This window comes from Tursiops truncatus, chromosome 2 (genome assembly GCF_011762595.2).
Source record: "Tursiops truncatus isolate mTurTru1 chromosome 2, mTurTru1.mat.Y, whole genome shotgun sequence".
NCBI classification, from domain to species: domain Eukaryota; kingdom Metazoa; phylum Chordata; class Mammalia; order Artiodactyla; family Delphinidae; genus Tursiops; species Tursiops truncatus.
In genome coordinates, this window is record NC_047035.1 from 132,724,683 (window position 1) to 132,795,358 (window position 70,676).

General features: G+C 49.3%; 1 protein-coding gene across 2 annotated transcripts; it reads left to right on the top strand.

Annotated features, from left to right (window-relative positions):
- Positions 1-2,966: 2,966 nt before the first annotated feature.
- On the top strand, positions 2,967-36,184 carry FAM174B (family with sequence similarity 174 member B). Of its 2 annotated transcripts, XM_073801367.1 has the most exons (4): positions 2,967-4,033; positions 7,376-7,453; positions 21,606-21,737; positions 33,011-36,184. In XM_073801367.1, the coding sequence occupies exons 1-4, from the start codon at positions 3,687-3,689 to the stop codon at positions 33,012-33,014; spliced, it is 561 nt and encodes a 186-aa protein (XP_073657468.1). In that variant the 5' UTR covers positions 2,967-3,686; the 3' UTR covers positions 33,015-36,184. The 2 variants fall into 2 exon arrangements, with proteins under 2 accessions (XP_073657468.1, XP_019801183.1); XM_019945624.3 differs by lacking the exon at positions 7,376-7,453 and having other exon boundaries at positions 3,036-4,033; positions 33,011-36,183.
- Positions 36,185-70,676: the final 34,492 nt, after the last annotated feature.

Sequence of the window (70,676 nt, forward strand, 5' to 3'; positions counted from 1 at the left end):
GATAGTGTGGATATACTTCTTTAATTTCACACCAAAACTTGCGAGCAGTAGTTTCTTCAAGATTACACTGTGAAATCTGGAACCATATCAATTAACTTTTTTTTTTTTTTTTTGCGGTACGCGGGCCTCTCACTGTTGTGGCCCCTCCCGCTGCGGAGCACAGGCTCCGGAAGCACAGGCTCAGCGGCCATGGCTCACGGGCCCAGCCGCTCCGCAGCATGTGGGATCTTCCCGGACCGGGGCACGAACCCGCGTCCCCTGCATCAGCAGGAGGACTCCCAACCACTGTGCCACCAGGGAAGCCCCAATGAACTTTTATACTCCACTTCATCAAAATCCATTGGTCTACCTTGCACTTTGAATGGACCTTTTACCCAAGCATGATTTTGTAACATTGGCCATGCAGAAAAATTGGCTTGCTGATTTAAGCAGATCTTTCAAAATTTGACATATTTCATTATATAATATCAAAAACGCCACACTTTTTAGTATCACCACTAAGCTCATCAAAAAGTCTTGAAGTATTGGGAAGCAGTCCAGCTCACAGCAGAAAGCCTCCTAATGGATAAGTTTTCTAAAAATTCAGATTTTAGCCTGAAGGTTTGAATTTTATCATTGGCTACCATACTGTCAGTTGCCATCCTTAAAGTGACAGGCTCATTCTTGTTCATTTTTGAGAAAATGCCTGCCAAAGACCAGGTCTGAAGTTCGTCAGGCACTCTTTTGATTAACTATGGTGTTCCATGAAAAAAGTGGCTAGTCCAGTTTGCAACTTTAAGAATCGCACGTGTTTTTTTCTTGAGACACTCATCATGGCTCAGAGTGCAGCAGATGAGATTTATGCATACTTCTTATTTTACCACATCTGACAGTAAAATGTTCTGTTCTCAAGGGTCAAGATTTAATCATTTCATGGCTCTGTCGAAGACACTATAAAGTGAAACTGGCTCTTTTTATTTTTTTTTCTGTTGTGCATGGTCATGAAGAATACAATTACTATGAGTATAGTTTGTCTTGATTCATGCTAAGACACCATCAGTTTTCATCACGATTTCTTTTGCACCATCAGTGAAAAAGACAAATAACATCTTAATGCTATTATGGAATTAGTTTTGGCTTTGCAGGTTCCCTGGAAGGGTCTCAGGGACCCCAGGAGTCCCCAGACCACACTTTTAGAACTTCTGCTTTAGCTTATGGTTGATTCTAGAAGCAACCCAACATGCTTCGATAAACTCCCTTTTCCTGAAATCAGCCCCAGTTGGTTTCTGTTGCCTGTCAGCAGTGTTCCATGTTAAAATGTCATTGTTTATGGTTGGTTGATTCAAAACGTTTAAGGAACTCTAATTTAGGGCAATTTATAAGTAAGTTCTTTGTTGTGATGGTTTGCACAGCAAATAATCAGGAAGAAGGAAAGATTCTACAGTTTCACTTTACTAAAATAATCTAACATTTATGTACATTCTTGGTGTTAAGTCAATTTTAAACAACCAAGCAAGTCTACTCCAGTCCATGAATTGTGGCAAAAGAAGGATAAGGGCACTAATGTTTTCTCCCTTCTTAGGCATGCTTCCAGCGACCTTCCTGAGCTAAGTATTATTATCCTCACTTTAGACATTAAAGACTTGAATTCTGTGGTTAAGTCTTTGGCCAAGGCCACTCAGCGGTCAGACGTCTCATCCTGGCTAGAGGCTCCAAGGCCCAGGCCTTCTTTACTCTACCACGCAGGAATTTTTGATAAGGACAAAAATATAAGCCTGTGATGTCTGAGGTTTATGCCTTAGAGCGCAGTGCTGCAAAATCATGGACGTCGCCAGTGGTTCTTTAAGAAATTTCTTTTCTAAATTCTATCATGATGATATGATAAAATGCTGGCTCTCTACCAACACATTTTTGACATACCATAAAGTGGTATTTTAGAGTTGGAAGAGACCTAAAGCATGTGATCTGTCCAAATTTCTCACCACTGGGGCATGCTGGACGATTCAACGTGCATTTCAAATAGTACCTCCTGGGCGATGACTGCTGATAACCTGATTATTGTTCATCCCACTAAATCAACATGTGTCACATTATAAGTGGCAGGCAGCTCTTTAGATGCCCCAATAATCCCTGCTTCCTGATATTCACACCCTTGTACACTTCCCTTCCCTTGTGATAAGATCTGTAACTTGCTTCTAACCAACAGAATATAGCAAAGGTGTTGGGATGTCACTTCTGTGGTCAGGTTTCCTAAGACAGTGACTTCTGTCTTGCTAACAGGGTCTTTCTATTGTCTTCTAGACTTGCACATTTCAGTGAGGCAAGCTGCCATGTTGGAAAGGCCCACATGGTAAGGAACGGTGGGCAGCCTCTGGCCAACAGCCAGTGGGGAACTGAGGCTTTCAGTTCTATAGCCCATGAACAGCTGAATCTGGCCAACAACCAGTGATTGAAGTTGGAAGCAGATCCTTCCCCAGTTGAGCCATCAGATGAGACCCCAGCCCCAGCTGACACCTTTGTGAGAGACCCTGAAGCAGAGGACCCTGCTAAGCTATGCTCAGATTCCTAAACACAGAAACTCTGCTATAATATATGTGTGTGTTTTAAGCTGTGAAGTTTGGGGATAATTTGTTAGGAAGCAGTAGCTAACTACTACACTGTACTATATTTTATTTATCTGTTGCTCTTTTTAGTAGGACCAGGAGTGAGCTGTTTAAGGTCACTGAGTACTTGTCATGTGTGTTTACCTGTTACTGGAGAGCTTCCTGCCAGGATCCATCCTCATGCTGAAAGGTGGAACCTGAGGCCTGCAGTATAGTTCCTAGTGATCCAGGAAAGCCCTCTGTGCCCTGCATCAGTTCCCGACTTTGGGTCTCACACTAGAACATCCATAACTGTCTTTCTCCACTTAAGTATCATTTAGCTTACAAACCAGAGGCAGCAAGCCAATTACTCCCTGGGGTCTGAAACTTCAACCTGGGAGGAAGACTATTCCACAGCAAAGGTGTGAATGCAGAAATGCACATCCTAATCCAGTTCGTAAGCAGAGGTGCACAATGTCTGAAAGATCGAAGCCATGAGATAAGAAACTCTTTCAGAGAAAAAGAAGTTAACTGGGGAGATGTTGAACTATATGCACTGCATAGGGCATCGGACAGCCCATTTCACTCTGGAGGCTTCAGTTTCCGCATCTGTAGAATGGAGGCTTGCCCCGGGTGCCATGGTCTTTCGATTCTCAGTCTGACACAACCTGGGTTACTATGAGCAGGCTCTCTGGGTCTTGAATCAACTATTAAAGGAGGGTAACAGAAATACCTGTCTCCTAAGGGGGTTGCAGGATTAAATGAAATAGAGAAAATGTAAAATGTGCAGCACAGCGCCTGGCTATTGTTACTTCTCCAAGGGGGTGCCAGGTCCCGAGGGAACTGGGGCCGCCCGGAGAGCAGCGCAGCCCGCACCGGGCCTGGTGGCCTGCCCCGCCCACGTGGGGCTGCGGCCCGTCGAATGACTCCGTGCAACGTGTTGGTGGCGGCTGCCGCGGCGGCGGCGGGCGGCTCGGACTCTTCCGGGCGCCGCAGCTTCCTGCCAAGCACCGCGCAGTCGCCTGGCTCCGCCGCGGGAGTAGCCGGTGAAGGCCTCGTCGCCGGTGCGGGACCCAGGGCTCCGTCGCGCTCGCCCAGCCCGACCCCGGGCCGCCGGACCGCACCATGCGCGCCGCGCCGCCGGCCGCGCGGCTTCTGCCGCTGCTGGTGCTGCTCGCGCTCCTGGCCGCGCCCGCCGCCCGCGCCAGCAGAGCCGAGTCCGCCGCCCCGCCGCAGTCCGGATCCGAGCGCCAGCCGCGGCCACCGCCCGGCCCTGGGCCCGGGAACGCCACCGGGATGGGCTCCGGGGAGGCGGCGGGCGGCGGCGGCGGCAGCTCCAACAGCAGCGGTGACGCCCTGGTGACCCGCATCTCCAGCCTGCTCCGCGACCTGCCCACCCTGAAGGCGGCCGTGATCGTGGCGTGCGCCTTCTCCGCCTTCCTCATAGCCTGCCTGCTGCTGCGCGTCTTCAGGTGGGTCCGCCGCCCCTTTGCAGCCCCCGCGGGCCAACTTGCACCGCCAACCTGCTGTCACTGCGCGCCCGCCGCACCTGCGCGCACCAATGCTCCGGCCCCGGCGCCTGGGTGCGCTCCCGCTAGCCTGGGACTCCCGGCCCTGCTCCACAGGGTTGCACTCGGCTGGTTTTCCCTGCTACACGCTTTAGGAATTTTCTCCCCTTCGAACGATATCTCTATCTATAGCTATAGCTGTAGCTATAGCTATGATATGTATCTATATATATCAATAAATATATAAAAAATATTGAATTCCTTTTCACTCTCCACTAATGCTTAACACTCTCCATCGCGCTCCGAATTATGACACCCTTACACGGAATTTATTTTTATACCTATTTCATAGATGAGGAAAAATTTTCCGGAGAGGCAAGGTGGCTTATTCAAGTAGGCTCAGTGGTGGAAGTAGGATTTGAACCTTACCCACCTTGCCGAGCCTCCCTCTGTTCCCTCTGAGGGCTTCTCAGGCACCACCTGCTGTTTTTTCTTTTCATCCGTTCTGCTACCAAAAGAAGCAGTGTCTAGCCTGTGGGGATACCTGTGGGAGGCGCGCATTGCGCCAGGGATTGGAGCTGGGCTTTAGGGTGTTTGGCCATCCTTGGTGGCCTCAGTGACTTTCTGCCTACCACCCTGCCTGAATGAACTGCCGCAATGAAGATGTGCAGGGGCATGAGGGATCTTGGAGAGGCTTTTTGTAGGTTGCTCAAGTTCAGGGAGAAAGTGGGAAATTAGAAAGGATGGCCGGGGTCTCTGGAGCAGGGGGATGGAGAGGGCTACAGGGGATGCAGGGAGGGTTGCATTTCCCCCTAATGCCTGGGAAATTCTGGTTTTGCGGGAAATGAACCAAATGTGTCCTGTTACTCAGGCGGGCCTCTGGGAAATCTGGGCATGTGTGTGTCAGTTATTCACAGCCTGTGCCTTCCCCTTCCAAGTGTATACAGTGTGCTTGGGTGTTTGATCAGCTGTTGGAGGTTTGGGGCCAGGGGCTTGTGAGCTTTTTCAGAGCAGGAGCAGAAACCAGATCTGGAAAGGCCGGGTTGGGAGCTCTCCCTTGAGGTTTGCTATTGGTTGCTGTGTGACTTTGAGTCAAGGTGTTTCTTTGTGGGGCCATAGGATTAAATGGTAGTGGTCCTGAGAAAATGGAGAAGGGGGAACTGTGGGCCCACATCCCCTCGCCCCATCCCCTGCCCTGGCTCCGGCTACATTGTTTTCCACTGTGCTGATCCCCTGATGTGCAGCAGACGTTGAATTGCCCCTCTCTGTACCCCATCCTTCCCGCTGCCCTTTATCCTCTGCTTGCAAACTTCAGTGGCTCCCTGTAGCCACTACCTGGATGTGGCATTCAGACCCTTACAGACTAGCTCCAGTGCACCTTGTGGCCATCAGCCAGCCCTTCTGAACCTCCTGTCACTTCTCTCCTGACACTCCCTGCGGCTGGCTTGTGCTCGTCCACTCCTGGGCCAGTTCCCACTGCACACTTGCCATGACTGCACGCAGCCACCGGGGCCCAGCTCCCACGCTCCGTCCTCTGGGTAGTGTTCCTGGACATCCGAGCCAGGCTGTTGCTTCCTTTTCTGGCCTCCCCCAGCCCTAGCCTTGTGCATCCTCCGTACGGCCCTTCTCACGCCAGGCTGGTGGCTCCCCCACACAGCAGACAGTCCTGGACGGTGGGCATGTCCAGTCCCCGTGCCCAGGGACGGCCTGGCCTTCAGCAGATGCGCCGTAGTCCTTTACTGCCTTCCTGATTGTTCAGTTGCTTTGAACGTTGGTGCCTAGAGCAGCTCTGAGCCTGGAGGTTTGAAACATTTTGCTCAAAATAGGCCGCTCAGCCCACAAGGCGGTGCACTTCTTAAGACGGTATTTGAAGCATTTTGCCAGTCTGCTCCGTATTACCCAGGAGCGGGGCCGAAAAGCAAGCAGCATGTGGCCAGATGTGAGGGCACGTGTTTGAGCAGGAGAGCCGGTACTCAGGGCTGGAAGGGATGGGTCCTTGCTGGCCTGTGAGCTGGGCGTTGGAGGAAGGTTCCGACTTCACAGGAGAGGCTCCTTATGGATGTGCCTTCTCTTTCCAGGAAGGCCTTCTTGTTGGGGAGAGTTTCCAGGGGTTCAGCTGACACCCCAGTTCTGATGTGGATAGGAACTTACAGCATTTTACAGCTGGGAAGGGCCTTGATGGTACACAGGTCCCATGTGCTCCTTTGCAGAGGAGAAAGTTGCATCCCAGGGCGGGGAGTAAGTCATCCGGTAGACTCTAGAACACTACAAGTCTGTGGTCTGTACTGTGACCTTTCCACAGGCCGCTGCACGCTCGCTTCATCGGGCTTCCTGAAGGCCTGCTGCCCTGACTGGGCGTCTTCCTTACCTGCTTCCCCTCCTAGCCCCTTAGCATGCAGTCACCACATCCTGGCTATTCTGCCTCTCAGGTCTCCCTGAGACTGTCTCATCTGGGCCATACCCCTTCCTCCACGGGAGCTTCCCCACCTGCCAGCCCTTCTGCCTGACTCACCTCCCTCCCTCGTGTCCGGAGTCACAGCAGTGCCCTTCAGGCTGGCGTTCCTGCAGCCAGCCTTGTCCCCACTCCCACCCATCCTCCCTCGTCTGGTTTCACCCTTCTTCTGCCCACTCATCCCCCCGTGCGCAGGCTTCCAGTGTGCTGGCAAGCTGGCTGTGTCTAACCAGGGCCCCGCCTCCCTCTCAAGCCCCCATCTCAGCTGTGCCCACTGTTCCCGCCCTGCTGGACCTTCAGGTGTTCTCCAGCGGCATCTGGTGGCCTTAGCCCGGCATGTGCCTCTGACCCTCTGCTTGGGGTCCCCTCCACCACCAAGACTACGTGGCCAGCTCATTGCTGTTTGCCTGCCTGTGTGTCACCTCCTCTGAGAAGCCTCCCAGCAAGGCCCCCTTCCAGAGCACATGTGAGTTTGGGATTTTCTACTTGGAGTCAAGAGTGTCGCTGAACTTACTGGGCGGAGGGCTCCTAAGAGCAGGACTGGCCCTTAATCGTTTGTGCCTCTCTAATGCCTGCTGTGGCTACAAGCACAAGCTGGCATCTGATAAAGGTATTTTTAGCAAATGAATGAACCCCTAAGTATTTTGCTTTGCTGATGCTTTGCTGATGCGTCTCAAAATGTCCTCTGTGATGAGCTGCATGGCTGATGCTGGGAACCTGTGAGATCGGGACTTATTTGGACAGTGGCCGCCATTTCCTTAACGATGGATACAGAGAAGGGAGGGAGGTAAAGGAGGAAGAGTGTAGTAAGTATTATTGCTTATACATAACCCGTGTGTCTGTTTTCCCTGAAGGAGTCGCTTTGCCAGACAACAGAAAGAATGTGGATCCAAGGAAACTGTTACAATTAGAAGCAAAGAATGTGTATCGTGGTAAGAAAGATATATACCTTTAACCAAGCAGTCCCATTTCTAAGGTACGCACAGTTTTTACTGCAATACCTATTCTTTGCTTCTAATTTTATTACTTAGGAGAGGAAGCAAAGATGCATGGCCAATGAAGTCCAGAGCAGTTCTGTTTAACAGTGAAGAGATTTAAGTAACCTAGGTATCTAACAATTGAGCATTGGTTAACTAAATTATGGTAGTGCTTACAGTGAAATACTGTGCAGCTGTGAAAAATGATGATGCTAATATAATACTCACTATATGCTGGTTGAGTGAAACAGGTTACAAAACAGCATGTGTAGTATGAGCTCATTAAATAAATAAATAAATAATATATATATATATGGATGTGCAAAGAATTTTTTGTATGCGTGTGTACATGTGTGACTGTGGGAGATTCTTCATTATGTATTTATTTATTGTTTACGATATATTTCTACATTGTCTGAATTTCCTCTCAATGGACATTTATTCATTTTCTTTCTCCCTGTCTGTGCACTCAGCTCCTTGCTACATCCTTAGGTGTGTCTTCCTGAGGACCTGTATGAGAGAGTCTGGGGTGGACCCCTAGGAGTGGGATTCCTGGGTCCCAGGGGTACTCTTACACGGTTTCCTTGAGTATGTACCAGTTTACCCTCCCACCTGCAGTATCTGGGGGTTCTCAGATCCTCCCGTCATATCTGACACTTAGTATTATCTGACTTTCTAATGTTTTTCAATCAGATGGGTATGATTGGGTATCTCATTGCTTGCTTTTGCAGATCTCCAGTTCTTATTGAGGTTGAGTAGCTGTCTCTTCCCATACTTATTAATCAATCTGATGTCCCATCTGCAGAATCATTTACAGTTTTTTCATGTATTGGAATCATTAAGGAAAACTGTTTAAAGACTGGAGACAAACTTGGAGGGAGGGAAAGGCAGTTTGGAGGCAGAGGGCCCTCGAGCCAGAGTACCTTCAGGTATATGTGTGTGTGTGCGTGCACGTGTGCGTGTGTGTGTGTGGGCAGTTCTGCCTGGCTTGCAGTAGGGCCAGCCTCCCTAGGTCTGTTGCTTGACATGTTTATGAGAGCTGGAAGGAAATCAATAAAGAAGCTGTGTTTAGGAAGTAGAAAACTCCTCCAATTTTTGGATGTTGGAAAGCGTCTCATGGGGTCTCATGGATTCAGGGTTAACAAGCGTAAGCCAGTGGCCGCTGTTCAGTACCTTTTGCCCCCCATGCTCTCTGAGGTCTGACTTTACCCTTTGAGATCTGAGGGGGAATCTGACTTTACTCTGTGGTGTCTTATGAACGAGGTGGAGACAAGTTAGAAACTGCCACCTGAAACCACGACTTTCATCTCCTCCTGGGGATCCTTTCCCCATCCTGTCGAGTCTCCCAGCTCTCCTGCCCAGGCCACACTTCTCCCAGATCTCTGTTGGCTGCATGCCCAGCCACTTATTTCAAAAGCTGTGTAAAATCGTCTTATCTGAAAGGAGGGTTGTTTTGGTGCTTCCTGGGGGACGAAGAGGAAGACAAATTCTAAGTGATCTGACATTGCCCAGCTGTTGCACTTGGATCAGTGGCAGAATTGCACGCTGTCGTGTCCTGAAGACGCCGGAACCACGGGAGCTTAGTGAATTACTAAGCCAGGTCTTTGAAAAGGAATAAAAACGTTCCTGCTTCTCCCGGATTCCCCGGATCTCCCATTGTCTGTGTATTTATATTTGTCCTAAGAATAAAAGTTATTTAAGAGAACATCTAGAAGTTTAATGCTTTCAGGATTTGGGGAAAGTGTTCTGAAAAGTTTTTAGTTATTGCTCATTAGTATATCAATATTATTTTAATAAATTGGAGCTTGGGGCAGAGCCCTGGTTAGAAAGTTAAGCCCCTTTTTATGACTTTGAGATTGTGGTGCTTGTGTAGCACCAGGAGGTCATTTTTAAAAAATTTTATTTAAGTAGGGTTGATTTACAATGTTGTGTTTAATTTCTACTGTACAGCAAAGTGACTCAGTTATACATATATATATTTTTTATCATATTCTTTTCCATTATGGCTTATCATAGGATATTGAATATAGTTCCCTGTGCTGTACATAGGATATTGAATATAGTTCCCTGTGCTGTACATAGGATATTGAATATAGTTCCCTGTGTATATTCCCTGAATACAGGACCTTGTTGTTTATCAGGAGGTCATTTTTGATTGCTTGACCAAGGTTTTGAATTGGGGGAGAAGCTATAGTTGTGAAACATATTTATCTTAATTTAATTTTTACTTTTCAAGTGGGTTTTCTTTTTTCTTTGTTTTCCAGTTTTATTGGGATAAAATTGATACACAGAACTGTATAAGTTTAACGTGGACAACATAATGACTTGACTTACATATATTGTGAAATGATGACCACGATAAGTATAGTGAACATCCATCATCTCATAGATGCCAAAAAAGGGAAAAAATCATTTTTTTCCTGGTAATGAGAACTTTTGGGGTCTACTCTCTTAGCAACTTTCCCATCTATCACACAGCAGTGTTAGCTATAGTCATAATGCCCACTCCATCCCCAGGACTTATTGGTCTTATTGGAAGGTCGTACTTTCATCCAATTCCCATGGATGTTTAATCTTACACACCACAGTAAAGAAAGTGTTAAATAAATCTAACCCAGCAAAAATCCAGATTAAAAAAACAACAACAGGGTAGAGAGTATGCCCTTGATTCAGCTTTCCACCAAGATGAAAAAGAAGTCATAGCGTGTGGGAGGAATAGGGTCCCTCAAGTGGTTCTTTCCTGGGCGGATTCTGCCTGCTTTGGGGTCATTTAGCAATTTCTGGGGACGTTTTTGATTGTCATGACTTGGGGAGGGGGATGCTACTGGCATCTTGTGGGTAAAGGCCAGAGATGCTGCTGGACATCCTACAGTACCCAGGACAGACCCCCTTAACGAAGAATGATCCAGCCCAAGATGACAGTAGCACAGGTGCGGGTCTCCTGGTTGTCCACGTGAGCAGTTTACTGAACCTTTCTGGGCATCTGCTTCCCAGCACTAATTAAAGTACCTGCTTCCCAGGGCTGTTGGGATGTTTGGAATGAGATTGGCTCAATCAAACCCCTGGCTCCCCTTTAAGCAGCCAAGTGTCCTATTGTATTTAAAAAAACGATTCTGAAAACAGATGTAATTTATACCCAACCTTTTGGTCTTGCTTTTGCCTGTAAATGAGGATTCAGCCATATGGCCAAGATCATCAGGCAAGTGCATCTGTTTCTGAGCCTTGCAGATATGACACTGGTGACTCCTTAGCCTGCGTGAGCCTCCCCGGACACCTAGGACCCCATGTAGGGTCCCGCACACAGCTGAATTCCCCTGGGGAAGGAGGTGCCTCATGACTGCCCTTACTGACAGGCCTGTGAGGACTCAGGACCTGCCACTGATCCCTTCCATCAAGTTGGAAAGGGAGGAAAATCTCTCTTTAATTTAACCCTGAGCCCCCCGGCTTATTTGGCTTTGCCTGTAAACTCTTATGCCCATGTACTCATCGAGTGTGGGGGCTTTGCCAACACAGGCCCTTCTGGAGACACGGGGCACGTCTAGGGGTGGGGTGGGGGTCTCCAGTGTCAGTGTCTGCATGCATCCTGTACGGAGAGTGTCACAGAAGGGAAACCCTCCCAGATTTAAGCAGAGAAGGCTTCATAGGTTGTGCCTGGGATTTTAGTTTTATGGCTGATGTTTTGGTTCTAACTATTTACAAAGGGAAATTCTGGGACCACGAATTTAGAATCATGTTGTCATGGTTTCACTTTAAAAATCTGCATTTAATCTTCCTGGCAATCTGCCAGGAATCCAGACTTGCTATTTATTTTCCTGAGGGTGCAGGGAGGAGGCAACCCCCTCTCATTGGCAGGTGTGGAGCAGAAGAGGGGCCATGGCAAAGAGCCTGGGCAGGGCTCTTCAGGCCTGGGAGGGCTTCAGGCCCTTGTAACCTCTTGGGTGTGGGCTTTCTTTGCACTCAGAGTGCCACTGAGCTCCCTCCTTCTACCCATTGTACAGATGAGGAAACTGAGGCCAGGAAATGGGAAGGGTTTGTTAAGGTCACCCAGTGAGTTTGTAGGAAAAGTAGGACTCAAGGCCAGGTGTTCTGATGCTCAGCCTGGCCTCTCCTGGGCCTCCAAGATGTGGCGGGCTGGGTTTTAGCCTGGTCAGTTGAGTCTCCCCAACGCTCAACCAGGGACCCAGGAGAGAGCATGGCTGAATGGATGGAGCAATCTTACCAGTGTATTTAATGACCCATTGGAAGCCTAGAAGGTGCTGAGAGAATATAGCTGAGGTGAAGGAGTTTCCGATTCAATCTGGAAGATAGGATAATGCCTTTGTATGATTCTGCTTGGCAGGTGAAAGGCAATCTAATTCTGTAGGGGAGTCATGTGTCAGAAGCAACACTTGATAAGTTGCCAGAGGACTTATCAAAGCCCCAGGGACTTTGGCGGGGGACATAGTGGTCAGGGAGGGCATATGGGGATGAGTAGAAGGATTAGGACCTGATGGGGTGGGAGAAGAGGTTCTTCCAGGACCGGCTGGCCGAGCGGGTTTTGTGGTGGGCAGGGTTTGTGAAAATGATCATCTGGAAATTATGGTGACAATAATAATAATAGCAACTAATATTTATTAAGCCCTTACTGTATACCAGCCTCTGTGCTAAACATTTTATATGTTTCCTCATCCCTGTGAGGAGTGTCCTGTCGGAATCCCATTTTACAGATGAGTAAATCAAGTTGCAGAGTGATGAAGTGTCTTGCTTAAGGCCATATGGCTGGGGAAGGGCAGGAGTCTGATTTCCAATCCAGCATTCCTCCCCCACTCCTTTTCCTGTTGCAGCCGGATTTTGGAAGACAGGAATCCCAGCCAGAGGATTTGGAGATTAGTAGTGGGTCAGAGGAGCAGATGGAGGATTTGAATACAGGAGTGTAATGATGAAAGGGCTGCTTTAGTAATGCTGACCCCTTTTAGGTGCTTAACATGTATTTGCTGAGTGACTGGATGAATAGTGATGTGGCTGCCTCGGGGATGCAGGATGGCGGGGGAGACCAGTGGAAGGTGCTGGAAGGACCAGGAGGGAGGGCTGCAGATTCGAGTGGGTGAAGAGGAGGATGAAGAGGAAAGTGTCAGGAGGACCGGAAGGGCCTGGAGAGGTGGGCGTGGTGAAGGGGATGGTCAGGCAGGGGAGAAGCCTTGGTGAGAAAGAGGGTGACAGAAACACCATGGAAACGCCAGCCACGCAGCTGGACATCTCGGCTTGCGGTGGCGGGGTTGGGAGTTCTGTCAAGAAGTGACTGTGCCTGAAGTGTGGACTGTCCCTGAAGTGGGGGGCAGTGGCGGCAAGGACTGACACCCCCGCGCCTCCTCTACCACGTGGCAGGGACAAGTGGATACTGAAAGGGTCATTTATGGCATGTGTCCCGAAGCACAGTGACCCCAGAATTTCAAGGCTGTGGTTGTGTCCCTGGGTCCACCAAAGAGTCCCTCTCGGTCATCTTGCCACTGCCCTTGAACCAACAGAGCCGCCCCTAGAGGCTTCCTTCCTCACTTTTGGCCTCGCTTGCCTCTCCTGGCACCTCACAGACGGGTGAAGTGGACCCAACCCTTTGCAAACACACTTGGGAGCTGGAGGAACAGGTCTTGGGGCATTTGCTGCGGCCACGTTTCACGTGGCTCCTTAGACAGGTCAAAGCCGGGGCGTACTTATTTTTTCTTGGAAGAATGAGAGTTGGATCTGTCCCTCAGGGATTGAGGGAAGGAAAGGGAAACAAGGGTGGGGGGCAGGTAGAGGCGTAACCCTGAGGAGTTATGAAGAGGAACCCTAAGACTTGTCAACGGTATGTGGTCCTGTGTGAAATGGAAGCCCGGGACACACTGTGCATTGGGTGCTGGAGGCCGGCGTTGTGATCAGTCAACGGTGGTGTCACTTTGTTAATCCTGAGGGGACAGTGCCCAGGAGAGGAGGGGAACAGCTAGGCTGTATAGGTAATGACTAGTACCTCTTCATCGTGACTGAACTGCTGGTGAACAGATCTAGGACCTCAGTTGACAGTGAGAATCAGGCCATCTCTCTGGGCCCATGATTTTGGCTCAATTATTCAGTGTCACTCATGCGTGGCACCCAGGACCAAATAAACCATGGCCAGGAAGCTAAGTCAGAGGTTGCAGACTGACGGCCCACAGATACGTTTTTTTGTTTTGTTTTGATCTGCACAGTGGTTCTGTTTTCATTTTTTATTAAAGTGCCGTTGATTTACAGTGTTTCACGTGTATAGCAAAGGGATTCAGTTATGCATACATACATATATATATATTCTTTTTCAGATTCTTTTCCATTGTAGGTTATTACAAGGTATTGAATATAGTTTCCTGTGCTATACAGTAGGTCCTCGTTGTTTATCTATTTTATATACAGTAGTGTGTATCTGTTAATCCCCAATTCCCAATTTATCCCTCCCCCCCTTTTCCCCTTTGGCAAAAGCATAAGTTTGTTTTCTATGTCTGTGAGTCTATTTCTGTTTTGTAAATAAGTTCATTTGTATCATTTTTTTAGATTTCACATATACGCAGTGTTTCTAACAACTGAGATAACTGAGAACACTTAAAATTGGGAGTCTTCACATCAAAATCCAGATCTGCTTTTCTCAACAGATGGGAATACTGGAAACGCAGTGCCTCTGTAACGACGGGCGGGTAGGGGGGGCGGAGAGCTGGGTAGCCACCGTCCCATCTCGTCTGTGTTTGTGAGTGCCAATCCTCGTGTCTCCTTGACTCCAAGACCGAGCGTTGGCTGTCATTTGTCACCGCGTTTGTTCTAATGTTTACATCGCACCAGGCTCGCTTCACTGCTTTCCTGCGCCTGTGGGCTCTGGGGCGTTTGAGTCATCCCGCTTGACTGGGTGCTGGTACTGGAGCAGAGTGTCTGGCGTGGTGGGGAGGACAGGCGTCAGGTGTGGCAGCGCTGCTCGTGTACCTGGAAGTCTCTGGAACACCTGTGTCTGGGAGGGCTTGGCCGGAGCCCTGTTAGAGCTGGGCTGCCTGAGGTCCTGAAGCTCTCACTGCACTAGAGGAAAATGCTTTTGTCTCCTGTAACCGAGAGTCTCAAGTGGCCCATCTGGAGCGGAGCCAGATGAGATTCAGATCACGCTGGTGTTGGGCTCGTTTAAACTGCTTTAAAAGGATGGTGATGGGTAGAGCGCAGGGGCTGTGCCCAAGGCTGGAAAGGGAGGAGGCTGGGGCTTGGGAATTGTACCCTGGTCGCCAGCCTTGGGTTTGCCCCCGAGCCTGGGGCCCATCCCAGGTCATCGCCCCTTCTTGGGAGACATGGCGCTGTTGTCACTGGCTCTCCGGCATCTGCTTCCCTACATGGTGGGGCTGCACAGTGGGTTTTGGGGTCGTGTCCTTTCTCCAAGTTTGCTTGGTTTTCTAGGGAAGGCTCAGTTTTGTCATGTTCTGAGGGGGGAAGATGCAGGGTAGAGGTCAGAGGTTAAAAACAGGAAAGGCCTCTGTCCTCAGAGCACTGGAAGCTTCGGCCGGGTGCGAAGGCGGGCAGCTGACTCACGGCAGCCGCTTGATCCGATCTCTCCCCTACACATGCCGTTTTCATCTTCTGTATTAATTTTCCAAATGTCAAAGGTAACGTGCTCTTTGGAACGAGTAGTGTGGTTTCAGCAGAAGGCTGGCCCTCGAGCCACAGAGCTACTTCAGTGGGCTTCACACTGAAAACAGCTCAGGGGGAGGAAAGGCCAGAGATGCTGGGTTTGGCTCCTAAAGTCACCAGGTGAGCAGGAGACGGCAGGCAGCCTCTGGGTGGGACAGGGGGGCCCCCGGGCCTCTCCAGGAGAAGGGTCTCCTGTCCGAGAGGCAGGCCTGACACACACGTGGTCTGTTTAAATTTTTATCTTAACTACCTTCTTTGAATTTTATTTATTTATTTACTTGTTTGTTTTAAAAATAGCTCATATATTCACATGGTTTGAAATTCACGAGGAGCCAGAGGGTATAGTGAACAATCTCCTTCTTAGCCCCGCCTGCCCTTCGGCCCCCCAGCTTCCTTCTCCGGGTGCTGTCAATTTCTTGTGACTCTTTCCAGAGAGATTTTATAAGTATAGAAATGAATGAATGTGATAGATACACATACGTACATATCTATCTATCTTTCCTGCTTTTAATGACAGCTCTATAAGATGTAATTCGCATGCCATACAGGTGTCCCGTTTAAAGTGTCCAAATCATGGTTTTTAGTACATTCACAGAGTTGCGCACCATCACCCCAGTCAACGATAGAAGACTGTTGTCATTCCAGAAAGAAACGTGAGCTCGTTATCGGTCACTCCTCATCTCTCTCCCAGGCCCCACCGCGGTGAGCTCTGCCACCAGCACCCTAGCTGCACTGCGGAAGTGCGTGACGTGGATACGAAATTCGGGTTCAGGGTGAGGGACTTGCCAGGAGGCTCACAGACAAAGGAGTTGCTGGGCTGAGACGGAATCGCACCCCTGGACGTGCAGCCTGTGGATCTGACTGCCGCACCCCCAGACTGAACTTCTGACAGCAAACTAACCCGTCCGGCTTTGCATTGTTTTGTGTCTCTTTGCAGGGGAGGGTGGGGAGGGCAGGCCCCTCTCCACGTGGGTCCTCTGGGCTCCCACTCTGCTCCCCAGCCTCCGTGTCTGCCTGAGCCGTGCGCCGGGGAGCATTGGGAAACCAGTTTCCGACCAGCTGTTGAGCGGGCCTTTGAGTAAACCAACCCTCTGGCTTTAGGATTACATTTCAGAGTAAGAGAATTTGAACTTCTCTTCTGTCTAGTTAGACATGTTTGTTTTGGCCCCAGTGGAACGATCCTTTGTCTCTTCTCGAGCTTCTCTGGTCTTGCTGGGTCCTGTGAAGCACAACGTGGGCATTTACTTAAAACCACCCTTTAAGTAAATGCCACCGTCTCTCCGTGGAGGCCACTTGGTGTAACGGGACCTCGTACCAGAAAAGAAAAATTACGGCGAAGGGGCCATGCTGTTGCAGGTGGGCCAGCAATATCTTTTCCCTTCCTTCTTCCCTGAATCTCTCCCTTCTTGGGCGGGGAGCGCTGTGACAGTTGTGGCAAAGCTGCCTTCCTGCTTGTGCCTCCCACCCACCCCCGGGTAGGCGAGGAAGCAGGGCTGTAAGAAGAAACACCGGGATAGGAACCCAAGTCTGACTCTAACCTGGGGCTCTGTCTAGAACCCGTTGCTTCTTTCTCAAGCTGTGTCCTCGAGGCTGACCCACTGCCCTCCCCCCCGGGGACACGTGGGTGACTGCAGATTCTCTGAAGCTGGGTAGCCTTAGCCTTTCCCTCAGACCGGGATGCTGGTGAACAGCCCTGTGGGAAGATCACCAGGATGCTTGTCGTCTCGGAGAACCTGTTCACAGGTCTCCCTGAGTGAAAACCTTCACGATGTTGTCACTGACGTGCATTATATGTATGGTTCCTTGTTTCTAGAACCAGAAACAGGGAAGAGTCCCAGGGTTTTAAAGGATCAGACAAAATGGGAAAATTATACTTACACGTGGAAGGTTTGCTGTTAAAATGTGGGAGAATCCCGAGATGGTGTTTATCATTACAGCCATGCCTTTTTTCCTTCGAGACCCTGTGACAACGTTTAGGGTTCCTTTGTTTGTGGGTGACAGAAAGCCCTGACCAGACTGGCTTCGGTGACAAACAGAGTAGCATTGTTGGTGTCAAGGCGGGCTGGCATCATAGTAGACTTGGAGCTGGTCTCTCCCTCCAATCTGTCCTCTACCATGTTGGCTTTATGTTCCATTTCTAGAAGACGGCGATGCAGCTCTCACCTGGGTGAGTTACTGACCCCTTTCCTGCCTGCCTAGCAAAGGTCACTGGCTCTGATTAGTCCCATACTCCCCCCAGCCTCCCAGCCATGGCCCCGGGGGTTACAATACACTGATTCTGATTCAGGTTTAAGTCCCATGGTCCACTCCTGGAGCTGGGGGTGTGGCCAGTGGTCAGGCCTCCTCACCCACGGGGACCATGGAGAGGGGCATTCACCAAGGATACAGATGCCCAAAGGAGGGAGGAGACGGAGGCTGGGCTGCCCCAAACCAACATGTGTCCTGAGGGAGTCACCGTTAGAAAGAGTTGACGAGAAGTCTGCCCAGATCAATTTGAAATAGGAATGTGTGAGCTGTGGTAAGCGACAAGTTCCAGAAAGTGTGTACCAAGGGCAAAGAGTTTCTTGGTGTTAAAGAGAAGTGGAGGCGGAGTCTAGTGGCGGTGTGAAGTGGGCTTGCAGAGGGAGTAAGTGGGGGACCTGGCACCTTGCCTCTTGCCCGGCACAAGGTGGTTCAAGGTGAGCCTCCAGGGAGGTTCGTGCTGGAGCAGCCCTTGGTCCTTGGTCCTGGGGAGATCGACCTCTCTGAGGCTCAGTTTCCTCGTCTGGAACACAGAGATAACAGCGCTGCCGTATAGGGTGATTTATATGTTTTGCATGTGACGTTACACGTAAATTGCTTAGCTGGCACCCGGGAGGAGCTCAGCTCTTAGGGACCGCTGTTGATCAGAAAAGATGCGTTAGAGCATCCACACTCAGAAGAGACAGCAGGACTCGGTGAGGTCACGTAGGCTTTGAACGAATCTGTTTTCCCCTTATCTCACGTCTTCCTCTCCGAGGCAGGGTGTCTCCGTTCTCTGACCCGGGACAGTGAGGCTTGGGGATCTAAGGGTCTGCGGGAAATGCTGGTCGACTATTCATGCATTTCCCAGCTTCTGACTCACACACAGCTAGTAAAGGAAGGGCTCACCTTTTAATTTGAAAAATACATGAGGTGAGGCCCCCTCCACCCAGCCCTCCCCACGCGACTCCAATCATACATGTGGTTTCTCTCTGGCGCAGCCAGTCACCTTCTGCCGTGGGTGAGGCTGAGTCTCTTTCAACTCCTCACAAGTCCTGGTTTTCCCTTATTAACATGTCCAGTAGTGAAACAGCAGAAAGTACTTTTTTTGTGAAAGGTTTTGTGGCTCAGAGAGTTGATTACTTGAAATGTAATGTCTTCAGCTCATTGTGTCCAAACTGGTGTTTGATGCATGTCTGAGGGCTCTTGCTAATGGCCTTTTGGTTTAGGCAAGGCTCTGTAGAGAAATGGAACCAAGAGTGTGTGTGTGTGTGTGTGTGTGTGTATGCACACATACAGGCTTGAAATCCAAGAAGAGCTAAGATTTCCATTTTAGTCTGAATGCAGGAAAAAAAAAAAAAAAAAAAGAATGAGGTCCCAGCTCAAAGGCAGTCCGGCAGGAGAAATTCTCTCACTTGTGGGATGTCAGCCTTTCTTGTCTATTCAGGCCTTCAAGTGATCGGGTGAGACCCACCTGAGTTGGGGAGGGCAATCTGCTTTAATCAGTCTACCCATTCCAGTGTTAATCTCAACCAGAAACACTCTCACAGACACATCCAGAAATAATGCTTGAGCCAATGTCTGGGTAGCCTGTGGCTCAGTCAAGTCTACACATAAAATTAACCATCACTGAACCTTTGGTGTGATCGTCAGGTTTAAAATTACCTTCTCAGGTGACCTGCTTGGAATGGCTGTCATTAAAGCAAGTAGGCCATGGTGTTCTAGAGGTTGGGCTGTGTTCCAGCTTCTCCATGGTAAGTGTTCAAGGGTCTTATTTTAAGCTCAGCAGGTAAATTTTCTCATCACGAGACTCTATGAACAATCAGGAAGAAGGAAGGTGATTTTATGGTTGATGGGGACCCATTTCCATGAAGCAGGGCTGAAGTCAGAGCCTTCAGAACCTTCTCCCAGGGGCAGCAGTCAGTCCTGCCCCAGAGCCAAAGACTAAGTGAGGTTTCAAGTTCCAAGTGCAGGACGAGGTTTAGGAATCAGATTTTGCATTTTTCTAATAAGCCTCATGATATTTGAAAAACAGTTACAAACAATGGCGACTCTTCATCCAGAAACCATCTGGGCGCCAGTCTCTTCGGGCATCTACAGGAGCTTTCTCAAACCCTCGGGTCCACAGGACGCATCCTATTCCAGCGTTCCAGATGCTTGTCCAGATGTGTGTTGGGAATGGGCAGCCCTGGCACTGGGCACAGTTAACAGAAGGGCAAGTCTGGCTCCTTTGCAAAGCCAGGTGCTTCCTCTGAATAGCTGTGACCCGTCAGGGCAGAGATAGGAGACTTCTGAGAAAAGTGTGATGTGTGCGTCCGTGTAGATCCGGACCTTGAGCCTAGTCTAGAGGGCTTGGGGGGTGGGTGGTTTTCCTTGTGGCTTTGTCTTGGGTTGCTTGTGGCATATGGAGCCGTTTCTGGGCTTAAATTTCCCCATCCGGTATTGGAGATTGAATTGGTCAGGGATTATGTCATCTGGGGCAGAACACTAAGATCTATTTTATTCCTTTGTGGGGAGGTGGAGAGAAAACAAGAATCTGTTGATTGTGAGAATCTGGACCAGCGGTATTCATAACGTAAGCATTTACGCTCCGTTTTACAAAGCCTGCTTCCAAAATACTGTTGTCCCGTGGCCACTGGGGAGGTGACCGGCTGTGCCCCTCTTACCTCTTAACCATCTGGCTTGGTGTTTGCACCGTGCTGCAACGTGTTTGAAATCCACGCAGTTTCACACCCACACCTCTGCGTGCGTGCCTGTGATGAAAGCAGGAAGGACAAATTGCTTTGTAATGAGGCTAGGGGATTGTTAGGCTTTATAGCTGATTTCCCAAAGTCTCTACACAAAGAACCACAAGGAGCAGTGCTATAGGTTGTACAGGTTGCTTTAAGCCAAAGGTATAGATAAATATTTATATTTTCTATGCAAACAATCCTTTCACAAATCATGTCTTTGATAAATAACACTAGGTAAGAAAAGAGCAAGTTGCTGTTGCTAAGAAACTCTTACTTGACGGTGAACTTCTGTTTTCATTGTTTTGCAAACTTCTTGAGGAGTTTCTGTGTGCTGGGGTCAGAGAGACGGGGCATGTGTCTTTGATGTGGTCTCCAGCTGGGTACGGCTTACAGTCTGCAGGAAGCATGTTTAGAGAATATGATTCTTCAATGCCCCATTTATGATTCTAGGGGGTTTGGCTGGTTTCTCATAGACAGTTTCAAATATTTTTTAAAAAGGAGGGACATCAGAGAATACAAGGCATTTGGGAAAAAGTTCAAAATAGTGCAGAAAGAAATGCTTAGAGCATCAGTAGTCATAATAACAATATCGTTCCCTGTGGCATCATAAACTTTCAGCTGTGTCCTGATCAATGTCTCGTGCTTTGTGCAGAGGGTCTGACACTGGCGATGGAAAGGCTTGCTCAGCACTTTCCCCGTGGTCCCCAGTGACCGTCGACCGTCCCAGAGGTAAAAGCATAGGGTTATAACTCCCAATGCTCACAAATCCTTGTGATGGAAACAATACTCATTTGTACAAGTCCTTGTCACGTGAGAGAGGCTGTAGCACGTTTAACTCCCATTTGTTGATTATTTTCACAGACAGTCATTTTGCCAAGAGCTTGCTGTGGGTAGGCTTGTTAAATGCCTCATCTCACTTAATCCTCCCTCGCCTCCGAGGGACAGATACTGTTCTCATCCCATTTTATTTATGAGGAAACTGAGGCCTAGAGAGATGGACTGACTTGCCCATGATCACACAGGTAGAAAGTGGGCAAGCCTGCGTTCTAATCCACCTGGCTGGCCCATGGGGCAGGGCACACAGTGCCAGGCTGTGACGCCTGTGCTTGGAGCAGTGACCTGCCAATACGGCAGGGCTGGGATGAGGGTGAGGGGTTAGGGGATGAAGGGATGAGGGGAATCATGCCAGCCCAGGGGCAGGGCTGAGTTCCATCCATGTTGGACATTTTGGTCTTTTGCTCATCGTGTATTTTCTTTGCATTAATTTTGCCTTTTAAAATCTTGCATTTGGGCATTATAGATCTTGATCGCTGGGTTTTATGGTGCTTTGGGCAGGTGTGGGTGAGGACCACGAGGGTTGCTGAGGTCAGGAACCCGCCCAAGGTCCCATGGCCGGAAGTGGAGGAGCTGGGGTATTTGCCAGATCTCCTGGGAGCCAGGCTAGGGGCAGCAGCGTGGCTTACCCCAGTGGGCATTGCTGAGTTCTCAGGAATGTGCTTCCCCTCTTCCAGGTCGGGGAAGAGGTTGAAGAAGACCCGCAAGTATGACATCATCACCACTCCAGCCGAGCGAGTGGAAATGGCCCCGTTGAACGAAGAGGATGACGAAGACGAGGACTCCACAGTATTTGACATCAAATACAGGTACCGGGTGGGAACAGTGGCTTTCTCCTGGGCTCACTGGCTTGGGGAGGTGGGGCGGTTCACCTCTGAAGACAGTGAGTGGCCAGGCGTGTATTCTTGTTCTTTGGCTAAGTCTTTGACCTTGGGGTATTCTGCTTCTAGGGGGGAACTGCTTTGATCTCTCCCAGGAACGCGCAGCACCCAGAAAGCCAGCAGGGAAGTGCTTGCAGGGAAATGCTTATTCTCAACTCTTTCCTGACGAGAACCCTTGAGAAGTCAGCTTTGTGGGAGCGAAAGGAGAGCTGAATTTCGGACAATGAGCTTGTCATGTACAGACTGTGGGGAATCTGGTCCAAGCAACCGCCATGTACCACGCGCCATGCACACAAATGGAAACTTGTTTTTCAGCCTTGCTTAGTTGGTAATGGAGAGCGTGGGGTGGGGGTTACTCCTTGGATGGAATTTACCGCTGAATTCCAAAGGCAGGTGTGTTTCTTTAACGTGGCCCGTAGGAAAGTCAGAATGACTTTTTAACTTGAGGATTGTAGTTTGGGCTTTGGCTTCTTTTGGGAAGTACTACTCTGGGTATGTGAGATTCTCAGTGTTAGAGCTGGGGGCAAGTGTAGTTTAGGGATGAGGGCTTGGAGGCCCAGAGAGGGGCCATGGGTTGCCCAAGTTCACAGTTATTAGTGGCAAAGTTGAGACACAAATCCAGGCTGGACCCTATCTGGAGATTCCTCCCTCCCCACCAGGGTCCTCCAGAGAAACAGAATCAATAGGATATACACACACAGAAAGAGATTTATTATAAAGGTCCAAGTCTGAAAGCCTGAGAACCAGGAGAGCCGATGGTGTAAGTTCCGGTGAGAGTGCAGGAGAAGACCAATGTCTCAGCTCCAACACGGTCAGGCAGAGAGAGCGAATCCCCCCTTATTCTGCCTTTTGTGCTATTCAGGGCTCCAGTGGGTTGGATGAGGCCCACCCATGCCGGGGAGGGCGATCTGCTTTACTCAGTTTACCCAGACAGTTGTTAATCTCAGCCAGAACACCCTCCCAGACACACCCAGACTAACGTTTTACCAAACATCTGGGCAGCGTGTCACCCAGTCAGGTTGACCCGTAAGAGTCGCATCACACACAGCTTTTCTGTACCTCCTGACTTGTCCTTTTCCAGGACAGCCTTGGGTATTCTTGGCTATAAAGGAGTTAGATTCAAGAAAACAGTGTTTGGGATTTCGATTAGAGCAGCATTGACTCTGTAGATTGATTTAAAGAGAATCAGCCCTTTATGCTAAGTGAAATAAGTCAGACAGAGAAAGACAAATACTGTATGATATCACTTATGTGTGGAATTAAAAAAATACAGCAAACTAGTGAATATAACAGAATAAAAAGAAGCAGACTCACAGATAGAACAAACTAGTGGTTACCAGTGAGGAGAGGGAAGCGGGGAAGGGGCAAGATAGGGGTAGGGGATTAAGAACTACAAACTATTAGGTATAAAGTAAGCTACAGGGGCTTCCCTGGTGGCACAGTGGTTGAGAGTCCACCTGCCGATGCAGGGGACTGGGGTTCGTGCCCCAGTCCGGGAAGATCCCACATGCCGCAGAGCGGCTGGGCCCGTGAGCCATGGCCGCTGAGCCTGCGCGTCCGGAGCCTGTGCTCCACAATGGGAGAGGCCACGGCAGTGAGAGGCCCGCGTACCGCAAAACAATAAAATAAAATAAAATAAATAAGCTACAGAGATATAGTGTACAACACGGGGAATATAACCAGTATTTTATAATAACTATAAATGGACTATAATCTTTAAAAATTTTGAGTCACTATATTGTACACCTGTAACTTACATAACATTGTACATCAACTGTACTTCAATAAAGAAAAAAAAGAGAATCAGGCCCTTTATGTTGACTCTTCCCATTCATGAACATGGAATAACTTTCCATTGATTTAGGTATTGGAAAAGCTGTCTTTCAAAAACTTCTCCATAAATGTATTATAAATTTTTTCTAGATATATTCCCAGGTGCTTTACCTTTTGAGATATATATATATATATATATATATTTTTTTTTTTTTTCTTTATTTAAAAAAAATTTTTTTGGGGGTAGGGTGTATCTTTAAAATTTTTTTTTAAATTGTTTATACAGCAGGTTCTTACTAGTTATCTATTTTATACATATATATGTCAATCCCAATCTCCCAATTTTTTTTTACTTTAAAATACTGCTTACTTTAAAATACTATTTTATTTATACTCATGTCTGAAAAAAAATGTCTGTATTATCATGTTCACGTACATACCAATATTGGAAACAGAGTTTGTTAACAAATCACACCTAAATTTTATGAAGAATGCACAACATTGACATGGATTGGTTATTGATAGCGTGGAGGAACAAACCATTAGCTATAATTTGCAGTTTAGGTATAGAGAAGAAGAAACCCCCTTTGAGAAGGATCAAAACAATTACTAACCTGCACCCATACTGCAAAATACTAAATACTTAAGAAAGTGATTATACTGATTTTATTGCTAAGCCGTTTTATCGGTCTCACGTTCAAGGCACAGAAATGAAACAAAATGGGAAGACCACGATGTCCTCATTATGAGTCACAATGGAAAGGCTCAGCTGCATCCTGCAGGCCTGGGGTTATTGTACGATAGGGAGCCCTTGATGGCTTAAGTGGATCAGCAGACTGTTTTGATTTTGAGCCGTGGGATGGGATCTCATCCATGTTTGGTGTGTGAGCCGACTCCACGGGGGCTAGGATAGATGGAGCCATTTTTGTGGTAGCCTCAGACCCAACTACATAAGAAAAGACCCTAAGCAAAGAAATATCACTGTCTGTCCAGAAAGTCTACTGTTGACTCTTTCTTGAGTATAAGCTGGAAAAGGGGCCCCTCTAGAGAATCTGGATACAAATATTATTGTGGTCTAAAGACTGCTGGGTGGAGGTCGTGTCTGTTGTCACAAAGAGGAGGAAAGTATTGAAACCACTGTCAGATTAAGAACCTTCCACAACGAGTCTCAGTTCTTCAAATAATGGAGCAAGTTCCTTTCCTAGGAACAGTTAGCGCTGTATTGGCATTGCTCCTGGCTGTGAAACTCACCATCAAAGGCAAATGATTTCAAAATTAAAACTTTTTTTTTCAGTTTTATTGAGATGTAATTGACATACAGCACTGTATACGTTGAAGGTATACAGCATAATGACATACATATATTACGAAATGATCACCACCATAAGTTTAGTTGACATCTAGCACCTCACATAGTTACAAAAACATTTTTTTTTACCTTGTGATGAGAACTTATAGGATCTACCCTCTTAGCAGCTTTCAGGTCTATCATACAGCAGTGTTAACTTGTAGTCATCATGTTGTACATTACGTCCGCGGGAGGTATTCATCTCGTAACTGGAAGTTTGTACCTTTTGACTGCCTTCACCCAATTTCCCCCTCCGCGACCCCCTGCCTCTGATAACTGCAAATCTGATCTCTTTTTCTATGAGTTCGGTTTTTCTAGATTCCACGTATAAGTGAGATCGTACAGTATTTGTGTTTCTCAGCCTGACTTATTTCATTTAACGTGATGCCCTCATGGTCCATCCATGGTATTTGTAAATGGCAGGATTCCCTTCTGTTTTATGCTGACTAGTATTCCATCGTGTGTGTGTCTGTGTGTGTACGTGTGTGTGTGTGTATATCACATTTTCTTTATTCATCTGTTGTTGGACACGTAGGCTGTTTCCATGTCTTCGCTATTGTAACTCATGCTGCTGTGAACGTTGTGGTGCAGATATCTCTTCAACATAGTGATTTTGTTTCCAAAGGCAAATGATTACATGGAACTACCTGGCAGGTGTTAAGGTAGCAGGTAATACTTTTGCTGTTTGAGAGTCCGAGCTTGCTCCCTGGTCTGTTGCAATGCTCTGGAGGATTTTTGTTGGCCACTGTAATAATGGGCCCTCTTCTCGTGAGCCATGGCCGCTGAGCCTGCGCATCTGGAGCCTGTGCTCCGCAATGGGAGAGGCCACAACAGTGAGAGGCCCGCGTACCGCAAAAAAAAAAAATAATGGGCCCTCTATCTCTATGAGACACAGCGATAGCATGGGGCCCTTTCACACATGGTAATTTTTAATTACAGGAATCACTTAAGGTCCCCCAGGCCCCTCCATGCCTCTCCTCCACCCCGATTCTGGGCAGGAACTCAGGACTCAGCAAGTCCATTCATGCTAGTCTTTCATCCCAGATCATCCACGGTAATGACCCCTGTATCCCACAGGATCAGTCTCCACGCCCGGGTTTCTGCTTCTGGGGCTGCTGGCTTCTCTCTGCTGTCACTTTGGGGACAGCTTCAAAGACAGGCTCCCCTGCAAGCCGCTGCCACACGATTCATGACCTCAGTCTGATCTCTTTTTTAAAAAATATCACTTTCTTACTTTCTGTTCATGGGGTCTAGAAATGCAGTTGATTTTTTAAAAAAATCCAGCAGCCTCATTAAACTCTTATGAATTCTAGTAGTGTAAATGCAGATCTTTTGAGTTTTCTTTGTAGATATATCACTTGAGACTAATAAGACTGCCTCCCTTCCCCCCAGGTCCTTCAACATTTTATCTCTCTCTTTTTTTAAGCCTTTTTATACTCACTCTTGGCCTCTAAGTCATTGTTAAATAGAAGTGATGATAATAGGCATCCTGTCTTGTTTTTGATCTTAAAGGGTGTGCTTTCAATATTGACACTAAGAGCAGTGTTTGCTGTAGGGTTTTGTAGATTTTTTTCCCCAGCAAGCTTCCCTCTAGTCCTAGTTTGCTAATGTCAGATTTTATTAAATTCTTTTTCTAGCTCTGTAGAGAATATTATACTTTCTCCTTTAATCTGTTAAGGTGGTGAACTTATATTCATTGATTTTTTTTCTAATATTAAACCAACTTTGCATTCCTGAGATAAAGGAGCTTGGTCATGGTCATGTTATCTTTTTATTCACGTTGCTACATTCAGTTTGATGATATTTTGCTCAGGACTTTCTTGTTTCTCTTAGTGACTGAGATTGGTTTGTCATTTTCCTATTTTGTAATATCCTTTTCAGGCTTTGGTAGAAGTTTTACTAGCTTCATAAAACAAGTTAGGTCGGTTCCTTATTTTCCTTTTCTCTGGAATAGTTACTATCAGATTAGAATTATTTGTTTCCTAAATGTTTAGTAGAATATGCTAAAACTGGCTGGACCTTGATGCTTGCTTTGTTTGAAGATTGGAGAAAACTATTGATGTCCAGGCACCATCCTGCTTCCCTGTTTGTTGTGAAGGACGGACCTCAAGTGGTTCATGTGAGAAGTTGGTGCTGTTTGAAGGATGTGAGTGAACTTGGGGGTGAGTCACTGGACACAAAACCACTCTAGTCCTCAGGCCCAAAGATGATTGACCATTTAAAAAGACCAGGTCATAGCTTTTATTACAGATGTAATGTGTGGTATAGAAATTACGGATAAGAAAAAGGGAAAATAAAATCACCTTTAATCTCACTACTTAACGATAACCACTGGAGTGTGTGTGAGTACGTACCCGTGGAATTTTCTTTTTTACGGAAATAGGACCATGTTACACGTGCTGCTTTGGACCATTTTTCCACCCGAACAGCGTATCACAAATGACTTTTCAGGTCAATACGTTTGACAGAACAAGAATTTTAAGGCCAATTTTATGTTGGCTTTAGCGTTTTTGAGAACTGCTCTGTCTGCACGTGACAATCTGTTCACAGGTCCTCGTCTTTCCTGTTTAGAGATGGCTCAAGTAAATTTTTTGGTTCCCCCTGGGAGACAGACGACATTTAAATCGGATGTGGCTGAATCATGGCCTTGGGTGGTTTTATGAGTGAGTGCAAAGAGGAAACTCACGTTTTTGGCACCTGGGCAGTAAGGCCGTAACCTACCTTGTATTACACGTGCAGCTCGCTGATAACATCTCCTGACTTAGAGCCCGTGAGCATCCGCCAGGCAGGAAGTGGGGTGGAGAGAAGGCAGGCAGGGCAAGGCTTCCGTGGGCAGCCCTCCTCCCAGGCTCCCACCCCACTGGGATGTCACAGCGCGTGAGGTAAGGCCTCCGATGTTTAGGGCCAGATGCGGGGAGGGAAAAGAGTCTGTGGAAGTGAGTTTCCAACTCTGTACTTAAAAAGGCTAATTGGAAGAGAGAAATGATGGCTAAATGGAGTACAGAGACCCCTGGGGTTTTGAAATGGTTCCGTATTTCAAAAGGCATTTGCATCCTGGCTGCGTGTGTTTTGAGCTTGGTTGGCCTAGCGTGCAGGTGTGGCTGATGTCGTGGACCTCTGGGCCTCCGTGGTTTATCGCCGGAGCCTTCTGTGACACCCTCCAGGTGTCCCCTGAGGCGAGGCAGATGCCGCTCTTCCTGCTGTTTGTCTGGTAGGTGGCACCAGGAGCCATGACAAGCGCAGCCCGAAGGTGTGCTGGGAGGACACGCAGCTCTGGCCAGTCCTGGTCTCCAGGGGCCGGGAGGGAGGGCGGGCTTGGTGCCTCTGCTTCTTAGGTGTGGAAAAGACGTGGCCCGTGGGGTGCAGATATGCGCCCCAGAAATGCCTGACTCCCACCCTCTTGTGGACAGGGCTTCCGGAGGGAATATAATTAGAAACGGATGAGACGTCCCCTGAACCTCTGGGGGCTGTGCCTGGCATCTTGGCTTTGGAACAAAAGGCATTTGGTGGCTGTTTGCAGCCAGAGGCCCCTGGAGGCTGTGGTGGGAGAGGGAGAAAATGGACTTGACTTGCTTATCCTAGACTGAGGGGTCAGGGGTCAAGGTCCCCATGGCCACCCTATGGCAGAGACAAAGCTAAGGCCCTGCTAAGCACACTCAGGGCAGTGACTTCTAGAATCCTTGAGCTCGGAGGGCCCTTCGGCCCGCCCCACGCTCCCTCATCACCTGAGGATGCGGAGTGAGGCTGCTAGAAGCGTCAGCGTGGGGACCGCTGCAGAGGCAACCGGTACCCTGAGCTTCTGGGGCCTGGAAGGAATCAGACAGGACCTGGTGACCTGTGGGCTCCCCAGGGTGGCTGGAGCATCCTCCCTGGACCTGAAACGGCATCAGAGGCCATCCCCAAAGCAGGTTGAATAACTCTCTGCCAGCCCTCTTGCTTGTAGAATTCCGAGCTTATGTGTTATATATAAATGGGCATCTCCTGAGGCATTTTTGTTTCTCTGAAAAGCAATATTGGCATTCTGGGGGCAGTTCTCAGCTGAGGTATCGTGCACCTTAAAACTATTTGAGTTTTATATCTATGAGGAGGGAGACTATGCAAACGGGAATTTGTGTGGCGATGAAAATTTACTGCTAGGTGATTCTGTTTTTCATTGAAGTATAGTTGATTTACAATGTTGTGTTAGTTTCAGGTGTACAGCAAAGTGATTCAGTTACACAGATACATATATCTGTTCTTTTAAAGATTCTTTTCCCTTATAGGTTATTACAAAATATTGAGTATAGTTCCCTGTGCTATACAGTAGGTCCTTGTTGGCTAACTATTTTATATTGATATATAGAAGTGTGTATATTGTTAATCCCAAACTCCTAATTTATCCCTCCCCCTCCCCCTTTCCCCTTTGGTAACCATAAGTTTGTTTTCTATGTCTGTGGGTCTATTTCTGTTTTGTAAATAAATTCATTTGTATCATTTTTTAGATTCCACATATAAGTGATATCACATGGTATTTGTCTTTCTCTTTCTGACTTACTTCACTTAGTATGATAAGCTCTAGGTCCATCCATGTTTAAGTGAATCTGACTTAGTTTCCCGCCTACATGCACACACAGTTTATAGAGCTGTGTAAGGCTCAGGCAAAGAAAAGGGGGAAAAAAAGGAAAACACACAAATAATCCTAACTAGCAGTGCTTTTGTAAAAGCTAGCCACGTTATTCAGTTGTTCTTTTTTGTGTTCGATGTCCTGGGATGAAAGTGGGAAGACTGCCGAGGGCCCCCCGGCACCTGGCGGTGTGGTCCTCATGTCTGTCTGTCTCAGGAGAACTCACACACGTGGCCCGGTTTCCTCCCTCGGCTTCTCCATTCCGTGGCTGCTGTGCCGTCTTCCTGAGGTGTCCTTGTCTGCTGCACCGAGGGGTCAGCTGCCAGTGTGCAGGACAGGTGCTGAGACAGGCGCTCCTGTGTGGAGGGCTCTTTCTGCCAACAGACAAACTTCTTGTAAAACATGGGACAGGGACAGGTTGGGGCATGCCCCTCTCCTTCTCTGGGATGGCTGTAACCCAATGTCGCTGTACAGGACGGTTGCAAGTCGGAAGAGAATAAGCATGGGTCATGGCACCTAAACGTGCCTTTACTTCACCTGGAGTTTCCAGGGAGTGTGGGAGCGGGGTCTGCATGGACCACCTTTCTGGTTAATCTTAGTGACAAAGCAGGGATGTCAATAGCAGTTTGGCTTTTCTGGAGGAGGGAAAGGGCCCAGAGATCCCTCTTAGAAATCTCTGCTTGTCATCTTCTACGTGCACCCGGCTCACTGCAAGTGTAGGATGGGTAAGCCTGGCCCTGCCCTCTGGGAGCTTGTGCTGAGGTGGGGGGTCCAGGAACATGGACTCTTATAAGAGGACCTGGTAAACGCCACAGGGAGGAAAGAACAGGGTGTGTGGGCAGCCACCAGGGGCACATCTCCCAGGCACCTCTTCCCAGAGGAGATGAAGCTTAGAGGGGGTTTGGAAGGACAAGGGAGTGAGCCTGGAGCACATTGACGGGCAGGGAGGAGTGAGGGCATCCGAGGAAGAAGTAATAGCATGTCGACAGGTGCGAGTTTGAGCGGGTGTAGGGCCAACCGGGTGAGCTGCATCTGTGAGCCTGTCCCCCCAGGACCCTCCCCTGGGGAGAGCCCCAAAGCTTCATGGCCTCAGGGGAACAGCGGGATGAAAAGAAGAGGGCCGGGACTTTACAACCTTCCTCCTCACCCCAGTCCCTCTGTCGGTTTTCCCCAGAGCTGCCCGAGTCACAGTCACACCAGAGAGTCTGAAGGGCAGCGAAGCACACTGCTCGGACTTGAGGTCCAGAGCTGGTGACCTCTGAGGTGTTGGCACGCGCCCAGGGAAGCTGCTCCCCGTGGGGCAGGCGAGCACATCTGTTTTCTTTTTCCAGGAGCAGCCCTGGAGATTTAGTTCTGCTGAGGAGGGGGCCTGCAGAATCAGATGTGCTTGATGGTTCGTGGTGGCTCCCCTACTGCTCCGTCTCTACCCGCTGTGTGTGTGTGTGTGTGTGTGTGTGTGTGTGTGTGTGTGTGTGCGCGCGCGTTTCTTCCTATAAGCACAAGGAGTCAACAGCTGCCCACAGGGGGTTGGGGTGCAGGCAGGGAAGCTGGCAGAGCATCCCGGGGTGTGCCCTTGGGGCATCCGGAAGATGCAGTTCAACGAAATAGCAATCTTGGGACACCTGCGAAGGTGAATTTTCAATGCGTTGGCGGTATATAAAGTTCACATCTCTGCGAATTCTGACGGTCTGCTGTTTCCAGATTCAGCAGGCTGAATCTACCTGACTCCGTAGTCTGCTTTTGTTCATATGCACACCTGCTCTGGGTAGCTCTTGGGAATCGGGTCCCTTTACTCTGGTCCGATTCTTGGTTTTTGAAAGCTTTGCTGCTCCGTCTCCAGTCCCCTGGCCCCGACCCGTCACGCTCAACATTGAACTTGCAGCAGGATGCAGGGGAAGACCTGACTGTGGGGTCAAGGCCGCTGGGAGTCTTAACATTTGAGGCCCTCAGGCTGCATCTGTAGAGTGGGGGTGTCTGGGCTCCGTGGATGTCAGTAAGCGGGGGTGAGCCCCCCTCTTCCTAGCCCAGAGGAGGGGGCATGTGGGTGACGCAAGAAAACCAGCCTTCACAGCGTGGACATGGCCGTGGGGATTTATCTTTTTCTTCCTCTAATCTGTTGAACAGGGGACCCTAGTGGTCAATACGAGGATACCCATGTCTATTTTTTTTAAATTTGGAAATAATTTCAAACTTAAAAGTTGCAGGACAAAAACGGTAGAGAGAACACCCAGATACCCTTTACCTAGATTTTCCTATTTTAAAATTTTGCCTCACTTGTCTTATGATGGCTCTGTGTGTGTGTTCAGATTTTTTTTTTCTGAACCATTTTCTGAACGCGTTACGTCTCTCATGTCCCTTTCCCCCCAGTACTTAAGTGTGTATTTCCTAAAAATATGATGTCCATATCTTTCAGTAATTAGTTACCTGATATTTATATTTGGGATCATGTAACGTTATGAAAAGCAGTTTATTATTTGATAAGTTCTATTAAGTCTCCACTGTTTTTCCATGTGATTATGTAATGCCCACGTTCAAACATTAATAGATGCTGGGGACCTCTCAAATTTTCCCTCCTTTTCTAAGTCCCTTTGGATGATGTCTTGAATAGATTCAGTTTTTCAACTTTCACCCATTGTACAAATATTTCTTGCACCCCCTTCAATTGTCTGACACTGTGCTTGGTGCTGGGGTTTAAACGTGAACAAGCTCCGACAAGGGTCTCACCCTCAGGGAGCTCCCAGTCTAGGCAAGAGACAGACACGAATCAGATAATTACATAAACCATAAACCAGGGGCCAGCAGGCTAAGGGCCCTGGGCCAGATCAGCCCACTGCCTATTTTTGTGTGGCTCCTGAGCCAAGAATGATTTTTACATTTTTGATGGTTGAAAAAGAAGCAAAAGAAGAATAACATGTAAAAATTAAATGCAATTCAAACCTCAGTGTCCACAAATAAAGTTTTATTGGAACACAGCCATGCCAAGCATTTCCAGCAGCAGGGTTGAGAAAACTAGAGGACCTGCAAAGTCAAAAATATTTAGTACCCTCTGGACTTTTACAGGGGAGGTTTGCCGAGCCCCGGTGTAAACTCCCACAGAAGTGCTAGGAAGGAGGATTACAAGGATAAGAGAGGTGGTGTTCTAGGGGTCTGTGTGGGGACCTAGGAAAGCATCCTGAGGTGGGAGCTGAGGGAAGGGAAGGCGTTACCTGGAGGAGTGGGTGTGCGTGCCAGGCAGCACTTTCAAAGGTCCTGGGGTTGAGGAGGGTGGCGTTTTCAAGGGCTGAAAAGGCAGCTTGTGTGGCAGGAATAGAGATGGGGGGCGAGAGAGATGGAGGCACTGCTGGAGGGGCATGGGGAGGGGTGTCAACTGCCCTGCTAGGACAGCGGCGTGGCCTGGAGGATGGTCGTGGTTACGGAGGGGGTCACAATGGGTGTGCGCCTCTGCCAGAGGCCACTGACTTCTTCTTCTTCTTTTAGGTAAAACCTGTTCTCCAGCGTGTTGGCATCCTGTGGCTGGTTGGCTGAAGCTGGGGGGTGTGAAGGATCTGGAAGCTGTCCCGTCCGAGGTGTTGAAACCGTAACAAACATTATTTATGAAACCCTGGCACAGTTGTGTGTAGAACGTCGGCTCCGAATGTCACTGCAGGAGACACCACCCTCTGGACGCTCCTTTAAAATGTCACCCTTTATTCCCTCAAGAGGGCTTTTGCCTTGCTAAGGGGCAAGGGGAAACATGCTGATTTAAAAAATAATTTTAAAGCAACTGCCGACAAAAGTAAAAGAGATCAGAAGTTATCAGGAACCTGAGAAAAGCCTAAAGGATATTCAGCGGCATGTTTAGGGTTTCTGACAGTCTGCTCTCCTGGATCTATGCACTTCTATATGTCTGACCCTCTGTGGCCTTTCTGGGCTCGGTCGAGTTCTGGCCTTTCGTTGGTGGTGGCCGCGTGAAAGTTCAGAGTGCAAGGGCTCGGAGCTGCTCAGCTTGTAGCAGATGTAAACACGTCCTGTGGCTCCTTTTCTTTTCCTTTTCCGACAGGGTTCAGCAGAATTAGGCATGGAATTTAAAAAAAATCACTGTGATAATTAAAATGAATGGTGGTTTGGTTGGCTGAAAAAAGCCCACTGCCAGGGACTATGTTTGCAGTTGGTGCAGGCCAGACTGGCCTAGGAACCCACCTGGACCCAGGAGGTTACTGCAGGAAGGCCCCTTGCACAGGTGGGTTTGGGCGATGGCTTGTCTTGCAGCTCGAGTGCCCGACCCTTGCTGGAAGCAGGGCCTCGGGCTGACTCCTCAGGATGAGAGAGGCCTCCCATTTCACTATTTCCCCAGGGTTATTTGCTGCAACGGATCTCCTTCTGCAAAAGTCTCCTAGCAGTGCCTTTGGGGGTGGGCTACTCTGTTCTCTCTGGAAAGGTGTTTTGTAATTTTTTTTATCTCCTCTCTTCTGGCATTCTGCAGGGTTTGCAAATTTGCCTGTTTATTGTCTGCTCCGCTGCTTGGGATGAAAACTCTGGCCTTTCTCTACTCGCCCCTATTTTCAGATTTTTCAGTTTCCTGGGAAGGGGCTGCCCTGCTTTGGGGTCCCCTGGTCCCCAAGGCCCTCTGGGCATGGGTGCTCTGCAGCCCTGGCCCATCAGGGTGGCACTTTAGCCTCTGCAGAAGAGAGGGGCGGCCACTCTGAGGACAGTGGCCTGCTGGTCCTCGGCTCCCTCCTGGGATTTGGCTTCTTTTGTTGACTTTCCTTCTCCCTTTCTCCGCCCTGTTTGCCAGAGGGGGGCGGGGGGCTGCTTTATCTCTACTCTCCACCGTGTCCTCATGGGCCAGGGTGGTGACTGAACGGGATGGGCCGCCTAGCAGCTGTGCGCTGTCCGGACCTTTGAACTGGAACCGTGGCTCACACTTGCCTTTCCGACGACCGCGTCTGAGCCATCTGCGGAGAAGCTGGATTCTTCTGCCTGACGCACGAACGCCGGCCTCTGTATGCCAGGTGCTCGTCACAGGGCCTGGCAGAGGCGGCCACCGAGAATGACCTTCCAGACGCCACAGCTTTGGCACTAGAGGCTCTTAAATAAAAAACGCTTCTGGCGTGAACTGTGTATGCATCAGTTTGGAGGCTTTCTGAGATGGAGGCCAGCAAGGTGCCTTCTTTTGATGAGGGATGTGGGCCTGAGGCTCAGAGGAGGGCAGAAGGGGTGCCCAGGAGGAGGTACTGGGCCTGGGTTTGAAGCCCTGGGTGCCTCAGTGCTGGGGCTTGGATCGAGCTCAGGGGTCAGGTCCCACCCAGGCCCCTCTGCCTCTAAGTCCTGCCAGAGTGACAAAGTTCTGTGGGATTCCAGAGGTGCAGAGACAGCTGGTGGTGGTAGGGAGGCTAGAGGTCCCCTGTTGTGGGCAAGGCATTTGTGGTGACCAGTGCTGGGGAGAGTGGGGTCCCAGGCAGAGGGGAGAAAGGAGGGTGGGATGGGGACAGGAGGCTGCAGGGGGCCTTCCTTTACCTGCGTAACCAGCTCTTCCTCTGAGAAGACAAGTTCCGTTTCTTAAAAGCAGAGTGAGTTGGGTCTCGGGGAAGCAAAGTTGGGCTGGAAGGAATATCGGACCTGGGTGGGATGACTTCCTTTCTCTAATGCCGCCTTCTTTTGGTTCTTTTCATGGGCGCTTCAGAGGGGCCAACTTTGGGGTCCAAAGGGACAACACTGTCCAAATGGATCCCACACCCCCCAGTGTTCCTGCCGTCCTCCCTCGGTGAAAGATTAGATGTTCCTTAGCTGGGGGCACCCCGATTCCAAAGACCCGGCTCCCGTTCTTTTGCGAGCATTTGGGGACTTGTCAGATCACGTGTCCAGTATCGGCTCTGGAAGGTGTGACCATTATAGAGACATGATCTAGTCGGTGTCTTCTGGATTCACTTAAAAATAGGACTGGAAGTTATAAGAAAACATTTCAGACTGATTTAAGGAGCAGAATTTTGATTAAAAATGGATTTATTATAAAAGCGATGTTTTCATGGGTGACATTTTGGAAGACAGATAGTTAATTATAAAGAAGATAAAACAAGTTATCCAGATAACAATACCCTTAACAGCATTTTGACGTCCCCCTCCCCTTCCTTCCTTCCTTCTGTCATTTATCTGTATTTATCATTTGCAAACCTTTATTGAATGCCCACTTACTCTGGGCTCTGTGTTAATTGGAAGGCTCGAGAAGTTGAGTCTCGGGAGAAGACCAGACACGTGACCTAGAGGGATGACGGATCATAAAGGGCTGTGACAGGGATGCGAGGGCCTCAGAAGACTTGACAAGGGAGGGGCCCGCTCTGCTTGACGCTACGAGTGGCCTCTGGGCTTCTGTGTGAGCGCCTTTTCGTGTTTTTCTCTCCACATTTGGGTCCTACAACCTGATTTTTTCACTTACCATTATGAGTATTTCCTGGTGTCCACAAATATTTAAAACGGTTTTAAAAAGAGCCTTAGCATTGTGTTTTGTAGAATTGCACGACGAGGGACCCCATCTCTGATCTCTACTGGCAAAAGCAAAGAACAAGAGGGGCCCCATGCCGAGGACAAGGAGTGAGGTCCCTGGGGTCTGAACTGGACCCCAAGGAGAACTCAGACGACAGTTGGTTTCCTTTCCTCCTTCCCTTTCCTCCTCTTTCGATATTTCAGCCTGAAGCCTGGGGAAGGATGATGTCTGCCTGAGCGCAGAGCTCGGCTCACCATGGTCCAGCATCATCTCTGCTCGCGGCCAGGCCTGGCCATCACCACCCAGCTGTGTGCAGTTCTGACCCTCGGCTGTCCCCACCCTTGCTGAGCAGCTCAGTGACTGTCCTTGTGTCACTGAGTGGAGCCCACAAAGGGCAGCTGCTGCCCGTGTGGAGCCTGTCCAGGGAGGGCAGCGTACGCTGGGGCTCCTGACCCCGCGGCAGACCCATCAGAGCCCCACCAAGCCTTCCCAGAACCGCTGTGGGTGTCGCCTCAGCACGAGCCCCCAGTGGTCCTGATGTGCAGAGACGGTTCAGAAGCACTGATCTCCCCGAGTCCTGTCCTTGAAGTGGCCATCGTGTGAGGTTTGGATTCAATTTTGGTTGTTCTCAGGTGTCTATCCGATTGTCCCCACACCACTGACTTGGGCTGCTGCCTTGGTCAGGCACTAAGTTCTATATCAGACTTTCACGTTCAAAGCTTTTGCATCTTAGCCCTACGGTATTAATGATCATCCTTGGGTTGAGGTCCTAGGGCCTGGAAAGAGCCAACCCAAAGCCTGCACCCCAGCACAGAGCACTGCCAAGCAGGAGGACGCCGGGATGTGTAGGGTGGGTGTGCCGGCTGGAAGGGCACTGGGGGGTCATGGAGTCCAGCATCGTCATTCTACGCTTGAGGAAACTCGGGCTCCCAGAGTTTATGGGAACTCCAACTGTTTCCTCCACAGGAGGGTAAATTCCCTCTGAGCCTGGAGCGTCTGTAGCTAGAACCCTAAGCAGTACTCAGGCGGAGGCCGCTGTCCTCCTCTTCCTCCGGTTCTCCCTTCTACACCTGTGCCTCATGGCTTTCCCGCCCCACCTGGCGGGGGGATGGTGGGTTGCTGAGGGGTGTGTCGGGGGCACCCCTCCCCCACGTCCAGACTGGAGAGGGTGTGGTGACTGCCCGCGGGGCAGAGAGTGGATTTGGACCCACCTATAAAAAAACCTCAGATCCACAGTGCCGTGCCGCCGGGGGAGACCACCGTCAGGTGTTTCCCAAAAGCAGTGAGCTCAGTGACTATGGAGTCTGAAAGCCTTGAACTTCACCAAGGGGGACGAGAGTGGCATCCCCAGAATGTTGGCCATAACCAACCGGGGCTGCTCCTGCTGAGGCTTCAGCTGCATGTTTCCTGGTCTGGAGGCCCCGCCAGGGCACGCCCAACTGGAGGCAGGAGGAGGGGCACGGGTCCCAGTGGGGCCCAGTGTGAGGTCCACGGAGGCCAAGGCAACGTGAGGATGCACGCGAGCTCACCACGGGAGCCCAGAGTCAGCAGGCCTGTGGCCTGAGACTCTGCATTTCCAACAAGCTCCCAGGAGAGGCCACAACTTGAAGAGCAAGATGGTAGGTTGCCTTTTTCCTGCACCTTGCTTCGCCACCACTCATGGCTTTCTGAGTTCTGACCCTGGAGGTTTAGGCCACAGGCCCAGCATCGTCCCGGACCTGCCCCCTCTCCTGCAAGAGCCCTAGTTACTGTTATGGCTCCTGGAAGTCCTAGTTGAAGGGTCACCTGTGCCAACTCGTCCCAGATACTGGAGGCCAGAAGGCAAGGCTGAGGATGTCACTTATGTCCTAGAAGAGAGCAGGGACGTGGTGGGGTGACAGTTTCCTTCCCATGCCCAAGAGAACCACCCTGTTTGGAGGATCAGGGTTTCCGAGATCTTGGGTACCTGGGAAGATGGCCCTCATGTCTGAGGAAGGGTCAGCTAGTCCGAGAGGAGGGTTGGTTGTCAACCCACGTGGATATTTGACTCTTCCTGGTGAGCGGGAAAAAAACTTAAAAAAGTACTACAGAGTTTCCTTTCCTTCTCAGCAACCTACAGGTGAAAAACTCAAATCAAAACTCAATCACATAAAATGTCTGGGGGCGGTGTTTTGACTTTCTGGAGGAACAGGGGGTGTTCCGGGGGAGGGCTAACCGTGTGAACTGCAGGCACAAGTGCACACACTTTTAGAAAGGGGCTTTGCATGTTCCTGCTTGTAAACATGCTTTCCATCCTCTTGCCGCTGGAATGTCCCCTTGTTCCCAACGTCCAGCCTCATACTCTTGCCAACACTGCTCTTTTCGCCCATCCTCTCTTGCCTCTGCGTACTCTTCCCATCCCTTCCCCCATAACCAAAAAACATTCCAAATCCCCCTGCTTGTTGCTTGCAGTTAGTTCACCCTCTTCTCTGAGCCTTGGGATGGTCCATTTCAGGCTTTCGGGACCTCCCCTCCTGCCCTAAGCCCCGATCACACTCTCCCCCACTGCCCTGCCCGAAGCAAACAACACTCTTTCTCTCAGGAGGTGCCATTATTCAGACGTACCCCAGGTACTTGTTGACATGACTGCAAGGTCATCAGAGCACTCACTGGTCCAGCCTTCCCCATGATGCTCCAGCTTCCAGGAGGCCATGGACTGTTAATTCTTTTTTTTTTTTTTGTGCCAAGTCTGGGCACTTGGGTGGAGGGACAGTAATCCCTTTTGACAGTGACAATAACAGTAGTAGGAAAACCCGGCAGTGAGCGACTTTGGAAGTGTTTTTAGAGTGACAAATTGAGTCAACCAGCACTTTACTATAAGAGTACTCTGAAAGCCCTCGTTGATCCTGAAAAGTCTCGTACAAGAGGAGGAGACAAAAGAAGAGAATGAAGTGAGGTAAGGGGAGGGACTCCCAGTATTTGTAGAGGAAGGGGGAGTCCATCACTGCAGCAAAAGCAGGGGTGAATCCCCGAAGCTGACTGTCCTGAGTCTCCGGGCTTCATAGGAAACGCTGTGATTTCATTCATTCACCCTACTCTGTGCCAGGTACTGTTCTAGGAACTGGGAACACCCTAGTGGACAAAACAGACTTAGCTTCGGTTTCCGTGGAATTCATACTAAGCAAAAGACAGACATGGAGCAAATAAAAATCCTGCCATCCTGCTGAGAGCTCTAAGGGATGATGGAGCACAGGCGGTGGTCAGCCTTGAATTGAATTTGAAGGGACAGGGCTGGATGAGGGAGGACCCGGAGTGAGGCGCAGGAGAAACGGCTACCAGGTGGGCTGTGTCCTGAGACCCCCACCTACTTTCCTATTGAAGAGACTGGAGCTGGTTTCCCAGCGTCAGACGCCCTCTCCAGGGCAGGGCTACCTGATTCCTAAGAGAGCCTCGTGACTCCTTGCAAAGAAAAATGTGGAAGAAGAGGGTGATGGGTTTTAATTGTTCTAGTTTGGATTCTTAAATTTCACTTGGCAAGAAGAGGCCTCTAGCAACAAGACGGTTGATTTCATAGAGAACCTGCATCTGGATCTAGTTTCACCTCAGAAAAGGGAACAGTGAAGGCTCCTTGCAGCGTGGGGAGGGGTGAGGTTTGGGACTGCCCCCTGGCTCAGACATTTCAGCATCCCTGCGAGGTGACTCCCATGAGTCTTTTTAGGGATGGGGACCCGCCAGGAGTTCCTGGTGAGAAAGGAGTTACAGGATGGCTCTTTCTTTGTAGGAAAAGTTAGAAGCCTAGGATGATGTTATCATTTTCTGGACAAGACTTTTCTCTGCTTCTGACACGTGACTGCTGGCAGTACCAGACGGCACTACCATAATCCAAGTTCACAGCTTGAGGTCCCCTGAATCAACTCGATGACAGGAAGCTGAGCTGCAAGTCCACGGAGGACTGGCTCATTCACCTTTACTCTGAGGGCATAGCCCTTCAGGGTTAGGGTAAGGGAGGTAGGAGAGGGCTCGGTAGGGTCCCCAACTTTGGTGGGTACTGTGCCGTGGCTTTTGTATACAAACCCATTGGGAGCACAGATCGGTTTCTAAGCAGATTTAGCTGAATCCTCAAGGCAAAAGAAGCTTCCGAGAGCTGGGTTTACTCTTCTGGGTCCTCTTCTCTATAACTCTGCCCAGTAATTCCCCACTATCTTGTTATCTCTTTGATGCCTTTAAGAAGATTGTTCATTTTATAATATTCTACCTTTTAAAAAAAAAAAAAACTGTCTTCAGGGGATGGTTTCAATGGCCTAGTGGGCCATTTCCACCAAGGGAAGTCTTAGTTACTTCTCTTGGTACCTCCTTGACATGGGACTTCTTACCAGCTTCAGAGATGCCCACTGTGAGAAAACAGCATCCAGCAGAGCTGGTGTAGGGGAAGGGCAGAGGGAGGCAAGCTGGGCCCTGGGGCAGGGGTGGAGGCTGCCTCATCTGGGCCTCTGGGCCACCCAAGGAAGCCTCTAGAACTGGCGTCTTCATTCACCAGCTGTTGAGTCCATGTTTCCCTCAGGAACTTTGGGGATAGGAACAGCCCGGAAGGAAAGGAGTCAGGAGTGCTGGAGGCACCTGCAGACCTCAAAGGGTCAGAGAGGAGGGATCACATTGCCTGCAGAGATAAAGAGCTCACATATTTTTAGGGGACTCCCACCTAAGCATTTACGTAGGGTATTCTGTTTTTTTTTTTTTTTCCCTGAACTTAGGCAGTGTTATAAAAAGAGAGGCCCAAGTGGAAATCAAATTACATTTACATTTCTTCAAATTCACTCCAATTATTTTCCCGTATACTTATATATGTATTTTATCTACCTATCTATCTATCTATCTATCTATCATCTATGTTATTGTGGTCAGCTTGTGCCTTCTGACCTATGGCCTTCTTCTGCCACGTCTCAAGGACAACTGTGCCAATGTTCCCTTCTTCGGCAGAGGATACATTGTATTTAGGTCTTTCTTGTTATAATATCAAATAAGGAGGAAGAGAGAAGCAATGAGGATGCTGAGTCCAGAGGGTCTAGATGGTGGCCGGGCGCTCGGGAGGCTGGAGGTGAGCCTGGGAGACTCTGGGACAAAAGCCGAAGACAGGAATTTTTTCTCTTTTGAGTCAAATGCTGCACACTCTGCAATGTAAGTCTTCTCCACAAAACCCCACATTTCCCGCAAATTTACAGAGTCCTTTGCAGGGTTGGTTTGGTTGAATTTGAGGTTCCTGCCATCTCTTAGTCCTACAGCGTAGCTGAGGGCACGGATGGGTTTCCTGAGGAACGTGCTGTCATTTATCTGAACCTTCTCCTATCCTGGGACCTCTATGTGGCTTCCAAGTTTTCGTTGTTATAATTAATGCTTTGAAAAACCTTTTATGAGCATCTTATGATTGCCTTCTCTTATCATTTCTCAGGATAGATTCCTGAAAATGGGATCTCAGGGCAAAAGTTTTTGGTATATTATATACGATTGCTTTTATTTTTTCTACAGAGTTTGTACCAGCTTGCGAGCCAAGAAGCCTCAGATAACATGAGTCTCACCCAGGCTCCCCTGTTAATGTGCCTTGTCCTGATTCCATACTTCCTACATTGTCAACTCCACGTGTGTCCTGGAGACACCCCAGGAGGAGAGAGGAGCTGGGATTGTTGGAGGGGTTTGCAGACCTCAGAAGATCAGAGAAGAGGGTCCCTGGGATGGAGTCTTTCTCTTTTTCTTAATGATCACCTTGGCCTTGGAGGTGATCAGTTTTGGATACCAAGGAAAACCAGGCTTCTGAGCTTGCAAAGCCAGGGTGGAGGTCCTCCTGCCTCCCCTGGTTCTCCCATAGCCTCTAGGGAGAAGGATGCCCTTTGGTAGCGAGCCAGCTATCAGTCACCGGCATTTCTGGTAACCGCGCCTTCGGCAGCTCGGCTGGCAGGGACCCTCCTCAACTTCGTAACTGCACAGGACTTGATTCATTCATTCATTCATTCATTTCACAAATATTTACTGAGAACCTACTGTGCGTCATGCCCTATTTTGAGCTCGGGGGACACTCCAGCCTACAAAGCAGGTCAAAAAAGCCCTGCCCGTCTAGATTTCATATTCTTAGGAACGTTTTCCTGCATGAGGATAACGTTAGGAGTCTTTCACTCTTTTAAGCCCTCGGAGTAGGACTTCCCTCTCCCTGTGCTACACAATTCCCCCCTCCGCCCCCAGGTTGACCTGTTCCTGAACGAGGACGGCTCCCTCCAGAGCTTGTATTTGCCAGCAGCTTAGGGTGCGTGGAATTTCTTTACTTTCTATCACTAGCCTCTGTGGGCTGAGCAGATCCCTTTATTAAGTGTAAGACCCGTGGGGTGGGGCAAGTTGCAGGGAAACCAGAGCGCAGTGTTGGCACCAGCAGGCTTTCATCGCAGGGAGGAATGCGGGGCTCGGGAGGCTAGGGGGTGGGCTGGGGTCCAGTCAGATGCAGCATGGGGCATACTCCCTGGGTGGCCCAGATGTCAGCTAAGAGAGCTACAGGAGAAGTTCATTCAGCCCAATGTTAGGACCTGAGATCGTGACATGGCTGGGGTTTAAACGTCTATCTTCAGAAGGCTGCAGCGGTTGAAAAAAAAGACTTGATCCAGTCCTAAATGTCTTCTGGATGCATTCATTTGCATTTTCTTTCCATTACACGGATTAAGAAATGGGATGGATCACATATTTGCATGATTGCAATTTAGCACTTCTCAAAATGTGTCAATGACTGAGCTCCCTTAAGACCAGCAGGGCTGCTGTGCAAGACTGGAGGGTGGTCTGCTGGATGGGCCCCTCCTGGCTGTCTTGGGCGGGGGCGCCACCGCATCATCTGCGACCTGTGGGATCCCATGATCACCAGTGCTCCAGGCAACAGGTCAACAGAAAGCCAAAGCACGCCTGCGTTTTTCCTGCCCCGTTCTGGAAGGGGGCTTCTCACTGTCCCCTGGCCTCAGACTTCTGCTTGAATTAGCAAATGTGAAATACAGCTCCTTCACCATTCTCCGCAGACAGACCAATTCTAGGAGGTCACTTGAAACATACATACAGCTCACAATGTCAAGACTGGCGTGAGGAAGGGCAACCAGACATTTCTTGGTCCTTTCTGCAGACTTGGCTGCTTCAACGAGGCAGGGAGGCGGGAGTGGCATACTGAGCCACATCCAGTCCTCAGAGATGCCACCAGCAGGGCCCCTCCCACCAATAGCTACTTCTCCTCCCCCAGTCCTGTCCTGTGAGGAGGGGAAGTCCTCCCCTGTAGGGCTAAGCTTGCATGTGCCAACCCCTTAATCGCACTCAGCCAGGTAAAGGGCTGTCCATTCACTGAGCTGCCCAAGCCCGCAGGAGGTAATGGAGGTGATGACAGAACTTTTGGAGGTGGGAAGGGAGACGACAGCTGGTGTGTTCACAGCACAGTATCTTTTCCGGGATGCAATACACCTGTGCCTAGTCACCTGCTAAATCTGGCTGTGAGCCCCACCGGCACTGGGGCTCAGACAGAGTGTCAGTTCTGTCTGAATTGACATGGAGACACGGCTCTGATGAGGGCAGGGCTGGTGCTCCATCCTTTCCGCCTCAGAAGCTAGCTTCCTGGGAGTACAGAGGAGCTGCCTCAGGTCTGGTGAAGCTCTTGAGTCCCAGAGTTAGGGGCAGACAGGTGAGGCCAGCGTGGTTTCGTGCCTCCCTGGAGGCAAGATGTCCTCTTCTAGATAAGAGGGCAGTTGGTGTGTCTTCTCCATCTGCCACCATGAATAAATAAAGCACTTAGGGAGGGTCCGTCCCCTACCGCAGGTATGGACATATTTTGGGATATTTTAATGGGGCCTGGGGAGAGGCTATCCATCAGTTTCTATGGTGTGCACCATGCAAGCACATACTTTACATGTGTTTTAAAAATGTAAAGCTCTGGGAGCATCACAGAGGGCTCATGAGGGCGTTTTAGCAGCTGTCCAAGGGCGAGTGTCTCTCCCCAGTCCAGGTACCCCCTTGCTTTCCTCCTGGTCATGGATGATACTGTGCTGACAACTGTAGTTTTCTTCCTAAGACACAATTCTCCTCCAAAGGAGCATTCTAAGGGTGGAGAGAAAGCACCAGCCCATCCTTCCAGAACTTCTTAGTGTCTCTCTTTTATATGTGCCACATTAGCACCGTGTCAGTATCTCCAGGGCTTACAGAAGGAGCTTGGCAGGCAGGAATCCGTTGGGTCTCTGTATCTGATTGCTTTCTTGAAGCCCAATAAAGGACACCATTGTTTCTAGGAGGTCACTTGAAACATACATACAGCTCACAATGTCAGGACTGGCGTGAGGAAGGGCATCCCGAACCCCTGCTCTGGCCCCTACACCCGCAAGCTCAGCAAACTGCTGTCAACTGCTTCAGGCAGAATCAGACAAGGTGTGCCCCCAGCCGGGAAGCAGCTGGGTCAAGCAGGAAGAAAGGGCAGAGTCCAAAAATAAACTGTTGATACTTATCTATTATACGGCAGCTGCTTATACTAGCTGGGGCAAGGGCTGGCTGTTTCCTCTGTTCTGTATACAGTTCCCTTTGCAGGAGTTGGTCTACCTGGGAGGCTCTCAGGAGATGTTTGTGGAATTGGAAAACAATCCCCAATTAGATGCCTCCTCAGAACCGTTTTCCAAGTCTGCCTTCAAATTCAGATGCAGATACACCAAACAAAGGCTGACACCTCTGAAAGATGTTAGAGAAAGTTTATGAATGTGTAACCCTTCATTGAAATCACCACCTAGTTGCCTCTTTCCCTAGGTTGTCAACACCCATATTTATTTGTAAGTAATTGTGTATCTAGTCACTTAGTGGACTGATAAAGGAAAACTCAGGTCTTTGAGATTACGTTAGGGTAGGCCAAACTGCTAAAACAAATAGACCCAAAATACAATGGCTCGAACGCAATAGATGTTTCTTTCTTTCTCACATAATAGTCCAGGGCAATAGTTCCACATTCTTGGGACTGGAGGAGGGAGTTCTGCTGTAAGATTCCCTGAGGCGCCCAGGCTGATAGTGGCTTCCAAGGTTGCTATCATTGTCAGCATCATTCCAGGCACGTGACATGGGAAAATGTAGAGGAGAACGCCTGGGAGGTGTCATGGGCTGCCTGGAAGTGGCACACACCCTTCCTCTCACTTTGGAGAGAACAGTTGCCACCTGGCCACACCTAACAGCGTGACTGGGAAACAGGGTAATAGATGGGCAGTCGTATATGTAGTAACCTTGGAAACAGGGACTGAATTTGGGTGGGAGTAGAGAGACTGTCCATGTGAGGGACAGTGAGGCGTGCTTCTACCGGGAAGAGCTCTCCCAGAGATTAGCATCTGTACTGGCTCTGTTTATCATGACCTCCCACCTTCACAGTGTTTCTTGAGGTTTCTACACATCCCAGAGTACAACAACATGCCCGCATCCTAGAACATGAGGATGTTCAGAGTCACATTCTTGGAGTGTGTGACCGCCACTACACTCACAAACTCCTTCCCAAATGTCCGCTTTCAAATCTGAAACACAGACTAAGTACAAGAGAAGAAAGACAAGTTCCAAGAAAAAGCTTCTTCAAGGGAAGCCCCGAGACCCTGGATCGGAAGGTGGGGATGGTACCACCACCGTTTCTGTTTGCCCCAGGGGCTGCGGCTGCCCAGGCTCTCTTCCAGATGGGTTCTGTCAAGTCAGGTAGGAGCACACATGACCATTAAGACTTGAACTCCTTCCGGCTACTGAGGGGTGTCAGTGCTTTCTCTGGGTGAACAGTTTAGTTGGGGGATTTCGAGGAAGGTTGAAGAGAAAGCGGTGTTAGTCAACTGGCCATGCCAACAACATTCAGGTGTGTCCACTGCTAGTTAGTGTAACACTTGAAGACTCTTTGCTGGTCTGACTTGGACCTCTCTCTTACTATTTCCTGTTCCTTTTTTCTGAAGCCCTCATTCCCACTGGTGGTTCAGATCATGCTCTGTGCATATCATTTCTTCCCTATGGCCATGGCCACTCCACTTGTCTCAATGTCACCCTTTCCATCCAGCCCAGGCAGAGGTCCTCTTGCCTTTCAAAGCAGTTTCTGGACATTACACCAGGCTCTGGATCTACTGAACCCTCTTGTTTGGGCTTAACGTTTGAATATGATTTTTTTTAAAGCAACATCTTCTGGTTACGAAAGAATTTATACTTTTGGCAGAAGATATGAAAAAGGCAGAAAAGTATAAAAGGAAAAATAATTCATCATTGCATCCTTGGAGATAGTCACCCTGTACATCTGGGTGGATTTGCTTCCTTTTTTCCCTGTATGTATCCATTATACGTTATGGTTTGTAAAATTGATACCATGCCGTCAAAGTAGTTTCTCACTCTACCTGGCTAAGATTATAACACGAGTATTTTCCCAGTCAGGGCTCTTCCCAAACCTGACATTTACTGACCACACAAGAGTCTACTGAATGAGGGAGTATCATAATTCCATTATGCAGAAGTTTCCAAAAAGTGCTCATTTACACTCCCATCAGTATGAAAGTGCTTGTGTCACTTCATTTGCCAGTCTGGTGTCTGAGAGACACACACCCAGATGGATCTGGGGAGGAGCATGCCAGGGGAGGGGAAAGGGTGGAGGGAACAGGACAGGCAGGACAGCCTTCAGGTCTGATGTCTGTGGAGGCGATAGAGGACAGGATTGGGTAGGAGACTCTTGGATCGCTGCATGATTTTAAGAAAGTTTTGGACAGGGACGGAAAATCCCCACCCAAGTTTCTAGCAGGTGGATTTCCGAGAGTCCGGCAGGAATGGGCTGGTACAAGGACATTCCTCACTCTCCAGCTTTGGTTAGGGGCCTCCATGGTGAGGAGGGGGCGGGCAGCTGGAGCTGTCAGTCAGCTCTGCTTCCCTGGGGCAGGTTCTCTTGGAGGTGACTGAGCAGCACCCCTCCCCCACCCAAGACTGCCCCATTTCACCCGATCAACTGTGAATATAGTCAAAATACGTAATGATTAACTGCAAACGTGGTCTCATTTTGCTGGTATGCCTTTTTTCTGATTAACCTTGAGAGCAAACATTTATCATGAATTTAGCTACACACGTGTTTCTTCTAACAATCATATGCCTGGCTTCTCAGTTTGCCCATGGTTGTTTTCCTTATTAATGTATACAAGTATTTGCTGGATTAAGCCTATTGTTCATTTCCCCCAAAAATGTTTAACCACTTAATCTTTTCTCTTTATGTTTTATGTAGGATGTTTTTGATACTGTTTTTTTAAACTTTATTTTATTTATTTATTTATTTTAACATCTTTATTGGAGTATAATTGCTTTACAATGGTGTGTTAGTTTCTGCTGTACAACAAAGTGAATCAGCTATACATACACATATAACCCCATATCTCTTCCCTCTTGTGTCTCCCTCCCACCCTCCCTATCTCACCCCTCTAGGTGGTCACAAAGCACCGGGCTGTTGATACTGTTTTTAAATAACTGATTCTTCAGTTACGATCTCCACTTTTGTTTGCTTCGTGCTCAGAAAGCTTTCGCTCATCCTGGCTTTAGGTAAATATACTCCACTATTTTCTTCTAGATGTTTTTGGATTCTTTATTTTTTTTATACTAACACACTGGGATTTTATTTTGGAGTGTGGTATGAGGGATAAAATTTGATTTTCCCCCCCAAAAGCCGCATTTTCTAATTTCGCTTTTAGATAATTCAACCATTAACTATTGCTTTTTTAAAAAGTTGAAGTATAGTTAATTTACAACGTTGTGTCAGTTCCTGGTGTACAGCAAGTTAGTTCACTTATATAGATATCCATTCCTTTTCAGATTCTTTTCGATAATAGGTTATTACAAGATATTGACTCTAGTTCCCTGCGCTATTCAGTAGGTCCTTGTTGTTTATTTTATATACAGTAGTATCTGTTAATTCCAAACTCCTAATTTGTCCCCCTCCCCCCAACTATTGCTTTTTGGTGATTCCTTTCTCAGATTTAAGTTTTTAAAAAATATATAATAGATTTCAGGATTGTCTGGTTCTACTTCATTGATTGGTTTGCATAGTCTTACACCAGCACCACACTATTTTAATTACTTTAATTATAATAATATAGTTAAATCTATCTCTTAGGGAAAGTACTTCCCTGATCTCTTGATACTCTTTAAACAATTCTTAGCTATTCTCATTTTTTCTTTTTTTTTCTTCCAGATGAGCTTATAATCTTTCATCAAGTTAAAAAAAAAATCCCACTGGAATTTAATTAGGATTGTATTTCACCTAAAAATTACTTTGGTAAGGATTAACGGCATCAATATAGCCAGTGTTTGAATCCCAGTTCATGTCTTTCAATGAACTTTTCTCTTTTATTAATCTCTGTCAAAAGTTTGTTTTTAATATGTCTTAGACATTTCTCATTAGTGTTGTTTATACATTTTTTCAATATTCTTATGAGTGCAATTTCCCCCCTATATATTCTGCCAGTTGTTGGAATATAGAAAAGGTATCAATTTGGGAGATTTTTGTATATTTATCTTGTATCTTACCACTTCCTTAATATCTTATTAATACTAAGAATTTTCCAGTTGATGCGCTTCTATTATCTTGGTGCATATCATACTGTAGTCTACAGATATATCAAACATTTTGGATCTTCCTTTCTATTATAGAGTTTGAAAACAAGTTGGCATGCTCTCTTGTTGTCTTGAGGGTTGACTTTTCAAGTTATAGGGTTGAATTTATTTTGAAACTTCAGATAACTTAAAAGGACAGCATGCGGTTTGGGGGTTTATTAAAATGAGGACCGGGTTTGAACAAGGCAGTTCTGGAGTGCCAAATGTACTGGTCTATATTTCAGGATAGTCTCCCTCCTTTTCTCAACTGGATGGTATATCATCCCTGATGAATCCCACGTGTGTGAGTACTTCACAATGCTGGTTAACATGCAGTACAATTGGAGTGGGTTTGAGATCTTCTGGGAAAGCTGAGAATCCTAACAAGTCCATGGGTTGGAAGAGCATGGGGTTGAGAAAGCACACACAGGCCTGTAGGAACAATGTCACCCTCCAAACGAGCCAAGTGACAAAAGCACCCCTAAACAAACACTTGAAACTTTTCAGAGTCCTAGTCATTGTGTCTTTCCATCAGGTGTCCTAGAAGACGTTTCCCAAATGTTTGTTCATGAACTCTGAGAGGCATGTGGAGGAAGTAAAGGAGGTAAGTGTCTAATTAAAAAAAAAATCTATACGTATTTTTAAACAATTCCCCTTTAAGGCAAAGTGTGGACGCTCTGTGCATGTGTTGGCTGCATATAGAGGAAGTTCAGGGAGACTCTGAGCATCTTCAGGACTCTAGTGGTTGAGGGGCTGAGCTCTCACTTGATCACTGCCAGCTGCCAAGTTGCTTTCTGACCAACGAAGAGTTTTAACTCTTTTACCTTAGTCCTCTGGTATTTGTTTTAGACCCAGAATGGACTTGTTAGTTTAAATTGGGAAGAAAAGGGAAACCTGATGTTGAATTACAAGTCAATGCAGAGCATAAGCATGAAAATAGTTCTACAGATGTGCTGCAGGATAACCCTTGTCAGATGTCTAGGTTGCCTTCATCTCATCAAAATCCTTAGTTTGGAGAACATTCTGAAGTACGCTTACATCAAGAGGTACCTCAAAAACCGGTGTTCAAGAGGAAAATGAACCTGCACTTCAGGGAGGTGGGAAGAAAAGCCTTCTTTTGCCGTAACGTGTTATACGTGGAAATGTGGAATGTGCATGACCATTCTCTCTTACCATTTAGGAACAAAACATAACGATTATGAACCCATGCCAGTGTTTTTAGTGTGGAAATCCGTGCAATTAAAAATCATATATTTCTAAAGCTTTGATCTATTTTTGAAGCTGTGACATGTAGTTAAATTTCAATCTTAGGTTTTAATTTTTGATTCCACCAAACCAAACACAATACGTGTTTATTCACATTTGTTGACTGTGCTTTTTCGTCTGGCTTGAATCATTCTGAACAGTTGTAACCTGTTGCCCCCTTAGCCTAGAGACACATTTCTGAAATCACTATAAGATGCTCAATTAACTTTGAGCAAAGTAGTTTCCTGCATCCTTCAAGAAAGACATGTCTTCAAAATGTCACCCCAGTTAATAAAAGTATGGGGATATAGCCAAGTTATGGGGGCAGAATTTGCAATAGCTGATTGGGGTATAGGGCCAGTTGTCTATTAATGGCAATGAAATCATGTTATGTGCATGGAGGAGAATTCAACTATTCCTACCACTATACAGTGGAGGACTTGTATCTGGTTCATCTAAAAATGGTTTCAAGTCACTAACAAATGCGAATGGCTATAAGACTATATTCTTATGAACCTATACTAGAAATTCTTACCTGATAGATGACAGTTTCTATATGCCTTGTTTTGATACTAAAGTACAGAATTCCTACAGGCATCAGTGCAGGGATCTGAATTGGTCTCATTTAGCACATTTCAAAGTGTTTCTTGTCAATGGAGTCAAAACTCAACACAAGCTATAGCCTATGTTATTCCTAAAAGCTTTTTCCCTTGAGATGATAAACAAGTAAGCCAATTTGGCTCTAGACCATTTTGCTTAAATCCCTTTTTCTTTTGTTACAACATTAGCTGAAGACAGCAAAAACTTGATTTAATTAAGAATGAAATGACATTTACTAAAACTTAAAAAATTAAGAATTATAAAAGTAAAGCATGGGGCTTCCCTGGCGGCGCAGTGGTTGAGAGTCCACCTGCCGATGCAGGGGACACAGATTCATGCCCCGGTCTGGGAAGATCCCACATGCCGCGGAGCGGCTGGGCCGGTGAGCCATGGCCGCTGAGCCTGCGCGTCTGGAGCCTGTGCTCCGCAACGGGAGAGGCCACAGCAATGAGAGGCCCGCGTAACGTAAAAAAAAAACCCAAAAAACCCAAAAATATCCACTTGAGCATCCCTCTTAGTTATGCAGAAACAGTGAGAGCAAGCAGTCATTTTTTATGGATTTTCGTTGTTATAGAACCTTCTGTGACTTGCCCTGAATGCAAAGCTAGTTAGGTGAGGAGGTGGATTATTTGCATAGGACCTAAGGTCTTCTGGCGAAGACTCCAACCCCTAATTCCTGATAGTGTCAAAATCTTGCACTCTTCTGGGGGTAGATGAGGGTAGGCCAAACTCAGGCATAAAATATTACCTTGAGAAAAGACTGCTGACTCAGGCTCAACATAAGCAAGGTGCAAAGAGAGCATAAGTTGGGGAAAGGGTGGGATTCTAGCACGGAGTGTGGTAGGGTGGAAGCGACCCTTGACCCAGACACTCAGGCACACTGGATGTGCTTTGGAAAATAGTGACTGTGAGTGCTGTGTGTGTGCGCATGTGTGTGTGTGTGTGTGTGTGCATGCGTGCTCAAAGGTGGAGCAAACTAGAGTGAACTTAACATCTACGAAGTGGGACCATCTTCCTTTTAAGACGCCTGCAGCCTGCTCTGGGACCAACCAGCCAGGCAGGGCGTCCGCACGGCAGGCTTAGCCCAAGTCCAGGGAGCTGTGCAGAATCAAGTGTTGAACAGCGACACCATGTGGTAGTAAGGCTCAACAGCACGAGAGAGCTAGTCAGGTTCCGCTTCTCTTTCCTGGTGACTTTTGCAAGAGCCAACACTGTCCTTTGGTGGGATTCCAATCAGCCAGAGAAAGGCAGACCAAAGTGACACTTGTTGAATCCATTCCTGGAAGCCAAGCTTTCTGACCTTCTCCTTTCTGGTCAAGCTAGGTGCTTCTCAAGGACTCTTCCTAGAGAAAGGGAGTTGAGCAAGAAATGAAGACAGCTTTCAGACAAATATTAGCTGCATCCTGAGAGGTGAGCCAACTGGGGTCCAGATGGGCTGCACAACAGATTCAGCTAAGGGTTATCTGGGGGCAAATGCACATTTAGACCTGCCCCAGGGAGTGTCGCCTTCCTGCTGGAAATTAACCTATGATGAGAAACAAAGAGGTGGGTCTTCTTTCGACCATGCAGCCGCAGGTAAACTCTCCGGAGGGATTTCTGAGCACCCCGTCCATGGCAAGAAGGGACTGGAAGGAGACCCAAGCCAACAGGGCCTCTCCAGGGGGGCAGGCACCAGGGGCAGCCACAAAGTGCTTTAAGTTTCTATTTCTAGAACCAGGCTCAAAATCATTTGGGCCTTTTTGAAAACGAGTGATAGGAATGTGGAACAGAGAAGAGTTAAAAAATAAAAATAGCAGTCTAGGGACCGAACCTTCCTGAGTGCGCAAGGTTGTTGGTTATTTTTGTCGCGCAGCTGCAGTGTTTCTGTGTGTTTAGGCTGGAGCCAGTGGAAGTAGGTGGGTGAGGAAGTCTTGTTCGGGCCCCCGGGAGCCCCAGGAACCATTCAAACCCTACAGGCCACTTCTTATTGGAGTCGACATTAGAGTTACCTGCAGGGGAGCCCTTTTATCTCACGTTTTGGAAGGGAAGTTAGGAAGAAACCATCTCAGACCACTAGTAAAGCTGTTGAGTCGTTGAATTCATCCGGGAGAAGAGGGAACTTGACTTTCCCAAAGTCCCTTTCTCCACTTTAATCTGCACTCTTCTCAGGTCACCCTGGGCATTTCCCTCCCAGCAGTGAGAGCAGCCAGTAAGAACTTGAGTGATTATTTGATTAATGTCTATCTTATCCCTCTAGACGACTGGTTTCCTGAGGGCGGAGATCCTGTCAATCTACTCTTCACTTTATCCTCCGGAAGGTTGAAATGTCCACAGAAGATTTGGAGGAGGTCAGTCTCCAGGTGCAGGGAGAGAAGGTGGTGTCTGGGTGCTGTTGGAAGCCACTTTATTTCGGGTCGGGGTGCTGCTCAGTCGGGGGGAGGAATGTGCTGAATGGCGGCTTCAAAGCTATTTGTGGAAAGGACCCCATCCACCAACCCTGCCAGCCAACACACTCCTATGCTACTTTGAGACTGTAGTACTTCTAGGCTTTTCCTGTCAAGATTGATGGGGCAGGTGAATGGTAGGGAAGGAAGGTGGGGCCTCCCAGCCCCAGGAGAGTTAGGGCAGGTGGGAGGAACAGTGGCCGTGGCTTACAAATGTCACCCAAACAGGTGGGTTTGGCCTCTGGTTGGGAGGAAAGTGGGCTGAGGAGGGGAAGGGTGAAGAAAAAAGGACAAACTGGCACTCCCTTGGGAGGTCCTGGGGTGACGGTTGGTACAAACAGGTGGACAGTTCCTGCCACCAATTCTCAGTAATACCCCCAGCTTTCCCAGAGCCAACAGCCCCACCATTAATACACGCAGGGAAGAGCCGTTCAGACAAGATTGCCCCCTCTTCTGGTGCCCCTGGCCCATCAGGAAATGAGCCTGGGGTACTAATCCCCTGAAGTCAGTTCCGGGAAGGAAGAAGCAGTGTTACATCAGCCAAATTTATAAAAGTGTCTTCAGATCAAAAGATCCCAAACACCTGTAAAGCGAAAAACAAAGAAGGTCCCAAAGCATAAAGGAAAAGCAAAATGGGTCTCGGTGCTATTGAGTTGAATTGGGAGGGACATCACTGCTTTCTCCCCACTGCTGGATCCACGAGTCCAGAATCCCATGCTAATTAGGGAGGAGGCAGGGCTCTGTCCACCAGTAAAGACCACGGAATTTAGATTGTTGCTTGTTTGTCTGTTTCTCCTACCGAACCTTGAGCGTGTGGAGGCAGGGTCTGTCATTTGTTCGTTTTTCGTCTGCTGGGCAGGTTCCCTGTACCCACGGGAAACACTGAGTCAATGCTTAGGGAATGAAAGTGCTTTCAAAACGGGAGTCCTTCTCCCGTTGAAACCAGGTGCTGTCGCCTGGTTTCTATTCAGGCAAATGTGGGACAAATGATCATGATATAGTCACCAGGCCGCTGTGTTGACTCCTACTTGCGTCTTTGACAGGTAAGAGGCAGGAAAAATTGAGCAGGGTTGGAGATGAAAGAGCGATGAGGTTTCAGAAAATGATGGGTTGCCAGTGCTGGAGGGACACTTCCAGTTCCCCAGGTCCAAAGACCTCATTTTAGAGCTGAGGCCACTGTGGCCTGGAGGGCCCTGTGCATGTCCTCTGCTTGGCACCAGCCTTTCTGAGACTGGGACCAGCATGCCTCCACACCGCCACCTGGAGCAGCAGTCCCGGTGTCTGGTTGGTCACAGCCTACGATGGCTCAGGCTGCTGCCTTGTGTGCATTGAGGCCAAAGAGGGTTTGAGCTGCAGGGCCCCAAGCATAAGGGACTTGAGATCCAGCACCGGCAGGGGCAGCTGTCTTTGGTGGCATGAGGGCTGCCATCAAGACCAAAGAACAGAGGGAAAAACACAGGAGGGCTCGCTCCACAATACTGGACCCTCCAAACAACCAGCCCTGGATTGGGGAAGAGCCCCCAGAGGTCGGGCTGGACTTCTCCCCTCTGATCATTGTTTGTGGCAGCCGCTCCCCCCTCCTACCCCTGCTGCCTGCCACACAAGCTATTCCCCCATCTAGGTGGGGCCAGGGACCAGAGTGCTGGGAGAGGTATCCTAACTGCTGACCACAGATGCTATTCCAGAGGCAGAGGCCAAGGGCCCTGCGATGCTTGGGCAATACCAAAAAGGAGAGGAGGGTAGGACCTCCCGTATATCCTGGGTGTGAATAGAAATGGTACCTCAGGGCAAGCAGCCAGATACAGGCGCCCAAAGCACCGGCCCTGATGTCTGGTCTAAGGTAGACTTGACTTTGTGCATCGTAAGCAACAAGAGTAGATACATGATCAGACCTTGGGGAAACAGGATTGACCTTATTCCTGGGCATTAACACTTTTCTGGAGGAATCCCCATCACTCCCAGCAACCTACTGGGCAAGAAGGGAGGCCCGAATCACAAGATGTAGGTGGGGCTTCTGCCCACTCCACTGGGCCAATAGAAACACAAGTGGCACTACTGTTCCCCAGTGACAGGTCAGTTGAGGGGCTCAGGGGTGCTCCAGGCAGCACACTGGCTGTCCTCTATGAACTACCAGGACCTGCTATGCCAGGGGTGTGGCTCGACCTCTGCTTGGGTCGCCTGGTAGGTAGGGCAGTTGGTTGCAAATCTATCAGCTAAGAAAGGCCAGTCTTGCTCAAGGTAGAATTACACCCAGGTCCACGGGCAACGTTCTCTAATGCCTGAAGGGATGGGGTGGTGGGAGAGAGCCCAGAGGGAGAAAATGAGTACATTAGTCTGCCTCTTCCACCTGGTGGGATGGATTTCTGTAATACCGCATCAAGGATGTAGCAATTCCAAATAACCCCACTGCCCAGCACTCCTGCAAAGAAACTCTCTGGACTATGCTCTCCAATGACAGCTGATCCCCCCTTGGGTAATGGCATCCAGTTCTCCCAAACCGGACATCACCTTTGACCCCAACTCAACCAGTTAACAGATGGCGTCAATTCCCACGCCCCAGCCCTTTCACTGCGACGCCGCTCGCTCAGGCACACCCCGTCTCCAGATGATTCCAGAGCTTGGCTGTCAGTCATGGAAATTCTACACTGGTTCCCTACTGGTCTCCCAGTCTCCAGGCTCAACTCTTCCAGTCCTTTCCAGCCACCGCTAACAAGTGATTCTCCCCCGACACCTCTAACCAGGCATTTCTTCCTGGCTCACAAAACCTTCAACATCTTCCCATCACCCACAGATGAACGTCCAGACTCTCACTTGGGGTGAGCGTCTGGACCCTCCGTGGCCCTCACTCTTCTCCTGCAGACACCTTCCATCCCTGCCCAGACGTTTCCCCAGTTGTTGCTGAGCAATTGGCTCACACCCCCGACTCCTCTCCCCATCAAGGGCCTTGATTTTTGCTCAGATGCCAGCTTGCATCCCCACTCCGTGGTTGCCCAGCCCTCTTTAGGAATCTTACAAACTGATTAGTTTCCGTCTGCTGCCTCATATGGCTGCCTGTATTGCCTGGTTGCCCATCTCTCCAAAGACACTGTAAATTCCTCGAGGGCGCAGATTGTGTTCTGTGGCTCTCTGAAACCTCAGCCTTGAACAAAAGGCCAGAAGACCTTGCTCACTCGCCCTGCAGGCTGGTTGCTCCCAGGACCCCCTACGGCCAGGTCTAGGGGCATTGCAGTCTTCAGTGGTAGAGAGAGGCAGCCATCAACTCAATACTAATGTCAAGGTTGGCCGGGAAGAAACTTGGGCTGAGATGAAGTGAGCAGAGACAAAGGGAGAGAGGAAAGAAGAGTCTAGACGTGGCTCCTTTTGCTCTGGAGGGAGAAGTGGAAACTCTCTGTACCCATCGACAGGGAATACCAGCACTGCCCCAGCCCCAGAGTGGTCTGAGTGGAAATTGCCGTCCCTGTGCCCAGTGTTTGCTGCACCCACCCTGGCTGCCCAGACATGCCAGGGGGTGCGACAGACAACCTGGCTGTGGGTAAGCAGAGAGGCTGCTGGGGCTGGAAGTCACGTCATGGACACAACAAGGACCCCCCGTCTCAGGGAAGTGAGTGTCTCAGGCACACAGCGACCTTCACCCCCCAGTGAGGGATGGAGAAAAGAACGTGAGTGCGGATGTGGGCTGGCGACAGAGGAGCTTCCGGCTGGGGTGGCAAAGGCCCCTTGCCTTCCCCCACTCCGCCCACGGAGAGGGGGGATGGCGGGTGGTGGCCATGGGGGAGGGGCCAGAAGACTGCAGATTTCTTCTGTCGGAACTAAAATCCTCTGTCAAGTGATTCCCAGGGTCTCACCCTCTTTAAGCTGGAGCAGAACATCATCTCAGGTTTCCCTAAAGCCTGGCCGTTCGGGGCATGGGTGACGACCCGCCCTCCACTGGATTCTGAGGTCAGGGATGGTCTCTGTTACGGAAAGGGTTTTCTGGGTGGAGAAACGGGGTTGAGATCTGAAAGATCTGGTCCTCCACCTGGCGGGGGGAAGGTGGGCAGAGGCTGGTGCCCAGGCGTGCCTGGGCTGTGGTGCCAACTGACTGTTGTCCTGGGGATGCTGGGGAGGGGGACAGCGCCCGTCCCCGCCGCCTCCAGGAGCAGGACCTGACCTGCCCTTCCTTCCCCTCGCGCCCACTTCTCCCTGTTCGTTCCCCTCCCACCAGAGCTGCGGCCACCCTGGGCTCAGACGCAGTTCACCCCACAGTCTTATAAACGATGGGGAGAGAGGGAAGGAGAATAGGGAGGCTCAGGGAAGACAGCCATGGGGAGGGATGTGGCTGAGCCCTGCCCACGCCCAGCCTGGCCTCCAGGAGACTTTGCTGGGAGCGGAGACGCCCCAAAAGGCAGTGCAGCAGCCGGCCTCCTGCAGCCTCCCCAGGGGGACGTGTCCAGTGCAGAGGGTTGTTCTGGGATCTGTTCAAATTTGGAGATTTCCTCGGTATCCCTCAAGAATGAAAGGCTGCTTGCTGGGGTGCAAGGCTGAATTAGACGTACCTTCTATTTCACACTACAGAGTTTTTCATACTGCCGGCTGCAAACCATTAGTGGGTTGTGAAATCAATTTAGTGGTTTACAGCCAGCACTTTACAACAACAGATTAAAAACAAAAGCCTCAGTGTATGGCATATAGAAAGGGTGTTTGTTTTTCAATGTTTTTTTTTTTTTCCAATGTATGTACATGTCTCCATACTTATAACTATGCTTATACCTCTATGATATCTAGATCTCTGTACTGGGTGGTGATGAAAAATCATATTTCTTAGTGTGGTTTTGGGGGTCAAAGCAAGTTGAACAACATTGGTCTAGACTAGAACATCCCTGCTGGGACCAGCTGGCCCTGGAGTAGCACAGAGAGAGACCAAGCCTGAAGCTTGGGGCCTCTTTTGGCCTCATGGACCCAGAGGCCTGGGTTGAGGTGACCAACCGGTGGGGCCCCATCTCTCCTTGGCGAGAGGACATGCTGGGGGCCCCAGATGGGAAGGGCTGTGATGAGAAACCTCCTCTGGAGGACTCCGATGGTGCCTCTAGCTGTTTAAATGCCGCCGCTCTTTATCGGTTTGGGGCTCATGTTCGCTTCTGAGACATATAGACTGGAAAGAGAGCCCAGCAGAACTTGGAAGACCTGGAGGATGGCAAGGCAGAATGGGAAACAAGGAATTTGTCAGGGAGTGTCAGTGGCCTTTTGGGACACGCTCTTTGAGCTTAGGGGATGGGCGAGAGCATGCACGCTCAAGTTTTTAGCACGCTTTGCTGAAAGAATGAAATCCAAGAACCGCTGCAAGAGTTGGAGGTGCCAGGGATGGGGGTCTTCTTCCTGGCAGATCAGTTTCAAAGGGCCCCATGGGAGACCATTACAGAAAGCACAGGGGTCTGAGGAGGGGGCAGGCCCTGCCTGATTCCTCACTCAAAGCCATCGTTTCGGCTAGCTGCAAGCTGCAGTAGAGAAAGAGAAAAGAGGGCAAGCCTTTGATCATTCACGGTGGGAATGCTTCACAAATGACAGAGGTTTAGGGAACAGCGTCCAGAATGCTGAGAGGGAGGAGAAAGAATTTAAAGGCGCGTGTGCGCGCACCCACGATACTCCTGCCTGGTTTCTGGCAGAGACAGCATTCAGCTGGGAGGATGCGCTGTGCCAAGCACCCCTGAGTCAGGGTGGTGGGACCTTTGCACGGAGAGGTGGCACATATCACATTTCATAAGGAAAAAAAAAGATACAGTATCTAGCCCACTGCTTTAAATATACACTACATGCTTAATTTAGTTAGAACAGTTCCACCAAAGATTTCAAAATTTGTGCTTGTTAGTCACTGTGGAAACTAGGAGAGGTGTTGGTGCCCCGGGGTGCAGGCAGCACGAAGAAATAGCTGAAATTGAGATTCCAGAGTTAAATGAAAGCTCCGACTTTCAGAGCTTCGATGACGTGTGCATTGTTTTTCATCTTTCAAAACCCCATTACTCCCCCTCACTTCCCTCCCCCATCCCTTGTTCCCTCATGTAGCCACCCCCCCGCCCTTTCCAGGGCTCCCCATCTCCCTGGCTTTCAATACACCATGAAGAGGATAGAAAAATTAACTTGACAAAGAGAAGGGATGGATTCAGGTGTTGGGTCTAGTCTAAGCTACTTCCCAGGCCTGTTTCTCTACCGATTGGAATTTCTGTTTACTCCCATTTGGGAATAACCAGAAAGGATCCTACTGGTGCTCCTTACCGAGCAGAGGCTACCTGCGAAGTATGTACCGCATTATTGTCATTTTCGTTATTCCGTAGTTGGCTGTCACTGTGCCCTGGGGAGAGATCAGAGGAGGATGGAGGCCAGAACCTCTGCCCTCCACAAGGCTCTCGTCTGATCAGGGAAAGCATGGAAACAGACACATGGAATATAGGACAGTGACAGCTAGGATGAGACCAAGCGTGCGACTGTCCAGAACAGAATCTCACTGCTATTGTTGCTTTAACATGGGGTGTGTTTTGCAGGTTAAACTTCTTTCCATGTTAGTGGGGAAACTTTGAGACCCTTGGGAACATCCTTCCAGTTGCTTCAACTTTGACAGTGTGGACTCAAGTGAACGAAACTATTCCTTACGAGCAAAGGTTCCCGAGAAGACTGGTATTAGATGGCTGGGGAAATGAAACAACTCACTCCGAAACTGCCTTGGCAATAAACATAACTTATAAAAATTTGAGACCAGCATGCCTGCCATCTCTCACTCTGGTAATAGGTAGTAAGCACTGAAGGACTCAACCAGGACTCCTAATCAATGGTTTGTCTTTGTGTTTCCCCAATTCTGCACCGAGGTGCCCCAGGGCACTGCAGCAAATTCCTGAGTGCCACTGAATATTTGAACATTTTCAAAGTGAACACAGCAACATCTGTCAGACTCCGCGCGATTAAGTTGTTTGGAACTAACTGCTTATTAATGGAACTATCAGGTATTTCTTTTAGCCTAGGGGCACGGCAAAACATTACTGAGGCAGTAGGGCACCTTGAACCGGGAATATTCGGCACACCGTGGGTCTGGTGCGGCTCCAGCACGTACGCAATCTGATAGACACTCGGCAAGGTGCCCGCTCCCAGACGTCTCTGCTCCATTTCTCCTGCTCAGCCTTGGCACCGGCCAGCTCCTTTGAACTTGCCGTGGCTGAGATCTTGATTCACCATCCCCACCTATGGTTCAGCCCCAGAAGCAGCCAGGATGCCTGGCTTTGGAGCTAAGAGAGAGGCAGGTAGCTCAATGACTGTGGCAAAGGCCTGAGTTTGTCCCCACATGGGCACACAGAAGTTGTCAGAGCCTGCCTTTGGGCCACTTGATAGCAATGACCGAGCCCCCGCCCTCCGGACCCTGTCGCTTTCTTCCCTGTAGCCAGCACGATCTCCACTGACCACACCCTCCCCGCCGCTTCCCATCAGCTTTTCCCTGCAGACCCTGAAGTGTGGTGCCCAACTCTGTGCCCCTCCCCGGACTGTGAGTCCTGCTGGCCCCTGGCTTCACTCAACTGTTGCTGTCAACTGCCATCGGAATCTTCTCTCGTTAAAATTCTCAGCGGTTGGTGGCCTGGTTTTGCAGCCTGGTAGATTATCAGGCCTCAGGGACGTGGTCCAAACCTTTGTGCGGGAGCCCAGCAGCTAGCACACTGGAAATGCTCAGGGAACGTGTGATGAATCCATCTAGTAACTTAATTCCCAGCATGGGTTCTAGGCCGGTCACGGCTGCCCGTGAGATCCCTCTGGTCACTGCCTGATCATTTCCCACGGGCTCTGCCTGCCTTAGCAGAAGAAAAACTTGATGTGGGAGCCTTGGTCCAACAGAGGTTTGTGGCCGGAGGGCTGTGGCCCCCTCGTACGGCCCCACTCCTGTCCCCTAGGCTGTGCCTGTGCTTTGCCACGGTTCTTGTGTCTTTCTTGGTGGGTGACGAGTGCATGCAGCCCACAGAGATGGTGTGAAGATGTGTATGCTGGATTTAGTCATCCTTTCCCCTTCTCACAGCTACAAGGAGAGGAGACTGGATGTCCCCAAGGTGGAGGTGTCCACTCCTTGCCACCCCCCTTCTGGGGGCCCTGCCTCCCTGGGCTGCTGTGCTCTGTTGTCACCAAGTGTGTGCAGGGCCTTGGGGGAGAAGACTGGGAGGGGGCTGGAGAAGAGGCCACCCCTGCCTTGACACTCCTGGACGCCACTGCGTGAGCCCTGAGAGGGCATTTTGGAGGTGGAAAGAGGCCCCAGTCTTTTCCTTTTTTGAGTACCTTGAATATTTGAAAAGAAAAAAGAAAAATGCCAAAAACTGGTACAGAAAATTGTAGAAGGTATATTTTATTTAAATGCTTAGTAAGTAAATGCCTTTTAACACTTGTACAAATACAGCGGCTGGGTAGACCTTCATTGGGAGAGAAGGTTCACTGCCTGTGGTTTGAGGCCCTTTGTGAATGAGCCCTCCTGGCACTCTTCATTCCTCGTGGGAGGTCTGTGCACCTTTGGAGGTGTCTCCTGCCAGAGGGATCAGGGCCCCATTCTCCTGGTGGACCAAGGCCTTCAGACCAACTCTGTGCCCCTGGGTGGGGAGGGTCTCCTTGCTGGGTTGGGATGAACAGCGAAGGGGCACACCTGGGGTGGTGCCCAGGCCGCGGTGCCCCTTCTCAAGGTGGGGACCCATCACTGGGGTGTCCGGGCTGTCGGTTACAACATGCACAAAGGCATCTCTGACAGATGGCTTCCACTCGGGCCTGCAGTGCTTTGGGACTTAAGCGAAAGCTCTGTGGCCAGGGCCAACTTTCTGCTGGTTTCTTTCTGTGATGGTAGCAGCCAATGGCTCACTTCATGACAGGTCTGCGTCGGCCAGGCATCGTGCCAAGAGCTGAAGATACAGTGATTATTCACAGTGACTGTCCCAGGGGAGCTGGCCGCTGGCTTGGGAGGAAAGCACCGGTGTGTGAGTCACGTCCACACAACGGGGTGAGCGCTCTGCTCTGGTTGTGATAGACAGGGGCGCAGAGGAGGGGCACCCACCCAGGGCCCGAGTTCCCGAGCAGTTTCTAGAGCGAAGGGAGCCCGAGCTGAACCCTGATGAAGACAGGACTCAGCCAGGCCATTAGAACTTGCGACTGAAACCCACGGCCCAAGGGACCAGCGGGCGGTGCGGACACCCTGGCTTGGGCGAAAGCACAGAGGTGTGACAGACCAAGGGTGGGGACTTGATGGGAGCTAGTGTCCAGGAAACTAGTGGGAGGTGCGTGTAGAGCAGGGGGAACCGGGGAGAGCTGTTATCCTGCAGAAACTGGTGAGCAACAGGGCTGCGAGGGGTCCCACGGGACCTTCTGGATGGAACTTGGCCTCCAGTCTGCAAAGAACAGACCTAAGTGAGGCCAAGAGGCCGCTGCAACAGACCCGGTAGGAGAAGAAGCCCTCAGCGTGGGGGAACAGGGACGAGGGCTTGAGTGGAGGAGATGGGTGATGGCTTGTGTAGGGGTGGTCCCGGGTAGATGTCACCAACAAAGAAAGGAGCAGAGGTGGGGGTGAGGATGACGAGGTCTCTTGTGGCCTCGGGGGGGGAAACAGAAGGGGAGGTGTCTTTCTGTCGCCTCTGTCCAGGTGGGGCTGTTGGACACCAGCTTCTGTAATAGGAGCCGATGAGAGATGCAGCCCAGGGAGGGTGAGGCAGAGTGGTGCGCGAGCAGAGATTCCTGGGGACAGAGGTGTAAGGGACAGGCAGAGGGGGGCGGGGCAGGGTGCCATGTGGTCTCCCACCAGCCCGGGGAGGGAGTCCCTGAAGGCACGAGCTTTAGGGTTGCTATCCCCTTACCGGTGCCTGACACACAATGGGCACTAAATGAATGTTTGTCAGATCCGCTGAACACAAATACAGCACAGAGGCCAATAAGGGGGGGCGGTGCGGAGGGCATCCTGTGGGTTTGGCAGCGGGTGTGGGGCATTTGCCAGACCCTTTCCAGGAAGAGGCAGGTGTGGGATGGAAGAGGCTGTATTTCGGGTGGAGTTGGGTAGCTTGGGGGGTGAGGAAGTAGAGACAGCGTGTCTCTGTGTTCTTTCTCGAAGTTTGACCAAGACAGGAAGGAGAGGAAGTGCAGGACTCATCACTGGAGCATTTTTTTTAAAAATTAAAAATATCTTTTTACTGCTTCCTTGCCCCTGCACCCGCCCCCGCCCATGCCAAATACGATTGCAAGTTCCTTGTAGAAAAGCTGGGAAATAAACATAAGTAAGAAGAAAATAAAAATCACCTGTAATTCCATCCATTAGAAATATATACTGTTGCTTTGGAGTCATTTTCCTTCCAGACTTTTTGTTTTTTTGTAGAAATAGTATCACGCAGAACCTTAGTATTTTGTAACGTATCTTTTTCACTTAATACTTCTTGAATACCTGTCTCTGTCTGAGCTACTATAATTCAAAACATTCCTTAAAATGTTACCTACCTATCTAATTATCTATGATTGGAATGGCTCAAAGTGCAACGGGTACAAAAGAGCATTCTGTGGAAAGCTACCTTTTATTGCCCGCTTCCCAGCCACTCAGGTCTCCTTTCTGGAGGCAAATCATGTAACCTTACAGCATCCAGTTTGGTGGTGAGATAATATTCCCATATGGGCATGTTCCCAAATTTATTGAAATAGCTTCCTGTCTTAGAGAGTTAGGTGCTATTTAATTTTAGTTTGCCATTATACATAAGGCTCTGATGGAAATCCTTCCAGACAAATCTTTGAACACATACTTAATTGTCTTAGAACGAGTTTCTGGAAGTGGAATTTCTGGGTTAGAAGGTAGAGCCAATTAAAGAAACAAAACAAAGCCTTTCAAAACCAGATTTTACCTCCAAGGAGACTGATGTTACTTGACAATCTCACAACGAAGCATGCCAGCCTTCCTATCCCGCCTGGCTCTCTGCCCCATGTCCTCCAACTGCACCAACTTAGTGGGGGAAAGGTGCTCGTGGGTGCCTCCAACCCTAACTGCAGGTTGCATTGTAGGAGAGACAAATGACACCTTGGGGAGCAATGGGGGACTAAGTGTTGAGAGGGCAGCCCACCTGGCGGAGGAGCAGAGGAGAGCAAGCCATGGTGGGTCCCGGAGGCTGCATCGTTGGTGAAGGCCGCCCCCAGGGACAGACCCTTTCACATTTTCAGAAACCCCTAGGCAGAAGGGAGGGCCCCAGGCCGTGAGAATCATGGGCACACCGAGGAGAGGTCCAGGGCCAATTGGTTCACACGCTGGATTTTGGCTTGCTTTGCCCCTGTTAAGAGGCAACGCTGTGGCTTCTTCAGTGACAGCTTCCAGGTGTGCTGGGATGGGTTCCCAGAGCCGTGTGGACGGGGGTGAACACCCTTAGGTGAGCTGAGCGAAACCCACCTCTCCCTAGACTTTGCCCCGGGCGCACAGCCAGTGCTTTTATTGGGGAAGGGAGGCTCCAGACCGCTTACACCAGCCCAGCTGAGAGGGGAGGCAGAGCAAAGCCAAGGAACTGCTCCCCACTCATAAATCCTAGGTCTTGCAAGGTTGGAACTGGAGGTAAACTTGGATGTGGGGAGAGGCAGGATTCCCTCGGCATCCACCGTCCCTTTGGGACACCACCCACAGTTCCTGTACACCGCCCTGCTAGGGGAGCTGTTCCTCTTTGGCCTTTATTGAACGCCCTAGACACTAGACTATTTTGTAGACTGTTTATTAGTTTTTTTCCCCCTGAAAAACAAAAAACCAAAACAAACAAACAAACAAAACAGAAAAAGGGAAACAAGGTAGTTTGGTTTACAGTAGGTAGTAGTTACTTGCCTTTGGGTTACGGTTGCTAGCGGTCGCCCTGCATTTTCTTTCAATCTGACTCCAAGTTTGGGAGGCCAAGTATAACCCCTGTTCCCCAGGAGCACCTTCAAGGACTATAAACTTCCCTGAAATTCACATCCCAGAGCACTGGCCCAAGAGCTCGCTGGGAGTCCCCCCCCACACCCCCGTGAATGTGGAGTCATATCTCGCTGCTATAGCTCGCTAGTTCCCGGGTTATTAATTCTCATTGATTATTCTTTGCAAGTTGTTTTGTTTCCCCCCAAGGCCTTGTTTTTGTCTCAGCCATCATTTCCAGAGCCTGATCTCCAGGTAGATTCTTTATTGGCGTCTGCATCAGTTTCCTAGGGCTGCTGTAACAAATTACCACAAACTGAGTGGCTTAAAACAACAAGTGTATTGTCTCATAGTTCTGGAGGGTCAGAAGTAAGAAATCAAAGTGTCAGCAGGGTTGGCTCCTGGCAGAGGCTCTGAGGGAGAATGGGTTCCTTGCCTCTCTTTGGCTTCCTTTGATGGCCAACAATCCTTGGTGCTCCCTGGTTTGTAGACGCACCTCTCCAATCTCCATCTCTGTCTTCACATTCTCCTCTCTGTATGTGTCTTTGTCTGTCCTCTTCTTATAAGGGCACTAGTCATTGGATTTAGGGCCCACCCTAATCTGGTTATGACCTCACCTTAGCTAACTACATTTGCAAAGACCCTATTTCCAGATAAGGTCACATCTTGAGGTTCTGGGTGGACGTGAGTTTTGTGGGGGGACACCATTCAACCCACTGCAGTCTGTCTGCCTTCAGACACTTCCATCCACCAATCCATCCTGTAACTCTTGTCAGAGCCACTTTTCTCGAACCACGCTTAGCAGAAGCACCTCACCCTCGCTCTAAAACCCTTTGTTGATTTCCCACTGCCAACAGAATAAAGTCCTATCTCTTTAGCTCAGCTTTAGAAAACTCACCACAGTTAGGTCCCAGCAATATTTTTCAGATTACATTTCTCCTGCTCACACCCTCCAATCACAGTGGAAAACATCTTCCACATTGCTGAACATGCTGTAAGTGCTCTTGTCTCCTGCCGGATCCTCTGTCCCTTGACTAGATGCTCTCCATCTCAAACGCCCTTGTCACATCACACCTTTCCTCTCTCATGAGGACATTTCCAGCCAGCCAGGGTCAAAGGGCTCACCTCTGCTCACAGACTGACTCGACTCTGCTCTTCACCTCTTCTCAGTCTGTAGTGGTGCTGTCCCCTGCTGGAATCTACTTCTTACCCAGGGATGAGCCCGGGTCTTGAACTTCTTTGGGTCCTTAGATTTGAACATGGTGTATTGAACCATGTGGCATCATGGTAAATGATGGCAGATCCTGCCATTGGTGTGAGCATACACGGGGGTTGGTTTAGACCTGAAGTGATTTGAGCTGTCATGTTTCAATGCAGTAACTGAATCACCCCATGCCTACAGCCCCATTATATCTAGAGCAGACGAAGAGTCCTGTGCTGAGATGAAATGAGGGGAAGGAGAGAATGATTGCTGCCTTGAGAGTCAAGGGCAGTAGTCTTTCAAAGGAAGAGTGAAAAAACAGACCTGATGCAGGAGAAGCAAATCCGCAAGGCTGGATGACAAGGGGCACTGACCTCCAGGGGAGAGTTGTAATGATCCTTGGGGAGGGGATTCCCTGCCCCCACTCTTCCTGATGGACCATTGGTGAGAGAGATGGTGGCAGGGACTGGGAGGGAGGTAAAAGTGGAGACATATAGTGCAATGAACGGGATAGACACCAACACCTTTCACTCTCAGCTTTAAATAGATGCTCTGAAAAGTTGGAAGTAACAAGGACGTTTTAATTCCAAAGATTGTTATGAGTGTTTTTTGCTAGCCCCTCCTAAGTGGCAGTGATTGGCAACTGGCTTTTCAAACTCTCTCCCAAATCTTTGCGTCTATGAGGGACTTGGTTCATCTGGAAGCAGGTTTCCTCTAAGCCTCCTTGCCTCTTGCACTCTGTCCTTTCTGTCTGATTATGCCTCAGTTGCATCAAAGCCCCAAAGGCATCACCCTTGGGGATCAAGATATAGTCCACCCAAGAGAGAAGAATAGAGGTATAAAGAACTGGGATGAGAATCCTGGGCGGGTGCTCAAGGTGTGGACTCTGGGCTGAGCTCACTGAATGTGGCATTCTGCATTGCAGATAGACCAGGACAAGTTTCCACCATCAAAATCTTTGAAGCCACCAGGGCTCTTTCTTGCTGGGATAGGTTTGGCAATGCTCCTTCATGGGGGTAGGTTTAGAAACTCAAGCTAAAGAAACAGCCAAGGAAGAATCCCTGCTTCTTCTGTTGATGGACAGATTGTAATGTTAGCTCTGATCCTTGCTGAGTTGACTCATAACTCTACTTGCATGGTCTCACCTGGCTGGGTTCAGAAAATATCTAATTGTAAAAACAGGTAACCCTTGACTCCATTAAGAAAATTATAGTTTCTTAGACATTCCATTTCAAAGGTTTGCCAGTTTTCCTCCTGATAAATTGCCGGTTTGGGTATTTCAGCACTCACTATTCAACAGAAGAGGAGGGATTTAGTCAAGTTTCCTTTGTTAGTAAGTCTCCTGTGCAATGTACTTGTTTGCAGGTCCTAACAGCAATTTTGCTCAGGTTCAAACAAACCGAAAACCAACCACGCAAATAGGAATGACTCAAGTTAGAGACGGTCCTATCCATCTACATAAAGAATATACATGAGTTTGAAGTGTTTTGAGAATCAGGAAGGGGAGAGGAGACAGAAGGAGAAGGATGCATTGTTCATAATACTGCTCTTAAGCAGTGATTTTTCTCTACTGCTCCCTATTACTAGAATGTTCCACCCGCCTCTGACAAAAGAGAAGTATAAACAACATTTGACACAAAGTAAGACATGAAAAGATCTTTCAATGGTTCAGTGTTCTGGCTGTGACTCAGAATTATTCATTAGATTAAAAAAAAACCCATAAAAACACATGCCTGGCTAGGCTCCCAGGCTGAGTCTGGAGCACAGGTGGCCAATTCATACCATTCTTCTTGCCATTTGCTGTTTCCATTGAAGGAGACTGGGTGAGTCCAACTCGTAATTTCTGAAACAAGGATTCGAGGTAGTTGCTTCTGTTTCTTTCTCCAACTAGACAGTGAATTACTTGAGGGAAAGGATGATGTCCATTTGACTTTACATCTGCAGGAAGCAGCTCAGTAATTGGCACATAAGAGCACTCTGCTACTTTTTTTTTGGAATGACAGTGGTTTAAAAACAGCAAGACCCTCTGTAAGTGTAGGACGTTATATTCCTGTTTTCCTTCAGAACACATAAATATTAGCTATGAGATTGCACCAGGATTGGGATTCTGAGTCATAGCAGTGCTGGTTCCTGGGGCTCTGTGACTTGCAGACAGAGGAGACGGAGCCCTGGGGAGAAGGTGGAGCAGACGGGAAATTGCGGGGTGGATGCTAGGTATGGAGGGTGAATTAGTTTCCTACTGCTATTGTAACAAATTACAAGAAGAGGAGTGGGTTAAAACAACACAAATTATCTTACTGTTCTGGAAGTCACGATGTTCAAAATGGGTCCCCTTGGGCTAAAATCAAGGTGCTGGTAAGGCTGTGTTCCTTCAGAAGGTTCTAGAAGAGCATTGTCTTCTTGCCTTTTCCCATTTCTAGAGACCACCTGTGTCCGTTGGCTCATAGCCCCTTCCTCCATTTTCAAAGCCAGCATCTTCAAATCTCTCTCTGACTCTGACCTTCCCGTCTCCCTCTTTCCCTCACAAGGGTCCTTGAGATTACATTGAGTTCACCCGGCTCGTTCAGTATCACCCCCCCCCCCCCCACCTCTAGGTTACCTGAATAGCAGCCTAAATTCCATCCACAGCTTTAATCTCCCCCACTTGCCATATAACATAACGTAATCACAGGTTCTGGGGAATAGGACGTGGACGTCTTTGTGGGGGAAGCAATACTGTGTCTACCACAGAAGGGTGCCTGGGGATTGTGGAGTCTGGTGTCCTCATTCTACGCTTGAGGAAACTTGGGCTGAGAGAGTTTCTGTGAATTCAACTCTTTTCTCCACAAGAGGGTACATTCCCTTTGTGACTGGACCACCTGCACCTAGAACCCCAAGCAAGACTCAGTAGAAGGCTGTTGGCTTCCACTTTCTCTAGTTCTTCCTTTTACACCTGTGCCTCACGGCTTTCCCTCCCCATTCGTGTGGGGGGATGGGGAGTGGTGTGTCAGGGTGGGAGGCACACTTCCGCTGCATCCAGACTGAATGGAGAGTGGCCACCATGTCGGGCCAGAGAATGGATCTGATCCGTGAAAGCCTCGTTGTCTTGGAAGAAGCATGAGCTCTCAGAAGTGAGGAAGCCCAGCTGAGGCCACTGAGCTTGCTGACTGGGGGCCCCTGGAGTCAGAATCCTGGAATTTCTCCCCTAGAAGGTCGAGAAAGGGGAGTTAGAGGGTGAGCCTCAGCTGGCTGGTTCACAAACGACAGTGACATTGCTGCGTGGGCAGCGTGTGGGCTTCTCAGTCTGGAAACCCTGTTGCAGCGGGCCTGCTGGCTCCTGGCAGAAGAGGCTTTCTGCTACCGGGTGTCCTCTGAGGAGAGGCTGGTGACTCTGGTGTCAGAGCCCAAGCTGAAGGCAGCAGGGTGTCCAATAGGCACAACAGCGTGTCTCCCCGTCAAGGTCAGGGCCAGAGGAGAAGACACAGGAGGACTTACTTCATGAGACTTTTCCTTGGAAAGAGCAAACCATGATCTCGGGGCGGGGGGGAGCAGGGGGAGGGGAGAGGGGAGGGGCCAGGGCTCATTCCTAAGAGCACCTCCTTCTATGTCTTTCCATTCCACATACCGGCCCTTCACCCTCACTGCTGTACTCACAGCCCGAAACCAATGAGAGCCTGGCCTCTGGCCCAGGACCTTGCTTGGAAAGTGAATTCCTCCAAACCCTGAAGGGAGGCCAGTCTTCAGAGGAAGATGCAGCTTGCGGGGTGGGAGTTGGGGGAGACGGCTGGGATGCCTGAGGAAGGCAGCCCCGGCCCCCAGCCCCAGGGTAACTGATGTGACTGCAGAGCACCTGGGGCCGCAGCACGGGCCTGGGTCCCACCTGGGGATATTGCCTCAGTATAGCACTGCAGAGTTCCCCTCTGTCCCCAGTAACTGGCGGGTGGCCCCTGGGGTCGGTGGGAGGATGAAAAGTAAAGCAGGGTGTCCCCCACCTAGGGAGAGCCCAAGCCCCATGGCTGGGGGCCTGGGGGAGCTGGGGTCACCACGAGTGAGCTCTCTTGCTATTGAGAGAAAGCCTTTAGCGCGGCGTTCCTGACCCGCACCCGGTGTCCCCCGAGAGGCAGCTTGAGATCTGGCAAGGGCGTTTGCAGGAAAGTGTGTGTGGACGAAACTGGGAAGAACAGGCTGAAACGGCAGGGGGTGGGGGCGGGGCGCGGCTGGTTGGGTCGTCTGGCAGCTGGTTGCGGCCATGGGGGAGGATGGAGGGAGGGTGATCAGAGTGCGGTCCTCTGCAGAGCCAGTGTCAAGGAAGAAGGGAGGGGGGGCGCTGCTCGTCAGCCTCAGGGACACTTCTTTTGGGGACATGAGCCCTGGATGGGGAACGACGACCAAGGATGCTCCCTGGGCAGTGAGGCTGGCACCCCGCCTCCGCAGCGGTGCTAAAAGTCTCTCCCAAGGAAGTGTCAGTTCAGAAATCCAGCAGCCGCCGCCCCTGGGGAGGCTCCCTCCTGCCGAGGCCTCCAAGGCCGCGCCACGAGGCTCCCAGAGGTGAGCCCCGGGGAAGCGAATCCTAACAGACTCGATGTCGCCCGCAGCCACTCTGAATGTCTGCCTCAGAGGCTGGCCAGCTACCTGGTGCCTAGATGGGCCCTGGATTCTCCTGCCGGGAGTTCCTGGCTTGGGAAGCCTGAGAATTAAGGTTTCCTTTTAGGAGCCCACGATGACCCTTTCTCTCTCTTTCTCCTGGGGCTCCGGCAGCTTGTGAGATGTACAGCCCC

Bases quoted from the DNA above. Each gene is read 5' to 3' on its own strand.
- FAM174B (XM_073801367.1), top strand. From the start codon at position 3,687: ATGCGCGCCGCGCCGCCGGCCGCGCGGCTTCTGCCGCTGCTGGTGCTG. The intron at 4,034-7,375 runs GTGGGTCCGCCG...TTTTCCCTGAAG, and splicing joins CTGCTGCTGCGCGTCTTCAG to GAGTCGCTTTGCCAGACAAC. The intron at 7,454-21,605 runs GTAAGAAAGATA...CCCCTCTTCCAG, and splicing joins AGCAAAGAATGTGTATCGTG to GTCGGGGAAGAGGTTGAAGA.